The following is a 72,089-nucleotide window of genomic DNA, read 5'->3' as shown; positions in this document are numbered from 1 at the left end:
TTTAGGACAAGATGGGGGATTCAAGATACCATTCGACTTCTCCCATGAAGAGATAGGAGGTTTTGGGGGCTTTGGTAAGAAGGGGGCGTGTACAAGAAAGTTAGGTCCTAGAAGGTATGGTAAATACATTTGCACTGGGGAACGCTCATGTCCTTGGGCAAGGGTGTTTAAACATACCTGGGGAACATACTATGAGAATGGAATGGACGCAGTACACCGATGGGGAATTAAACAAACCCATGATAAATGTAAAACGGAACTGGTGATAACGATAAAGTCAATTATGCAAGATGACATAGCAAGGAACTATTGGGCCTGTGTTGATGATTTCGGGGCAGATATATGTTTGAGGTTCATTTTTCAGGAGAAAAATGAATCTTCCACCTCCGAAACTGATCAGCAAGTAGATCCAATGTTATCACCAGAGGTATCAACAAATAGTCTAATACTCCTTGGAAGGCCCTCAGAAGGAATCCTAAATAGCACTAAACCACCAAGGGTAGAATATTTCCTCTTGCAGGAAATGAACCAAGGAGAAGTAGAAGGAATTTCAAATGAGAACTTCTGGGTAAGGTGGATGAACTACACAGCTAGGGCGTTGGGTCAAACTAATTGTTATGCCTGTTCAACAGGTAGGCCAACCCTTCTAACTGCACCTATGCCTCAGACCATGTTCTCTTGTGTGATAGATTTGGGATCAAACCAAACCTCACCTAATTGTTCTGATATTAAAATAACCACTCTTAAAAAGGATAATATTAAGGCACCCCAATTCACCATGAACCCCGGAGATTATCAATGTTATAGACACCAAAGTAATGCGAATCACAGATCAAATTGGAGAAGGGTTTACAACAACGTTTTTCTGGTGGGTTACAATTGATAAAAATGTTGACTGGATTAATTACATCTACAAAGGTTCGTTAATTAGACAAGGGATGCAGTGAAGAGAATCTCAGGCCAACTAACATGTTTGGTAAATGGAATACTATTGTTGTAATTATTCTGGGTGCAGCTATAGCTTCTATGGGTATACTTGTTCTTTGTGGATGTTGTCTTATTCCCTGTGTCCGAGGGTTGGTGAGCAAGGCGTTGGAGAATGCAGTATCACAGCAGACGGTGAGATACGGCCCAATCCCGGACTCCGACCAACCGAATGAAGAATATGACCCACCAGGCTTGGTGGAGGACGATGACGATTCAGATAGTTTGAGACTGGATGTTTACCTAGAACTATAAATCTCTAGTTTAAAAGTTATTGTAATGATCTTTTGTATATTAAAGTCTTGTTTTAAGTATGATGTACTAGTTAACCGATGTTGCAGGATGTGATGAAGCAAATGTTCTTCACTATAGGCTTAGACTGTTGTTTTCAGATAGTGGGTAAACAGGTTAGGTACCATTGCTAAAGAGTAACATTACGCTTTTAATCATGGGGTAACCCTGATGAACCTGTATTGAATGAGACAATTTTTTATGTTTTTATATGCAAATCAACTTATATGCTTCAATGTGTGTGATTCATTTCTATAACAACATATATTTTGTGAGTATGTGTGTAATATTTAGTCAAAGGGTGGATTGATAGAATAATTATTAATGACTAATTATTACACCCTGAAACTGTGTGAAATGTGTTAGAATGTGTGAGTGTAGGACCAGTAAATACTATGACATTGAGCTACTATTTAGCAATGTGAGTAAGAGTTAGACCAGACAACAAAGGACAAGGAGAACTGTCTACAGGCAACTGAGAAACCAAGATAACTGAGGAATTTAGGGAGGAGAGAAACTGTTAGGCTTGGAAGAGTGTGTGTGTGTGTGTGTGTGTGTGTACTGATGGTCAGGAGAGCAGTTTTAAAGTGGAAAACTACAGCCCGCCTACAGAGAGGAGGGATTTTTGTATGACGTGTGAGTATAAAAGATGGACACTGGAATTGTGATGGCAGAATTCTCAATGAATAAATCTCTGACTATGCAGACCGGGACTCTGTCCGTTTCTTACAACCTTTTGGGAGACGCACAGAGACACTGAAATAGTTTGTTAAATAATTCACATAACAGCTATGGCTTTACACCCCCTGCTATATTGTGGATAAATAGTTACCTGTCAAACAGAACACAGAGGGTGTTCTTTAATGGAAGCCTCTCCAAAATAATCCAGGTAGAATCAGGAATACCCCAGGGCAGCTGTCTAGGCCCCTTACTTTTTTCAATCTTTACTAATGACATGCCACTGGCCTTGAGTAAAGCCAGTGGGTCTGTGTATGCAGATGACTCAACACTCTACGCGTCAGCTACTACAGCGAGTTAAATCACTGCAACACTTAACAAAGAGCTGCAGTTAGTTTCAGAATGGGTGGCAAGGAATAAGTTAATCCTAAATATTTTAAAAAACTAAAAGCATTGTATTTGGGACAAATCATTTGCTAAACCCTAAACCTCAACTAAATCTTGTAATAAATCATGTGGAAATTAAACAAGTTGAGGTGACTAAACTGCTTGGAGTAACACTGGATTGTAAACTGTCATGGTCAAAACATCTTGATACAACAGTAGCTAAGATGGGGAGAAGTCTGTCCATAATAAAATGTTACTCTCCCTTTTTAACAACACTATCAACAAGGCAGGTCCTACAGGCTCTAGTTTTGTCGCACCTACAAGTGTTCAGTTGTGTGGTCAGGTGCCACAAAGAGGGTCCTCGGAAAATTACAATTGGCTCAGAACAGGGCAGCTCGGCTGGCCCTTAAATGTACACGGAGAGCTAACATTAATAATATGCATGTAAATCTCTCATGGCTCAAAGTGGAGGAGAGATTGACTTCATCACTACTTGTTTTTGTAAGAAGTGTTGACATGTTGAAAGCACCGAGCTGTCTGTTTAAACTACTAGCACACAGCTCGGACACCCATGCATACCCCACAAGACATGCCACCAAAGGTCTCTTCACAATCCCCAAGTCAAAAACAGACTATGGGAGGCGCACAATACTACATACAGTGCCTTGCAAAAGTATTCATCCCCCTTGGCATTTTTCCTATTTTGTTGCATTACAACCTATAATTTAAATTGATTTTTATTTGGATTTCATGCAATGGACGTATACAAAATAATCAAAATTGGTGAAGTGAAATGAAAAAAATAACTAGTTTCAGAAAATTCAAAAAAATTAATAATGGAAAAGTGGTGCGTGCATATGTATTCACCCCCTTTGCTATGAAGCCCCTAAATAATATCTGGTGCAACCAATTACCTTCAGAAGTTACATAATTAGTTAGATAAAGTCCACCTGTGTGCAATCTAAGTGTCACATGATCTGTCACATGATATCAGTATATATACACCTGTTCTGAAAGGCCCCAGAGTCTGCAACACTACTAAGTAAGGGGCACCACCAAGCAAGCGGCACCATGAAGACCAAGGAGCTCTCCAAACAGGTCAGGGACAAAGTTGTGGAGAAGTACCAGAAACTTTGAACATCCCACGGAGCACCATTAAATCCATTATTTAAAAAATGGAAAGAATATGGCACCACAACAAACCTGCCAAGAGAGGGCCGCCTACCAAAACTCACGGACCAGGCAAGGAGGGCATTAATCAGAGAGGCAACAAAGAGACCAAAGATAACCCTGAAGGAGCTGCAAAGCTCCACAGCGGAGATTGGAGTATCTGTCCATCGGACCACTTTAAGCCGTACATTCCACAGAGCTGGGCTTTACGGAAGAGTGGCCAGAAAAAAGCCATTGCTTAAAGAACAAAATAAGCAAACACGTTTGGTGTTCGCCAAAAGGCATGTGGGAGACTCCCCAAACATATGGAAGAAGGTACTCTGGTCAGATGAGACTAAAATTGAGCTTTTTGGCCATCAAAGAAAATGCTATGTCTGGCGCAAACCCAACACCTCTCATCACCCCGAGAACACCATCCCCACAGTGAAGCATGGTGGTGGCAGCATCATGCTGTGGGGATGTTTTTCATCAGCAGGGACTGGGAAACTGGTTAGAATTGAAGGAATGATGGATGGCGCTAAATACAGTGAAATTCTTGAGGGAAACCTGTTTCAATCTTCCAGAGATTTTAGACTGGGACGGAGGTTCACCTTCCAGCAGGACAATGACCCTAAGCATAATGCTAAAGCAACACTCGAGTGGTTTAAGGGGAAACATTTAAATGTCTTGGAATGGCCTAGTCAAAGCCCAGACCTCAATCCAATTGAGAATCTGTGGTATGACTTAAAGATTGCTGTACACCAGTGGAGCCCATCCAACTTGAAGGAGCTGGAGCAGTTTTGCCTTGAAGAATGGGCAAAAATCCCAGTGGCTAGATGTGCCAAGCTTATAGAGACATACCCCAAGAGACTTGCAGCTGTAATTGCTGCAAAAGGTGGCTCTACAAGGTATTGACTTTGGGGGGGGGGGGGATAGTTATGCACGCTCAAGTTTTCTGTTTTTTTGTCTTATTTCCTGTTTGTTTTACAAAAAAAAATATTTTGCATCTTCAAAGTGGAAGGCATGTTGTGTAAATCAAATGATACAAACCCCCAAAAAATCCATTTTAATTCCAGGTTGTAAGGCAACAAAATAGGAAAATGCCAAGGGGGGTGAATACTTTCGCAAGGCACTGTAGAGCCATGGCTACATGGAACTCTATTCCACATCAGGTAACTGATGCAAGCAGTAGAATCAGATTTAAAAAACAGAAAAAAAAGACACCTTATGGAACAGCGGGACTGTGAAGAGAAATTTCCACACAGGCACAGACACACATACACATGATAAGACACGCACTCTACACACACGTATACATGGATGTTGTATTGTAAATATGTGATAGTGGAGTAGTGGCCTGAGGGAACACCCTAAATGTATTGGGTAAAGTGTTATGAAATGTAATGTCATGTAATATTTTAAATTGTATATAACTGCCTTAATGTTGCTGGACCCCAGGTAGAGTAGCTGCTGCCTTGGCAGCAGCTAATGGGGATCCTTAATAAATACAAATACAAATGTTCTCAAATTGTTCAGAGAACGTTAAGAAATAATGTTCTTCTGTGGCAATTTCAGTACTTCAGCATAACATTTCCTACAGGTTTTCTTAGGTTCTCAAATTGTTCAGAGAACGTTAAAACATTACATAAAAACCAGAAGAAAACTTTAGTAACGTTCAGAGAATGTTCTAAGAATGTTATTTAAAAACATATACATTCCGTTCTCAGCGTCAACAAAACTCTCTCTATCCTCTATCTTGTTAAGTGTGTTCAGGTGTGTTGGCCGCACCCACTAATTGGCCACACACCCACACCTGACCTTAACGAGTGCTTGTTTCCTTTGAAATGGGGTCTGTTTGAATAGAATCAAATGAACAGGTTTGTATGCGTAAAGAAACATGGCATGCTAGCTCCATCCTGGTGGCACAGTGGACTAATTCCATGGATAAATAACAGAATATCATAGGTTCAAATTTCACTGATGCCATGTCAAAATAAAAAATAAATGTGTTTGTATGATTAATGCCTAAGGAAATTAGTTTCCATGTGTGCTGTCTGTGCTTGAAGTTCAAAAAAGCTAACCCCAAATAAGCTAGCAGTGTTATTAAAAGTCTTATTAAAACATTCAGTGAAAGTTAAGGAAGTTATGTCATGAATCCCGCTTCCTGAGTCTGTTTCTGCCTGTGTTGCCGGTTTTCTGTCCTGGAGTCTGTTTCCTGAGGTTCCTGAACGCACCCTGTCTGGTTGCCGGGTGACGAAGCTAGGCGGGAGATCTCTCTATTACCCGCACCTGCATCTCATCAGCTATCTGCACACCTGGTCCTGATCATCACCTCTCCACTTCATAAGCTCTGACCTGACATCCATTCCCTGCTGGATCGTTAGCCATGAACAGTATGTTGTGTCAGCGTATCAGCCTCAAAATTACTAGAGTTCGTTTTTTTGTTCTGTACTTTTTGCTCGCCGTGTACTCACCTCTGTTTACTCTGTCTACAGTTATTCTCCCGGAACATTCACCCCACCCCTGCCTGGTCGTTGGTGGCTTCTGTGACATCATTGGATCTGCCTATTCACTCCCACCAACTCACCTCCACTGCCCACTCCGTCTCCTGGATTATTCTGCTTCCCCATTTGAGTCTGTAAATAAATACTCAACTTCTTTCTACTCACCTTGTCTGCTTCTGGGTTCTGCTTTAGAGAATTGTGACAAGTTATTCAAAAACCTCCAAATAACTTACATTTCAAGGAACCAGAGTAAAACGTTGTCAGAACCTCCCTGCAACCTAAAAATAAATGTTCCCAGAACAGGCAAAATGTTCACTTCTGTTCTCAGAATGTTTAAAAAATGTTCAGTTTAACCAGTCAAGAAACGTATGGTTTTGTTCCCACAACCAATGTGAAACCAAAAACATACGTTCCCACAACTTCCAAGGAAACAAATGTGCTTGCTGGGTAGTGCCTGATAGTGCTAAAATAATGAATATCATATCTGCATTCTGCCATCTTTATGCACATTCACCATTGCATCTTGACTATACCGTCCCCTTATGAGTGGACGCTAAATGTACACCATTATTCATGAACAATACAGAGCGTGTCATAACTTTTGTGCATAATACATATAACTTTTCTGAAGCCGACAGAAAAAACGTGCCTCCCAGCTAACAACGTTTTTGTAATGTTACCCATAATGTTGACCAGATGTTTGAGTGTCCAGTTTTCCATTAGTTAGGGGAACATTCTATGAATGTTAGCAAAAACCTCCTGAGAACCTATTTAGCATATTTTGGCGTTAGAGTTAGGAGAACATTTCCTAAATGTCAAACAGACCTTACCCAGAACGTGGTTGCCATGTTCTCAGAATATCAAATATTAATGTTCTAGACACTTTTTAATTTGAACGTTGCAAGAACATTCCTGTGTCCAGTTTTCTGAGGGTTAGGACAATATTCCATCAATGTCCCACCAAACAGTTACAGAGCATGGTTGCCATGTTTTCAAAATATACAATATTATTGTTCTAGACATGTTTCATTGGAACGTTGCAAGAACATTCGTATGTCCAGTTTTCTGAGGGTTAGTGTTCTAGACACGTTTCATGGGAACGTTGCAGGAACATTTCTTTTTATCAGTTGTCAGGACAGCACCTGAGGGTCCCAAAGAAACGTTCTCCCCAAAACATATTGTTTCATTACACATCACTCCTTGTTACTGTTGCCGAGCCCATCAGGGCACTAATTGGTGAACCACTGTTACATTCACAGCTCTTTGTTTGTTGGCAAGGTTAGGGACACACACAGTGGTTTTAACATAGTGTTTTCAACATACATATTTTACACACATGATTACATTGTGCATGTTCATTTATACATTAATTATTATTCAACATGTTCTCCCCTGGGATTTAAACTCACAACCTCTTGATTCACAGCATTCCGGTCTTTCTGCTACTGTCATGTTCGTTCATAGACGGGTCAGACCAAGGCGCAGCGTGATATGCGTACATGTTTATTTTAACTTAATAAACAACACGACAAAACAACAAACTAAACGAAACGTGAAGTCCAACATACCTTACACGGAACAAGATCCCACAACCCACTAGTGCCAATAGGCTGCCTAAGTATGGTCCCAATCAGAGACAACGAGCTACAGCTGCCTCTGATTGGGAACCACCCCGGCCAACATAGAAATTCACATAATAGATCTAAACATAGAAAATACAACATAGAAAATCACACCCTGACTCAACAAATAAGAGTCCCCAGAGTCAGGGCGTGACAGTACCCCCCCCCCCCCCAAAGGTGCGGACTCCGACCGCGCAACATAAACATAACAGGGTAGGGGCCGGGTGGGCATTCCGCCTCGGAGGCGGATCCGGCTCCGGGCGTGACCAACACCTATTCTCCGCCTCCCTGTTGCGCCCCTGGTCTGGTCTGGACCTCGGCGCGCTGCTTCCCCTCTACTTCCTCCCACGAAGTACCAAGCCCTGTCTGGACCCTGGTGTGGGAGACCCCGAACCTGGAGAGGTGCTGACGTCTGGGTCTGGACTGGAACTGGACCCGACGACGGTGGAGCGAACTGCTCTGGCTCCGGAGTGGAGCCACTGACCGGAGCTGGATCAGGCACCGGTGGAGCGGACTGCTCTGGCTCCGGAGTGGAGCCGCTGACCGGAGCTGGACTGGACCCCGGTGGAGCGGATTGCTCTGGCTCCGGAGTGGAGCAGCTGACCGGAGCTGGATCAGGCACCGGTGGAGTGGACTGCTCTGGCTCCGGAGTGGAGCCACTGACCGGAGCTGGACTGGACCCCGGTGGAGCGGATTGCTCTGGCTCCGGAGTGGAGCAGCTGACCGGAGCTGAACTGGGCACCGGTAGAGCGGACTGCTCTGGCTCCGGAGTGGATCCGCTGACCGGAGCTGGACTGGACCCCGGTGGAGCGGATTGCTCTGGCTCCGGAGTGGAGCAGCTAACCGGAGCTGGATCAGGCACCGGTGGAGCAGGCACGGGCCGTGCCGGACTGGACACACGCACCACTGGTCTGGTGCGAGGAGCAGGCACGGGCCGGACCGGACTAGGAACACGCACCACTGGCCTGATGCGAGGAGCAGGAACAGGCCGGGCCGGGCTGGCGAAGCGCACCACTGGCTTGGTGCGAGGGGCAGGAACAGGCTAGGCCGGGCTGGCGAAGCGCACCACTGGCTTGGTGCGAGGGGCAGGAACAGGCCGGGCCGGGCTGGCGACGTGCACCACTAGCTTGGTGCGAGGGGCAGGAACAGGCCGGACCGGGCTGGCGACGCGCACCACTGGCTTGGTGCGAGGAGCAGGAACAGGCCGGGCCGGGCTGGCGATGCGCACCACTGGCTTGGTGCGAGGGACAGGAACAGGCCGGACCGGGCTGGTGACGCGCACCACTGGCTTGGTGCGAGGGACAAGAACAGGCCGGACCGGGCTGGCGACGCGCACCACTGGCTTAGTGCGGGGAGCAGGAACGGGCCGGACCGGACTGGCGACACGCACCACTTGATTGGTGCGAGGAGCGGGACTGGGTTCCTTTATTAACCCCCGCTTCTTCTGCTGCCTAACCAGCTCCTCTCGCCGTGCCTCTACACTTTCCTTCTCCCTTTTAGCCTCCTGTAGCCTCGTCATCCACCCCGTGTGCCCCCCCCCAAAATGTTCTTGGGGTTGCCTCTCGGGTCTCCGTCGTCAGCACTCCTCTTCCCGTGAGGACTCCTCCGGGAGCTCCCACGAGTTAGGGAACAGAACCTCGTCGTCGTCATCATCCTCCGACTCCTCAGTATAATACTGTTCCCACTCCTCTTCCCATGGTCGTAGGGACCCAATCTGAAAACCAACCGGGTGCAGTGGTCGGGGCTCTTCTCTCTCGCTCCCCGACCACCCCTTTAGCCCCCCCCATTTTTTTTATTGGGGCTGTCTCTCGGGATTCCTCTGTGTTGCCGTTGCTCCTCTCCTGCCTGGGCATCTACCTTCACCCATGGCCCTTTCCCCGCGAATATCTCTTCCCATGACCACAATTTGCCCACCTGTGACATGGCAATTCGCTCTTCCTGGGCACGCTGCTTGGTCCTCGTTTGGTGGGATCTTCTGTCACGTTCGTTCATAGACGGGTCAGACCAAGGCGAGGCGTGATATGCGTACATGTTTATTTTAACTTAATAAACAACACGACAAAACAACAAACTAAATGAAACATGAAGTCCAAGGTAGAACACAAAACATACCTTACACAGAACAAAATCCCACAACCCACTAGTGCCAATAGGCTGCCTAAGTATTGTCCCCAATCAGAGACAACGAGCTACAGCTGCCTCTGATTGGGAACCACCCCGGCCAACATAGAAATACACATAATAGATCTAAACATAGAATATACAACATAGAAAATCACACCCTGACTCAACAAATAAGAGTCCCCAGAGTCAGGGCGTGACAGCTACACCACCATGCCTGTGTCAGTTACCAGTTAATCTGACTAATCACTCATCATTGATTTGATTTACTTTCAGCAATTTGAGGGCTTTCTTTATAGTGGTCTAATGTTGGTGGGGCATTTAACTTGCCTGACGACTCAAACTGAATTCTTCTGCTGCTCTATCGTTCGCTACACACTTCAGTCTGAGACTGCCATCGTTGAAGTCATTTGTGGTGACGTCAAAATGAGGGGTGTTGTACAAAACAAAGTCATTAGCGATTGGATCGTCTCTAACCAATCAGAGTATCAAAGCCAATGACAACGTGCCTCTTTACCCAAGTGTGTTCTGGCTCTGGCCCAACCCATCGGTTTCTGGGACCAATCAGAATGGTTAGAATGTGTTTGTGTTTTAGAAATCATCCGGAAGGGACTCAAATCCAGACTCATTGTGGAGAAGAAACGTATGTGGCCGTGACATTTGGCAGGAGCAATACGTTTGGTTAGCCAGGGAACATTTTACCCTGTTTTAATGTGATCAGTAAAATACTTTTAAAAAGCTGGAGCTGGAGCACACCCAGAGAAATGTATTTTGTGTAGAGGTGCTGACTAACGGTGAATAAACTGTAAGCTATAAAAATAAATAAAGCGAGCCGCACACTCTATATATGTAAACTCCCAGTAATTTATTGGATTGTCACGCCCTGGCTCTGGGGACTCTGAAATGTTGAGCCAGGGTGTGTAGTTTCTGTGTTATATTTTCTATGTTGATGTTCTAGATCATTTAGATCTATGTTGGCCAGGGTGGTTCCCAATCAGAGGCAGCTGTATCTCGTTGTCTCTGATTGGGGACCATACTTAGGCAGCCTGTTTGGCACTAGTCGGTGTGGGATCTTGTTCCGTTAAGGTTTGTTTTGTGTAACCTAGGACTTCACGTTTCGTTTGTTTGTTGTTTTGTCGTGAGTTAAGTACTTAATAAAATGTACGCTTATCACGCAGCGCCTTGGTCCGTATCTTCCATAAACGATCTTGACAGAAGATCCCACCAAAAGAGGACCAAGCAGCGTGCCCAGGAGGAGAAGATAGCGATGTCTCAGGTGGGCAAATGGTGGTCATGGGAGGAGATATTCGCGGGGAAAGGGCCATGGGCAAAGGTAAATGCCCAGGCAGGAGAGGAGAAACGGCGCCAACCGTGCCGACGACGGACACGCGAGAGGCAACCCCAATAATTTTTTTTGGGGGGGGCACACGGCGTGAGCAATCCGCTCCACCGGTGTCCAGTCCAGCTCCGGCCAGCGGCTTCAGTCCGGAGCCTGTACGGTTTGATCCACCGTCGTCGGGTCCAGCTCCAGTCAGCGGTGCCAGACCAGATCAGGGACGCAACGGGGAGGTGGAGAGAAAGTGGTGGTCACGCCCGGAGCCGGATCCGCCTCCGAGGCGGAATGCCCACCCGGCCCCTACCCTGTTGTGTTTGTGTGGTGCGGTCGCAGTCCGCGCCTTTGGGGGGGGGGGGGTACTGTCACGCCCTGGCTCTGGGGACTCTGAAATGTTGAGCCAGGGTGTGTAGTTTCTGTGTTATATTTTCTATGTTGATGTTCTAGATCGTTTAGATCTATGTTGGCCAGGGTGGTTCCCAATCAGAGGCAGCTGTATCTCGTTGTCTCTGATTGGGGACCATACTTAGGCAGCCTGTTTGGCACTAGTCGGTGTGGGATCTTGTTCCGTTAAGGTTTGTTTTGTGTAACCTAGGACTTCACATTTCGTTTGTTTGTTGTTTTGTCGTGAGTTAAGTACTTAATAAAATGTACGCTTATCACGCTGCGCCTTGGTCCGTATCTTCCATAAACGATCGTGACATGGATAAAACACCAACGTTTCGGCATCACTGTGCTGTCTTCAGTGTGCTTTTTACAGCGGTTGTGAGTTCAAATCCCAGGGGAGGAAATGTTGAATAATAATTACTGTATACATGCACAATGTAATAATTTATGTCAAAGCATGTCAAATATTCAAGTTGAAAACACTATGTTAAAAGCATTGTTTGTGTGTGTGTGTGTTCCTAACCTTGCCAAAAAACTAAGAGCTGTGAATGGATCAGTGGTTTGGGACCATCAGGTGACGTCCTGATGACTGATACACATTGATTGAATATTCTCCTAACCCTTAGAAAACTGGACACAGGAATGTTCTTGCAACGTTTCCATGAAACGTGTCTGGAACATTAATATAGACTATTCTGAGAACATGGTAACCACATTCTGGGGTAAGTTCTGTTTGACGTCAAGAGAATGGTCTCTTGGAAACTGGAATGTTCTTATGAAAACATTAGGTAATGACCTTATGAGACTTAAAGGAACGTTCTCTAAAGTTGTGGGAACGTTTGTTCTTAGCTGGGCTACCTCTCTTTAGTGCATCAAAATTCTTTGAGCAGGAGCACGCAAGGGCAAAACGTAAGTATGCGCACCCCTATTCTCCAGGACACAGGCATAATAACAACTCAACATGCTATATAGTCCACGTGATATGTGCCACATTTTAGGTGATAGGTTCACTTTTTCATTAAAGCCTGAAACTTGGTACACTTGTACAGTTTGAGGGCCTGAACATTTTTCTGATATGGAGCCATCGCTAAAACGCCTCCTGGCGACTGTGGAGGGCATTTTCCATTCTGCCATAACCAAATAATGCATTTTGCATCATATCTCCTGAACCAAACATGATAACACAGAAAATATTGTCTACCCCTATGTTTTAATGTTCAAGGATTACAATGATGCCATGCACAACATCAAAAACGACTCCAGGTGGTCGTGGGGGCCATTTTTCTATTCCGCCATAACCGGACAATGTTACATCATATCTCCTGAATCAACCATGACAACACAGAAAAGGTGACGTCTACACCTATGTTTTGATGGTCAATGATTACAATGGTGCCATGTACAACATCATAAACAGTTCCGATTATTATATTATATATTATTTTTTATGTGGTATACAGAGCCATACAATACTCTACTGCTGTCATCTTGCCCCTGGTTGTGAATTTGGATACTGTGTGACACTGTAAATTCATGGAACACAGGAAGGCCTTTAAAATTGTCTGGACCCAGGGACTTAGTGATTTCATGGACACATACACTACCAGTCAAAAAGTTTGGACACACCTACTCATTCAAGGGTTCTTTATTTTTACAATTTTTTACATTGTAGAATAATAGTGAAGATATCAAAACTGTGAAATAACACATATGGAATCATGTAGTAACCAAAATAGTTTTAAACAAATCAAAATATTGAGATGAGATTTTTCAAATAGTCACCGTTTCCCTTGATGACAGCTTTGCACACTCTTGGCATTCTCTCAACCAGCTTCATGAGGTAGTCACCTGGAATGCATTTCAATTAACACGTGTGTCTTGTTAAAAGTTAATTTGTGGAATTTCTTTCCTTCTTAATGCATTTGAGCCAATCAGTTGTGTTGTGACAAGGTACGGTGGGTATACAGAAGATAGCCCTATTTGGTAAAAGACCAAGTCCATATTATGGCAAGAACAGCTCAAATAAGCAAAGAGAAACGACAGTCCATCATAACTTTAAGATATGAAGGTCAGTCAATACAGAACATTTCAAGAACTTTGAACGTTTCTTCAAGTACAGTCGCAAAAACCATCAAGAGCTATGATGAAACTGTCTCTCATGAGGACCACCACAGGAATGGAAGACCCATAGTTACCGGCCTCAGAAATTGTAGCACAAATAAATGCTTCACAGAGTTCAAGTAACAGACACATCTCAACATCAACTGTTCAGAGGGGACTGTGTGAATCAGGCCTTCATGGTCGAATTGCTGCAAAGAAACCACTACTAAAGGACCCCAATAAGAAGAAGAGACCTGCTTGGGCTAAGAAACAGGAGCAATGGACATTAGACCGGTGGAAGTTTGTCCTTCGGTCTGGAGTCCTGATTGGAGATTTTTGGTTCCAACTGCCATGTCTTTGTGAGATGCGGTGTTGGTGAACGGATGATCTCCGCATGTGTAGTTCCCACCGTAAAGCATGGAGGAGGAGGTGTTATAGTGTGGGGGTGCTTTGCTGGTGACAATGTCTGTGATTTATTTAGAATTCAAGGCACACTTAACCAGCATGGCTACCACAGCATTCTGCAGCGATGCACCATCCCAGCTGGTTTGAGCTTAGTGGGACTATCATTTGTTTTTCAACAGGACAATGACCAAACACACCTCCAGGCTGTGTAAGGGCTATTTTACCAAGAAGGAGAGTGATGGAGTGCTGCATCAGATGACCTGGCCTCCACAATCCCCCGACCTCAACCCAATTGAGATGGTTTGGGATGAGTCGGACGGCAGAGTGAAGGAAAAGCAGCCTACAAGTGCTCAGCATATGTGGGAACTCCTTCCTTCCTTGTTGGAAAAGCATGCCAGGTGAAGCTGGTTGAGAGAATGCCAAGAGTGTGCAAAGCTGTCATAAAGGCAAAGGGTGGCTATTTGAAGAATCTCAAATATAAAATATTTGTTGATTTGTTGAACACTTTTTTGGTTACTACATGATTCCACATGTGTTATTTCATAGTTTGATGTCTTCACTATTATTCTACAATGTAGAAAATAGTGAAAATAAAGAAAAAGCCTTGAATGAGTAGGTGTGTCCAAACTTTTTACTGGTACTATATGTACCTCAAGTGCTTGTCGGTGCCAAATGCCACCCACCAGTCCTCAAATTATATTTCAGAACAGAACGTTTCCATTTTGGAGCGCTTCACAATTCTCCTTTATGCACGCACTGCATCAGAAATGACTCCAGGTGGCCATTTTGCTAGTCCGTCATAACCGGATAATGCATTTTCCGTTATATCTGCTGAACCAAACATGATAACACAGAAAAGATTATGTCTACCCCCATGTTTTGATGGTCAAGTATTAAAATAGTACCATTTCATTGGATTTCTTCCCATAGCTTACCATGGCAGTCCAGCAGTATATAATAATCTGAACTGTTTATGATGTTGTTCACCGTTGTAATCCACCGTTGTAATCCTTGACCATCAAAACATAGGGGTAGACATTACAGTTTCTATGTTATCATGTTTGCTTCTGGAGATATGACTCAAAAACCATTATTTGGTAATAGCGGAATGGAAAATGGCCATGAGGCATTTTTGCGATGGTTCCATGTCTGAAAATGTTCAAGGCCCCAAACAATAATTTATATATACACTAGATGACAAATATGGGGCGCTGTGTTGAACCCACCGTGCCTCCATCTTGGCACTCCCCCACCGTTGTAAAAAATGTTTTGGAAGCTATAGAAATGCTTTTATCAATGTCTACATTCGTTTTTGCCACATTTATTCTGTTACAGACACCTTAATGCATACTTTAAAATTATGTTATGTGAGCTAAACATATATATTTTTTAACATGTTCAAAAATGTTAAAGTATATATTTTTTTGATTACCAAAGTTACTGTCCCCACTAGAACAACAAAAATACTTAAATACATGTAATTTGCTCCTTGAAACATTTAACTGAAGTACTGTAGAATTTCATTCATTCCTATGGAAGACTGCTCCTTCCGTGGAGTGCCAATATGGCCGACGTGTGGCATCAAAGCCTCTCAATGGCCAATGCATAGCGTCAGCAATGCAGGGTTTATATACATAATTGGCCCCAAACTGTACAAGTGTATGAAGTTTCATGCTTTTATGAAAAAGTTAACTACATTTTCACATATTGCCTGGACTAATATGAATATTACACTCTCCTGAGTGGCGCAGTGGTCTAAGGCACTGAATCGCAGTGCTAACTGTGCCACTAGAGATCCTGGTTCGAATAAAGGCTCTGTCGCAGCCGGCCGCGACCGGGAGACTCATGGGCGGCGCACAATTGGCCCAGCGTCGTCCAGGGTAGGGGAGGGAATGGCCGGCAGGGATGTAGCTCAGTTGATAGAGCATGGCGTTTGCAATGCCAGGGTTGTGGGTTTGATTCCCACGGGGGGCAAGTATAAAAAAAAAAAAAAAATGTATTCACTAACTGTAAGTCGCTCTGGATAAGACCGTCTGCTAAATGACTAAAATGTAATGTATATGAACCTGGTGAAATTCACAAAGTCTTTTAACAACTGTTACTTGTGAGTGTGTGTTTGTGTATGAGTACACACATAGGTTTGCGTGTGTGATTGCAATTGGTGGAGGGTGGTATGTGTATTAAAATGAGTGAAATAATAAACAAAAACATTGATTTTGGTATGTTATTACATGATTGGTTGTAGTTATTAAGTTATTCATAAAAATGTTGTTACTCACCTGATAACATAATAACCTCCAGATAAAGTAATAACTTATTAAATTAAGTGGAAAAAGTTATTACATTATCCATTCAACATGTTTATTACGTTATCCAGCAAGTTATTACATTAACCGGTTTTATTACATATCTATTTTTTTTAATTATCACACTTAGAGAAGTTATTACATTAACCAGTGTTATTACATTAACTGTTGTTACAGGGCATTACAAGTGTTATCAGTTTTGTCCTAAGAGTTTTGAAATTACCACTTACTTCTCAAAAATGTGTCAAAAAATCAAAAAATCTAATTTTGTGATAAGCCCCATATAAACCAAGGTTATACAATAAAGTGCCCCTGAGTTTATAGCTTCAACAGAAATCGATATGAAAGAATGGAGAAGGTATGTAATGATTCAACCTGTCAGCAAATGTTACGTTTGTGTCTAGATAGATAGATAGATGTCATGGCTCACGCAATGTTAACATCTGACACATATATATACATATATACATATATACACACACACACACACACACACACACACACACACACACACACACACACACTGATGGGCATTGCCTGCGCTGTATTATCACTACAAGGTATTTGACATAGCACTGGCAGGCAGTGAACCTTTTAAAGTGCATCCCAGTGAGAGCTATGGAGCCATCTGATGCCCATACTTGGAGAGGAAGCATAGCTTCTATGGTATGTGATAAATGCCAGCGCTACATGAAGGCTGTTACTATTAAAATAACACATGTAAAATGCTGAACAACATTACAAAAACACAAAATTGTAAGTCAGAGAAGATTCCTGTGTATATTTTGTGGGCGTAGAGCAGTTGCATGTTTTCGCAGCATATTAAATGACGTTGCCGTTTCCGTGTTTTTGTCAAGCTTGCACAGCGCATGGGCTGGGCTGTGTTATCGCATTCCTTGAAACTGTGGACCATAAACGGTATGTGGGGCCCAACATATCGACATAACAACGATGCAAATTGAATTTTAAAGCAAGCTATGGAAATGTTCTATACATTCATCACAATCAATAAAATGTATGATACTGGTAATCTTTGCTGTTAGGTCGGGTGTCATCTTTCCTAGCGCGAATTGTCAAGTGGAGTGGAAAACAGCTAGCCGATTAGCATGCTAGCTAGCTAACGTTACTGCTGCTGAGGTCGAGACATTTAGTTAAGCTAAATTGTTTTGGTTAGTTACTGCAAATATGGATAAGAATTTTGCTAAATAGCATAGCTTTATTGTTTATATATTGGTAACTTATCTAATGCAAGTAAGTTCGCTAACTAACGTTAGTAGTTAGCCACTAAGTAGCCACCATTAGCTGCTAGTCAACGAGTTGCAACAGCTGGTAAACGGGCTAGATGGCTAACTTACCTTTTAACCTAACAAGCTAAATTGCTAAGTTTATACTTTTTGCCAAATTATGCGCAGGGAAAACTAAAAACACGTTTGCTAGGTTGGGAAATTATAGCTGTCTTGTACAGAGTAGTAGCCATTCAGTTTGTGTGGGCGGGTATCACAGCAGAGTTGTTATTATTTGATACACAGTATGTCAATGTCAGTCAACATCACATTTACAAATTCACCAAAGGGGGATTGCCATACCCTTTGATGCTTAAAACATTACTGATGAAACCCCACAAATTGATCTCCTAGAATAGATCGTAGTCCTAGCTCAAACCAAAAATGTCTCTCCTAAGTGAACGCCTGTAATTCTTTACCATAATAATACCAACATTGTTTTTTCTTTCAGATCTGAAACTTCAACTTGGCCAGCCAGGTGTTGTAGACGGTGTGGTGTGGCGTCAGTGCACCCCAGCCTGGGTGCCATGTTCCTCAGCTCCACATGAGCTCTACTATGTGGTACATCATGCAATCTATTCAGAGTAAATATTCCCTGTCCGAGCGGCTCATTCGCACCATTGCTGCCATTCGCTCTTTCCCACACGACAATGTGGAGGATCTCATTCGAAGGGTAGGTTGGCTTATCTTTGAACTATAGAGAGGAAATGTTAACACACACCACTGTACTTATCTAATTTGTTGTGTCCCAGAGTTGACTTCTTTGTAGAAAAAGATAACTCCCTCAACCTCACACACATTGTTAATTGTGTAGATGTTTTGTGGTTTCATAGCTATCTTTTAATTCTGCCACAATTTTGAGTGCTTGATGTTATTCAATTGAATATGACTTGTTGTTTATGGTATCAGTATCTATTCATATTTTGCATACTGTTGACAATGACGTAATTGCCTGTCTACCCTCAGGGAGCTGACGTGAACCGTATGCACGGCACTCTGAAGCCCTTGCACTGTGCCTGTATGGTGGCGGATGCCGACTGTGTCGAGTTGTTGTTGGAGAAAGGAGCGGAGGTATGTATGGTGGCATGTTTTCAACTCTCACTCATCCAACTTGAACTTTGTTTGAAATGATGTTATTTTTTTATATATATATTTTTTTATAAGTTAGATAAACATCCTGAGGTAATATAGTATTTTTTTAATACTGTACATGCTGCAGACATCCATAAATCTAACCTGCTCTTGATTGCTCCCACTTGAATCCCCCTCCCCTGAATCACAGACAATAATAGTGAATCTCTTATCTGTGAACTTACGTCTTTAATAGCTGCTATTTGTTACTATGTAATGCCTCCAATTATAAAATAAACTATGCTTACTCTCCTTTTCTCAAATGGACTAACAAAGTTTTATTGTATTGTAACCTGTCTTCTCAGGTGAATGCCCTGGACGGCTACAACCGCACGGCGCTGCACTACGCAGCAGAGAAGGACGAGGGCTGTGTGGAACTCCTCCTAGAGTACGGGGCCCAGCCCAACGCATTGGACGGTAACAAGGACACCCCGCTACACTGGGCCGCCTTCAAGGATAACCCTGAGTGCGTCAGGGCTCTGCTGGAGAGCGGTGCCTGCCCCAACGCACGGGACTACAACAATGACACTCCGTTAAGCTGGGCCGCCATGAAAGGCAACCTAGAGAGTGTGAGGGTTCTGTTAGAATATGGAGGCCAGGTCCATGTTACTAACCTAAAAGGCCAGACACCCATCTCTCGCCTGGTGGCACTACTTGCCAGGGGCCTGGGGGCGGAGCAGGAGGAGGAGTGTCTGGAGCTGCTGTACAAGGCGGCGGGGAGGTTTGAGATCCGCCGGGCCGATGGTACCTTACCCAGGGAGCTCAGTAAAGATCCCCAGCTCCTGGCCAAGCTGACCAGTATGGTGGCTGACGCACCGACGCTACGCGCCCTGTCACGTTGTGCCATCAGACAGAGCCTGGGGGTGAGGTTCCTCCCCACTGCGGTCAAAGAGCTGCCTTTACCAGAGTCGGTCAAAGAGTACTTACTGCTGAGAGACTGAGCTTACAGGGGGTGGGACTAGAGGTGACAGGATGTGTAATCACTATCGATCATATTCAGACTTGAAATCTGTGTGCTTAGCTCAAATTAGCTCAGAGTGACTCGCACCTATCGCAACTCTGAATCAGATTATTGGACAGTTTATGATGCATATATTCTGACAAAGATTCTCCTTAATGAGGAATGATGTTGATTCTAGATAGTATGAGGTGTTGTAGGCAGTCCAATAAGTCACACTGAGACGAGGAAGTACTTAGTTCTTATGTGGTTGATGATTGTGGTTGTTGTGTGTAAAATTTGAGTGATTCTCTTTTTCTCAGTCTGCAGGTTCAGCCTTGCAATCCCAAAAAACATAGTGTAAAATATGGAATTGCATTTCATTCAATGTTGCATTTCATAATAACTGAGTAATAATCACTCTTTTCATGTTGTTACAAAATAATAAAAAATAGTAGATTACATAATTAAAATCACTAATATATTATAGAGCTCAGTGTGCCAGGTAATGTTGTTACATAACGTTGATTAACAGATATGTGACTGTTATCCTTCCTGGCAGGATTGGGGTCAATTAAGTTACGAATTGGTCTTTAATTCCAATTCCATTCTTGAATTTGAATTGGCCACACCCCACAGGAAGCAGAATTTGAATTAAATGAAATTCATTGAAATTTAAATTGATCATTTTATTGCATACATCATGCACATGTTTATTTTTACATCATGTATGGTTACCAATACTATATTTAAAACTCATTCTCCTTCATTGAGTTTATCATAATTATAGTGGTTTGGAAATATTGTAAGAACATTGTTTAGGTTGTCTATAATAATTCAAATTCATTTACATGTTATTTGATAATATAAAAATATGTTTTCCAGAATGCATTAGCTCAACCACTCAGAACATCTCATGACAAAAATACAAACATCTTTGAGTTCTAATCAAGCAAATATTTGAAATGGTGTCTGTATTCTTCAGTAAGAGGTGGCAGATGCTTTTGGCAAAATATTTGTCAAAGGAATGAGACTCGTATGTTTCATATCTCAGTTAGAATTGATTTTAATTGGTTTTAATTAAATTCTACTTACTTGAATTCAAATTCATTTAAAATTCTGCTTCCTGCCGAGTGTGGCCAATTCGAATTTCAATTCATGGGTTGAATTGAATTAAATTCAGAAATTCCGAATTGACCCCAACCCTGCTTCCTGAGCTAAATATTTGGATATGCCAGCCTGTCAAATTTCATAAGTGTGAAAATGTGATTTGCTATTTGTGTTAGCTATACATGTTTTTGAATGGAAAAGGTACAGTTTACATTGGCTTATTTTAGTTGAAGTATGCTGATGTACAGCCAACTATTGAAGAATAAATAGATATTTTGTTTTCCATAGAGACTAGGTAAACTTTTATTTTGTAATTTGTACATCAGGATTTTCAATGGTGCTTTTTTTTTGGTCTAAAACTTTGTGCACCACAGATTTAAATGGGATCATAAACAATGTAACCAGCAAACCATGTAAAGGTATTTTTCATAATTGTTTAATTTAGGCAAAAGCTTTCAGTAATAGTAGAAATTGTCATAGTGGCATGAATTTGTATGTTTTTATTGTATTTAAAATATATAAACAATAGAAGCTTTGACCAATAGTACATTTAGTTTGTAGTGAAACTCAAGTGACACATTTTTGACAGTTGTTGTGCTTGTTTCTGTTTGCTTGTTTGCCAGGTGTGTACATGTATAACATTGATAGTTCATTTGGTTCTCTTAGACCCCAATGTAAACCTACAAAGTGCATTTTTCTGTTAAATAATGAAAAAAGTAAACGCCTTCCCTTATACTATGTACCGCATTTCGGTTGTTTTTCTGTTATTTTAGTTTAGACACCAGAAACATTGCGTTGTGAATCATAATAAATATATATATATATATATATATTTTAATCCAGTAGGGAAATTGGCAACAACAGTCTTCAACAGTGCCTTCAGAAAGTATTCATACCCCTTGACTTATTCCACATTTTGTTGTGTTACAGCCTGAATTCCAAATATATTAAAAACCTTTTTTTAAATCACCCATCTACACACAATAACCCATAATGACAAAGTGAAAACATGTTTTTAGAAATGTTTGCAAATATATTCACACTGAGTCAATACATGTTAGAATCACCTTTGGTAGCGATTACAGCTGTGAGTCTTTCTGGGTAACTCTAAGAGCTTTGCACACCTGGATTGTACAATATTTGCACATTATTATTTTAATACATTTTCGAGCTCTGTCAAGTTGGTTGTTGATCATTGCTAGACAGCCATTTTCAAGTCTTGCCATAGATTTTCAAGGCAATTTAAGTCAAAACGGTAACAAGGCCACTCAGGAACGTTCAATGTCATCTTGTTAAGCAACTCCAGTTTATATTTGGCCTTATGTTTTAGGTTATTGTCCTGCTGAAAGGTTAATTTGTCTCCCAGTGTCTGTTGGAAAGCAGAATGAACTCGGTTTTCCTCTAGGATTTTGCCTGTGCTTAACTCTATTTCATTTAGTTTTGTCCTAAAAAAATCTCCCTAGTCTTTGCCAATGACAAGCATACCCATAACATGATGCAGCCACCACCATGCTTGAAAATATGAAGAGTGGTACTCAGTGATGAGTTGTGTTGGATTTGCCCCAAACATAACGCTTTGTATTCAGGTACATTTCTTGGCCAAATTTTTAGCAGTTTTACTTTAGTGCCTTATTGCAAACAGGATACACGTTTGGAAATATTTGTATTCTGTACAAGCTTCTTTTCACTCTGTCATTTATGTTAGTGTTGTGGAGTAACTACAATGTTGTTGATCCATCCTCAGTTTTCTCTTATCACAGCCATTAAACTCTGTAACTGTTTTTAAGTCACCATTGGCCTCATGGTGAAATCCCTGAGCGGTTTCCTTCCTCTCCGGCAACTGAGTTAAGAAGGACGCCTGTATCTTTGTAGTGACTGTGTGTATTGATACACCATCCAAAGTGTAATTAATAACTTCACCATGTTCAATGTCTGCTTTTATTTTTTCCTTTTTTTTAATCCATCTATCAATAGGTGGCCTTCTTTGCGAGGCATTGGAAAAACTCCCTGGTCTTTGTGATTGAATCTGTGTTTGAAATTCACTGCTCGACTGAGGGACCTTACAGATAATTGTATGTGTGGGGTACAGAGATGAGGTAGTCATTCAAAAATCCTGTTAAACACTATTATTGCACACAGAATGAGTCTATGCAATTTTTACTCCTGCACTTATTTAGGCTTGTCATAACAAAGGGGTTGAATACTTATTGACTCAAGACATTCCAGCTTTTCATTTTTAATTCATTTGTAAAAATGTCTTAAAACATAATTCCATTTTGACATTATGGGGTATTGTGTGTAGGCTAGTGACACATCTCAATTTAATGTATTTAAATGTGTAAAATGGGTGTGAATACTATCTAAAGGCATTGTATGAATCAGTTTTTCCTTCAATAGCAGGAGAGACTGTTCTGGATAGATCTAAGTATAGTATTGAAAAACAGGTTAATAATCCTCAGTAATGTTGTGTTATTGGGAAAATATCACGACAAGAAAGAAAGATTGGTTTAACAACATCTTGTGAAGTATATACTGTACTCAAAATGATTGTATACTTCTTCTGTCAAAAGAACACCCTATTTACAGGATAATACAGTGTACTCTTGTATGCCATTGTTGGTGTGGCACTAATGAAGAAGTGACAGTTGAGAATTGTTGTAAACAACATATATTTCACTGTTTATCTGTATTTACAGTGGCTGCCACTCTAATAATTAACTTTGTCACTGTGTGAAAACACAAAGCTATTGGACACATTTCAAATTCCCCCTTTGTTTTAATTGGCTGCTTCTCCTTTGATTAAATATGAGCAGGTTCAAAGGCACTGCTCAATAATAATCCTTTGTTGAGTTACTTAGGTATTGTCTGTAGATATTTCCAATGCTTTATTGTGGCCATATCCTGACACAAACAGGACGTTCGTTTCCCAGTGAGAGAAAAAAAGTTTGTCACTAGCTTCTATAGCCACAAATTCATAAACCCTGCCCATTTCTACAATTTATATTTTTACATTATTATTATTATATATATTTTTTCTTTTACCTTAACCCTAACCTTAACCACACTGCTAACCTTATGCCTAACCTTAAATTAAGATCAAAAATATTAAACATTTAGCCAATTTTGTCTTTGTGGCTTTGGAATCTGACTTTGTGGCTATAGAAGCTAGTGGAAACCAGAAATAAAAGGTGAGAATTTCTGGAAGGAAACTAAAGCAACACAGAGAGGAAGAAGGCCCCCTCTCAGCGCTCTCTCACACTACCTTCCTTAAAAACTGTACAATAGTTATCATTCACTCACATGTGTTCAATGTCTGGATTTTCTTTCCATAAAATTAGCTCTACTGTACATTTTCAATCCTACTGTAAATGTATACTACTGTACTCTAGTGTACATTTTTCAATCCTTAAATATATCAGGATTTTCACTCATATATCAGGCTTGAAAATATAAAACAGAAAGAAAAAAATGTTAGGAGAAAATGTGACAGAGCATTGTTGTAACTGCACTCATCAGAGATGGTCTATAATGTTGTAACAAGTTTTAAATGTGGCATTTATAATTATGACCTCATCATCCCTCACAACAGTGCTCCTTCCACACATAGCAATATAACAAACTGGAGTCATTCTAGTTCTAGAATCATTCTAGTTCTGTGACTCCACATGCCCAAGGTTGGAGGCAGGCCAGGCCAGCGGTGGTTATGCAAGCTGTGATCTTAGGGACTGGATACATAATAAATTACATAGTCTGAGTTCGAAAAAGGCACCCTTTCTTTTTTTTCCCCTTTTGACCATGGCCCATAGTGCCCTAGTTAAAAGTAGTACCCTATATAGGAGATAGGGTGTCATTTGGGATGAAGACCTAGTTTCCTTTTCCACAGACTCCTGGCTCAGTCAGTCTACAGAATATTGGAACAACACAGTTGTTAAACAAAGCAAATGAGCAGAGAATTTGATGCTAGCAATAATTATGAGCAACACTCACTGCTGGGTGGATTCCTTGGGGAGAGAGAGTACAGTGTACTGGTAGTGTATAATGCACTGTTTAACCAGTTTCTTATGTTGCATCTTGAATTGAATACCTGCTTCATGTGAAAGGTTGTAAACTAAGAATTTAGAACCCGGCCGGCTTCTAAAGCGACCAGCTTCTATTTTATTATATTCCATTCTATTATAGCTTTAACAACTTTAGATTGAGTACAAACAAAGCTTTACACTGTGCACTAAGCATTCCCTTTCCCAGAAACAGACAGTATCTATTATTCTATATAGAAGGAGATAGACAGACAAACCTCATGTATTTCATGACCACATTCCAGAGACAGGTTATTGAGGTAACCAAAACAGCTGCAAAAACAAAGGTGCCTGTTTGTTTGTTTTGAAAGCTATCAGAGGTTATAAGTATGAGCAATGCGAGTATGAAAATCAGTGTTGTGTTCACAGTCAGAAATATGGTAGGCTTATGACACCCCACTTCAAATATTTGCTACAGAGGGTGAATAGAATAGAATATAATAGAATATGTGGCCCCTGGGAAAAATGTTATACCATTTTGTATGCACCACCTACTACATCTTTTAAATAATGAATGTAGGCATTTGTAAAATAAAAAAATATATAAAAAAGCTATGAAATAGGCCTAGGCTACTGTATTTTTTAAAAGTAAATTCCATTCGCTGTTTTTTATTCTATGAGTGAATGACTATGAAGACTTTGACGTAGAACCTCGCGATGATTCAGGGATGAGGGGAGTGTCAAATTCCAAGACTAGAGAAGAGGAGAGAGGGAGAGAGAGAGGGGCGCAACGGTGAGTTTGTAAACAGTATATTATTGTCAAAATGTACAATCCATGTGTAATTCCGATTAAAATTTGACATATAAGTATTGAAAGTCGTTAGAGTTAGTGTGTACGTTTCTATCGTTGTCCTGTCGGCCATGAAATCTGAGTGGGCAATTAGTTGACAAAACTGTTGTGCTCTGTCTTCTCGCTCGCACTCGAGTGCCTAATTGAGCTTGCTAGCTAAAAAGTTGGTTAGTAGTTAGCTAACTAAAGTGTCAACTAATTATTTATCAGCAAAACTGCACGACTTGCTCATGTTGTCATGCATGACGTTCGTTGTTGTTGATTAGGTTTTAGTACTGCACATTGCTTTTCCCTGGCTGTGGTAGCGGCCTGTTAGAAGTTAGCACTGGGCAAAGTTATAGCAAGCGAAAGCGCCCATCTTTTGAGTGGAATCGTCATGAACCAATCACATTATTCTGTCAGAATTGATTGACAGCCCACTGAGCGATAGGGGAACGAGATCATGGTGATTGACATATTGGTAACCAATCCTTGAAAAGAAAGGGCGGTCTCATGCGGGAAAAGGCAGGGCTTGTGTGCAAAGGGTATTCGGGTCTCAGCTAGCATGCTAACTTGGCTAGACATCTAACTTAGCCAGACGTCTGAAGGTTTCAACTTTTAGCAGAAGTTAGGTCATTGCGATTCTGCTTCACGAGAAGAGAATTTCGATTCTGTTTCTTGAGAAGAGAATTTCATAACTTTAGCTAAATATACGTGGTCTCAATCATCATCATCATCATAAGCAATCCACACACCATGTGTTGCTAGCTGAAATAATAATTTGCAATAAATTACAGTATAGCTGATTCTTTCAAAACAGGGAGATTGAAATTCCTCAACATATACAATCCTCCATTCTATTGCCAGTTGTGACTTAAACTTCAGCCATATATTTATAACACTGTTATAATAACCCTACCTCATCCTAGTCTAAGATTGATAATATTGTTATCTGTATTGATATCTATACTGAACACAAATAAAAACGCAACATGTAAAGTGTTGGTCCCATGTTTCATGAGCTTAAATTAAAAATCCTAGAAATGTTCCATACAGCACAAAATTCTTATTTAGCTTACATTTTGTGCAAAAATGTGTTTACATCCCTGTTAGTGAGCATTTCTCCTTTGCCAAGATAATCCATCCACCTGACAGGTATGGCATATCAAAAAGTTGATTAAACAGCATGATCATTACACAGGTGCACTTTGTGCTGGGGACAATAAAAGGCCACTCTAAAATGTGCAGTTTTGTCACACAACACAATGCCACAGATGTCTCAAGTTTTGAGGGAGCGTACCATTGGCATGCTGACTGCAGGAATGTCCACCAGAGCTGTTGCCAGAAATTGAATGTTCATTTCTCTACCATAAGCCACCTCAACGTCGTTTTAGAGAATTTGGCAGTAGGTCCAACCGGCCTCACAACCGCAGACCACATGTTACCATGCCAGCCCAGGACCTCCACGTCCGGCTACTTCACTTGCGGGATCATCTGAGACCAGCCACCCGGACAGCTGATAAAACTTTCAGAAACAGTCTCAGGGAAGCTCTTCTGCATGCTCGTTGTCCTCACCAGGGTCTTGACCTGACTGCAGTTGGGCGTCATAACCGACTTCAGTGGGCAAATGCTCACCTTTGATGGCCACTGGCACGCTGGAGAAGTGTGCTTTTCACGGATAAATCCCGGTTTCAACTGTATCGGGCAGATGGCAGACAAGCGTGTATGGCGTCGTGTGGGCGAGCGGGTTGCTGACGTCAAAGTTGTGAACAGTGGCGGTGGGGTTATGGTATGGGCAGGCATACGGACAACAAACACAATTGCATGTTATTGATGGCAATTTGAATGCACAGAGATACTGTGACAAGATCCTGAGGCCCATTGTCATGCCATTCATCCGCTGCCATCACCTCATGTTTCAGCATGATAATGCACTGCCCCATGTCACAAGGATCTGTAGCTGATATTCCTGGAAACTGAAAAAGTCCCAGTTCTTCCATGGCCTGCATACGCACCAGACATGTCACCCATTGAGCATGTTTGGGATGCTCTGGATTGACGTGTACGACAGCGTGTTCCAGTTCCCGCCAATATCCAGCAACTTCTCACAGCCATTCAAGAGGAGTGGGAAAACATTCCACACGCCACAATCAACAGCCTGATCAACTCTGTATTCTCAGTCATATGAAATCCATGGATTAGGGCCTAATTAATTTATTTCAATAGACTGATTTCCTTATATGAACTGTAACTCAGTAAAATCTTTGAAATTGTTGCATGTTATGTTTATATTTGTGTTCAGTGTATATAAATACCTATTCATATCTACACATATATTAATCATATCTATATATATTTCTGCCAGCATTGAAGCTATTTCACGTTTGACTATCATTTGCTGCTGTTACAAATAATGTTATTTGTCACATGCGCTGTATACAACAGGTGTAGACTTGACCGTGAAATGCTTACTTATGAGCCCTTTCCCAACAATGCAGAGTTAAAAAATAAGAAAAGATTTGCCATTTTTACAACAACAAATAAAGGAAATAGTAACACAATAAAATAACAATGAGGTTATATACAAGGAGTACCGGTACCTGAGTCAATGTGGTACGGGTAGTCAGTTGAGGTAATATGTACACTACCAGTCAAATATGTGGACACACCTACTCATTCAAGGGTTTTTCTTTATTTTTACTATGTTCTACATTGTAGAATAATAGTGAAGACATCAAAACTATGAAATAACACATGGAATCATGTAGTAACCAAAAAAGTGTTAAACAAATAAAACAATATTTTAGATTTTAGATTCTTCAAATAGCCGCCCTTTGCCTTGATGACAGCTTTGCACACTCTTGGCATTCTCGCAACCAGCTTCACCTGGACAGACAAAGCTGTCATCAGAGCAAAGGGCGGCTATTTGAAGAATCTCAAATATAAAATATATTTTGATTTGTTTAACACTTTTTTGGTTACTACATGATTCCATATGTGTTATTTCATCGTTTTGATGTCTTCACTATTATTCTACAATGTAGAACATAGTAAAAATAAAGAAAAACCCTTGAATGAGTAGGTGTGTCCAAACTTTTGACTGGTACTGTAGGTAGGGTTAAAAGTAACTTGGCATTCAGGATAGATAATAAACAGAGTAGCAGCAGCGTGTGTGAAAGTGTATCTGTGTGTGTGTGTGTGTGTGTGTGTGTTTATGTTGGAGTGTCATATGTGTGAGTGTGTGGGTAGAGTGCAGTGAGTGTGCATTGGAGCCAGTACAAGAATGTCTGTACAATAAAAAATAAAAAGGGGGTCAATGCAAATAGTCCAGGTAGCCATTTGATGAACTGTTCAGCAATATAATGGCTTAGGAGTAGAAGCTGTTCAGGAGCCTTTTGGTCCCAGACTTGGCGCTGTGGTACCGCTTGACGTGCAGAACAGTCTATGACTTGGGTGGCTGGAGTCTTTGACAATTTTTAGGGCCTTCCTCTGACACCGCTTGGTAGAGAGGACCTGGATGGCACGGCGATCGGCCCCAGTGTTGTACTGGGCCGTACGCACTACCCTCTGTAGCACCTTGCGGTCGGATGCCAAGCAGTTGCCATACCAGGCGGTGATGCAGCCAGTCAAGATGCTCTCAATGGTGCAGCTGTATTACTTTTTGAGGATCTGAGGGTCCATGTCTGGGACATTGTCTGGATGCCTCCATATTCACAAGTATTTGTTTGGTCTTCTTCTTAGTTAATAAAGATATCAAATCGAAGTTTATTGGTGTGGTGTTGTAATGTGAGAGGGTGAACGTCCCTACATGCATCTCCAAGACTAGTTCATTACCAAGATCAATTTCAGGGGGTATCTCATCTGGGAGATTCCAGATGAGAATTCCCCCCGAACATAGGTTAGTAGAAGTGCCGATTTTTGGATCAGTTCTGCCTTTTAGATCACGATTAATAAGATTACATCGACAGGGGAGGACCTGATCCTAGATCAGCACTCCTACTCTGATAAGCTTGATACATACAGCCCGTTTTTCTTGTTTGTAGTTTAATTCCAAAAAGCTATGTCAAATGTTATACGTTCTATACATTCTATATACTTTTCTGTATTGGATTTATACTTGTGTATTGATCCATGAAAATGTCAACACATGGCAGATGATTTGCGCCGATTCACCATTGTTTCACCACTTGCTCTGTTTTGATCCCAGGCTTAGAACGGATGTGCTTTCTGTCTAATCTACTCAAAAAAATCATAGTGAAAGCACACTAGATACAAGATGTTAAAACCACCTTAAAGTTCACAGCCCAGATGCAGCCTACCAGTTGTTCATAATACAGAGATCAAATGTCTTGGTTATTGGCCTAGTCTGTCTTGTTTAAGCGTTGTAGTTATAGCATCAAAACAACTTGGGCCATTCAACCCGTTCCCTTCCGTTCAAAAGCTGATGATCCATCTAATAAATAGACATTCAAGTGTTTCCAATTTCAAGTGCAGAAAAACGTCACTGGTGGATCCTTTATTGTCTTTCATTGTCTGTCTGCTCTGCCATGGATTTAGCTTAAAGACCTGGGCAGTTATGCTGACGCGTGTATAGGGTTTCATGTGTTCCATTTACCAAATTTCAGGTTCACTTGGGTTACATAAATACATACATACTTCAGTGTAGTACACACCCAGGCAGCAGCCTAGATCTCTCTTGTCATTCAACCCTCACAGGGTAGCAACTCAGGCCGCTGAGGGCGGGAAGGTAGGTAGCACCTCACCTGTCTTGTCCAATGATTTATATACAGTGCGTTCGGAAAGTATTCAGACCCCTTGACTTTTTCCCCAGAACATTCTGGTACAGCCTTATTCTAAAATTGATTAAATAGTTTTTTCCCCACTACACAAAATACCCCATAATGACAAAGCAAAAACAGGTTTTTATTAATTTTTGCTAATTTATAAAAAATAAATAACGGTATTCATACCCTTTACTCAGTACTTTGTTGAAGCACCTTTGGCAGCGATTACAGCCTCGAGTCTTCTTGGGTATGACGATACAAGCTTGGCACATGTAATTGGGGAGTTTCTCCCATTCTTCTCTGCAGATCCTCTCAAGCTCTGTCAGGTTGGATGGGGAGCGTCGCTGCACAGCTATTTTCAGGTCTCTCCAGAGATGTTCGATCGGGTTCAAGTCCGGGCTCTGGCTGTGCCACTCAAGGACATTCAGAAACTTGTCCCGAAGCCACTCCTTTGTTGTCTTGGCTGTGTGCTTATGGGCATTGTCCTGTTGGGAAGTGAATTTTCGCCCCAGTCTGAGGTCCTGTGTGCTCTGGAGAAGATTTTCATCAAGGATCTCTCTGTACTTTGCTCCGTTCATCTTCCCTCGATCCTGACTAGTCTCCCAGTCCCTGCCGCTGAAAAACATCCCCACAGCATGATGCTGCCACCACGCTTCACCGTAGGGATGGTATTGGTCAGGTGATGAGCAGTGCCTGGTTTCCTCCAGACGTGATTCTTGGCATTCAGGCCAAAGAGTTCAATCTTGGTTTCATCAGACCAGAGAATCTTGTTTGTCATTGTCTGAGAGTCCTTTAGGTGCCTTTTGGCAAACTCCAAGCAGGCTGTCGTGCCTTTTACTGAGGAGCGGCTTCCATCTGGCCACTGATTGTTGGAGTGCTGCAGAGATGGTTGTCCTTCTGGAAGGTTCTCCCATCTCCAGAGGAACTCTGGAGTTCTGTCAGAGTGACCATCGGGTTCTTGGTCACCTCCCTGACCAAGGTCCTTCTACCCCGATTGCTCAGTTTGGCCGGGCTGCCAGCTCTAGGAAGAGTCTTGGTGCTTCCAAACTTCTTCCATTGAAGAATGATGGAGGCCACTGTGTTCTTGGGGACCTTCAATGCTGCAGACATTTTTTCGTACCCTTCCCCAGATCTGTGCCTTGACACAATCCTGTCTCGGAGCTCTACGGACAATTCCTTTGACCTCATGGCTTGGTTTTTGCTCTGACATGCACTGTCAACTGTGGGACCTTTATATAGACAGGTGTGTGCCTTTCCAAATCATGTTCAATCAATTTAATTTACCACAGGTGGACTCCAATCAAGTTGTAGAAACATCTCAAGGATGATCAATGGAAACAGGATGCACTTGAGCTCAATTCAAGTCTCATAGCAAAGGGTATGAATACTGGGTATGAAGGTGGAGTCCAATCAAGTTTTTGCCATATTTATTCTATTACAGACACCTTTAAAGCTGCAATATGCAACTTCTTGAGCGACCCCAACCAAATTCACATTGAAATATGGGTTCTGGATCTTTTTTTTTTTTTTTTTTTCACCTTTATTTAACCAGGTAAGCCAGTTGAGAACAAGTTCTCATTTACAACTGCGACCTGGCCAAGATAAAGCAAAGCAGTGCGATAAAAACAACAACACAGAGTTACATATGGGGTAAAAAAAAACATAAGGTCATAAAATACAACAGAAAATATATATACAGTGTGTGCAAATGTAGCAAGTTATGGAGGTAAGGCAATAACTAGGCTATAGTGCAAAATAATTACAATTAGTATTAACACTGTAATGCTAGATGTGCAAGAGATGATGTGCAAATAGAGATACTGGGGTGCAAAAGAGCAAAATAAATAACAATATAGGGATGAGGTAGTTGGGTGGGCTAATTTCAGATGGGCTGTGTACATGTGCAGTGATCGGTAAGGTGCTCTGACAACTGATGCTTAAAGTTAGTGAGGGAGATAAGAGTCTCCAGCTTCAGAGATTTTTGCAATTCGTTCCAGTCATTGGCAGCAGAGAACTGGAAGGAATGGCGGCCAAAGGAGGTGTTGGCTTTGGGAATGACCAGTGAGATATACCTGCTGGAGCGCAGACTACGGGTGGGTGCTGCTATGGTGACCAATGAGCTAAGATAAGGCGGGGATTTGCCTAGCAGTGATTTATAGATGGCCTGGAGCCAGTGGGTTTGACAACGAACATGTAGTGAGGACCAGCCAACAAGAGCGTACAGGTCACAGTGGTGGGTAGTGTATGGGGCTTTGGAGACAAAACGGATGGCACTGTGATAGACTACATCCAATTTGCTGAGTAGAGTGTTGGAGGCTATTTTGTAAATGACATCGCCGAAGTCAAGGATCTGTAGGATAGTCAGTTTTACGAGGGCATGTTTGGCAGCATGAGTGAAGGAGGCTTTGTTGCGAAATAGGAATCCGATTCTAGATTTAACTTTGGATTGGAGATTCTTAATGTGAGTCTGGAAGGAGAGTTTACAGTCTAACCAGACACCTAGGTATTTGTAGTTGTCCACATACTCTAGGTCAGACCCGTCGAGAGTGGTGATTCTAGTCGGGTGGGCGGGTGCCAGCAGCGTTCGATTGAAGAGCATGCATTTAGTTTTACTAGTGTTTAAGAGCAGTTGGAGGCTACTGAAGGAGTGTTGTATGGCATTGAAGCTCGTTTGGAGGTTTGTTAACACAGTGTCCAATGAAGGGCCAGATGTATACAAAATGGTGTCGTCTGCGTAGAGGTGGATCTGAGAGTCACCAGCAGCAAGAGCGACATCATTGATATACACGGAGAAAAGAGTCGGCCCAAGAATTGAACCCTGTGGCACCCCCATAGAGACTGCCATAGGTCCAGACAACAGGCCCTCCGATTTCACACATCGAACTCTATCTGAGAAGTAGTTGGTGAACCAGGCGAGGCAGTCATTTGAGAAACCAAGGCTATTTAGTCTGCCAATAAGAATGCGGTGGTTGACAGAGTCGAAAGCCTTGGCCAGGTCGATGAAGACGGCTGCACAGTACTGTCTATTATCGATCGCGGTTATAATATCGTTTAGGACCTTGAGCGTGGCTGAAGTGCACCCATGACCAGCTCGGAAACCGGATTGCATAGCGGAGAAGGTACGGTGGGATTCGAAATGGTTGGTGATCTGTTTGTTAACTTGGCTTTCAAATACTTTCGAAAGGCAGGGCAGGATGGATATAGGTCTGTAACAGTTTGGATCTAGAGTGTCACCCCCTTTGAAGAGGGGGATGACCGCGGCAGCTTTCCAATCTCTGGGGATCTCAGACGTTACGAAAGAGAGGTTGAACAGGCTAGTAATAGGGGTTGCGACAATTTCTGCGGCTAGGGGTCCAGATTTTGCAGCTCTTTCAGAACATCAGCTGTCTGAATTTGTGTGAAGGAGAAGCGGGGGGGGCATGGGCAAGTTGCAGCGGAGGGTGCAGAGTTGGTGGCCGGGGTAGTGGTAGCCAGGTGGAAAGCATGGCCAGCCGTAGCAAAATGCTTGTTGAAATTCTCGATTATGGTGATAGGGTTTCCTAGCCTCAGTGCAGTGGGCAGCTGGGAGGAAGTGCTCTTATTCTCCATGGACTTTACAGTGTCCCAAAACTTTTTGGAGTTAGTGCTACAGGATGCACATTTCTGTTTGAAAAAGTTAGCCTTTGCTTTCCTGACTGCTTGTGTATATTGGTTCCTAACTTCCCTGAAAAGTTGCATATCGCGGGGGCTATTTGATGCTAATGCAGTACGCCACAGGATGTTTTTGTGCTGGTCAAGGGCAGTCAAGTCTGAGGAGAACCAGGGGCTATATCTGTTCTTAGTTCTGTATTTTTTGAATGGGGCATGTTTATTTAAGATTGAGAGGAAATTACTTTTAAAGAACAACCAGGCATCCTCTACTGACGGAATGAGATCTATATCCATCCAGGATACCTGGGCCAGGTCAATTAGGAAGGCTTGCTCGCTAAAGTGTTTTAGGGAGCGTTTGACAGTGATGAGGGGTGGTCGTTTGACCGCGGACCCGTTACGGACGCAGGCAATAAGGCAGTGATCGCTGAGATCCTGGTTGAAGACAGCGGAGGTGTATTTAGAGGGTAAGTTAGTCAGGATGATATCTATGAGGGTACCCATGTTTACGGATTTAGGGTTGTACCTGGTAGGTTCGTTGATAATTTGTGTGAGATTGAGGGCATCTAGTTTGGATTGTAGGATGGCCGGGGTGTTAAGCATATCCCAATTTAGGTCACCAAGCAGTACGAACTCTGAGGATAAATGGGGGGCAATCAATTCACATATGGTATCCAGGGCACAGCTGGGGGCTGAGGGGGGTCTGTAGCAAGCGGCAACAGTGAGAGACTTATTTCTGGAAAGGTGGATTTTTAGAAGTAGAAGCTCAAACAGTTTGGGAACAGAGCTGGATAGTATGATAGAGCTCTGCAGGCTCTCTCTACAGTAGATTGCAACTCCACCCCCTTTGGCAGTTCTATCTAGACGGAAAATGTTATAGTTGGGGATGGAAATTTCAGAATTTTTGGTGGCCTTCCTAAGCCAGGATTCAGACACTGCTAGAACATCAGGGTTGGCGGAGTGTGCTAACGCAGTGAATAACTCAAACTTAGGAAGTAGACTTCTGATATTTACGTGCAAGAAACCAAGACTTTTGCGATTACAGAAATCAGCAAATGATAGCGCCTGGGGAGTAGGAGTGATACTGAGGGCTGCAGGGCCTGGGTTAGCCTCTACATCACCAGAGGAACAGAGGAGGACTAGAATAAGGATACGGCTAAAGGCTTTAAGAACTGGTCTTCTAGTGCGTTGGGTACATAGAATAAAGGGGGCAGATTTCCGGGCGTTGTAGAAAAGATTCAGGGCATTATGTACAGACAAGGATATGGAAGGATATGAGTAAAGTGGAGGTAAACCTAAACGTTGGGTAACAATGAAAGAGAGAGCATCACTGGAGGCACCAATTGAGTCGGTCTCCGCATGTATGGGGGGTGGGACAAAGGAGCTATCTAAGGCAGGTTTAGCTGGGCTGGGGGATCTACAGTGAAATAGTACAATTAGAAATAACCGAAACAACAATAAGCTAACCATATTGACAAGGGAGAGAGGCATAAAGCAATCAAGGTGTAATTTGAGAGAGCTAAGACAACAGCTGGTAATGACGACACAGTTTGGGCTGAGGCTAAACATAAACAGGATGCAGTACCGTAAAAAGGAACAGTCCAGCAGACATCAGCTGTATAGCTGAGTTATAAGGTCCGGTGAACAGCAATAGGATAGTTCGGAGGTAGTTCGGGGGCTGCTAAAGCACTAGTGAGCAAGAGGGCACGGCTAGCGTGTGCTAGCAGGCCGGGGCTAGCAGATGGAATCTTCGTGGTCAACGTCGTAACGGGAAGCCTGTTGTAAAATCTACCTCATCAGACGATTTCGTCGGCAGACCAGTCGTGTAGGATCGGCGGGGCTTCGTGTCAACACTAGGTGGTCCCGTCCGGTTGACAGAGAGGTAGATAGCCGGGAGATGGGAGATGGGCCTAGCTCAGGATGATTAGCCAGACCTCAACGTCCATTTTGTTGCAGCTAGCTGGTAGCGATGAATCCGGAGTTAAAGGTCCAGTGATTCAGTGATTCCGGCAGAAAAACTGATATGTTCTGGGTCGATAACGCGCTGTGCAGACAGTGCAGACTGGCCGAATAATAGTCCAGACTAGAGCTGGCTGGTAGGTGGTGCAGGCCACGGACAATGGTGAAAAACCGCTAACGGTAGCTGATAGCAAGTAGCTAGTTAGCTGGCTACTCCCGTCCGGTAGACCTAGAGGTAGATAGCCGGGATATGAGCCTGGCTCTAGGCTAGCTCGAGGCTAACTGTCATTCTTATTGAAAGCAAGTCTAGTGTAGATCTGTTAAATGTGCACTATTTCTATGCTTCCCATTCTTAAGTTCAGTGTTTGCGTCTTTGGTTTTGTACACCAGCTTCTAACAGCTGAAATTACAATATTTTTGCTTATTGAAAATATATTTCACTCCGGTTTAGATGGTAAAATGATTCTCTACACAATTGCTTGTTTTGTCACAAACTGAAATTAGGCGAACTAGTAGTAACTATTAGTGTTTTAGCAACCAGGCAATGGCGAAGTGATTTCTGCATATTGCACCTTTTTTAATTAACACTTTTAAATTATATGCCTATTATGTGAGCTAAATATGTAAAATATTTTTAAAAAATACACAGAAATAAAATAATGAGTTACAGTTCATATAAGGAAATCAGTCAATTGAAATAAATTCATTAGGCCCTAATCTATGGATTTCACATGACTGGGAATACAGATATGCATCTGTTGGTCACAGATACTTTTGGTCATGTAGTGTATGTGGACTCCTGCTTGTCGAACATCTCATTACAAAATCATGGTCATTAATTTGGAGTTGGTCCCCCCTTTGCTGCTATAACAGCCTACACTCTTCTGGGAAGGCTTTCCACTAGATGTAGCAACATTGCTGCGGGGACTTACTTCCATTCAGCCACGAGCATTAGTGAGGTCGGGCACTGATGTTGGGCGTTCCAGTTAATCCCAAAGGTGTTAGATGGGGTTGAGGTCAGGGCTCTATGCAGGCCAGTCAAGTTCTTCCACACCGATCTCGACAAACCATTTCTGTATGGACCTCGCTTTGTGCAAGGGGGTGTTGTCATGCTGAAACAGGAAAGGGCCTTCCCCAAACTTTTGCAACAAATTTGGAAAACATAATTGTTTAGAATGTCATTGTATGCTGTAGCGTTAATATTTTCCTTCACTGGAACTAAGGGGCCTAGCCCGAACTATGAAAAACATCCCCAGACCATTATTCCTCCTCCACCAAACTTTACAGTTGGCACTATTCATTCAAGCAGGTAGCGTTTTCCTGGCATCGCCAAACCAGATTTGTCCGTCGGACTGCCAGATGGTGAAGCGTGATTCATCACTCCATAGAACGCGTTTCCACTGCGCCAGAGTCCAATGGCGGCGAGCTTTACAACACTCCAGCTGACATTTGGCATTGCGCATTGTGATCTTAGGCTTGTGTGCGGCTGCTCGGCCATGGAAACCAATTTCATCAAGCTCCCTACTAACAGTTATTGTGCTGACGTTGCTTCCAGAGGCAGTTTGGATAACAACACTTACAGTTGACTGGGGCAGCTCTATCAGGCAGAAATGTTATGAACTGACTTTTGTGAAGGTGGCATCCTATGACGGTGCCATGTTGAACGTCACTGAGCTCTTCAGTAAGGCCATTCTACTGGCAAAGTTTGTCTATGGAGATTGCATGGCTGTGTGCTCGATTTTATACAACTGTCAGCAACGGGTGTGGCTGAAATGGCCGAATCCAGTAATTTGAAGAGGTGTCCACATACTTTTTTATATATAGTGTACCTTAAAAAAAAAGGTAGGGGTGTGGTTTAGAAAACCAGTCAGTATCTGGTGTGACCACCATTTTCTTCATGCAGTGCAACACATCTCCTTCGCATAGAGTTGATCAGGCTATTGATTGTGGCCTGTGGAATGTTGTCCCACTCATCTTCAATGGTTGTGCGAAGTTGCTGGATATTGGCGGGAACTGGAACACGCTGTCGTACACGTCAATCCAGAGCATCCCAAAAATGCTCAATGGGTGACATATCTGGTGAGTATGCAGGCCATGGAAGGACTGGGACATTTTCAGCTTCCAGGAATTGTATACAGATCCTTGCGACATGGGGCCGTGCATTATCGTGCTGAAACATGAGGTGATGGCGGTGGATGAATGGCACGACAATGGGCTTCAGGATCTTGTCACAGTATCTCTGTGCATTTTTTAATTGCCATTGATAAAATCTGTAGCTTATGCCTGCCCATACCATAACCCCACCGCCACCATGGGGCACTCTGTTCACAACGTTGATATCAGCAAGCCGCTCACCCACACGACGGCATACACGCTGTCTGCCTGGTACAGTTGAAAACCGGGATTCATCTGTGAAGAGCACACTTTTCCAGCGTGCCAGTGGTCATCGAAGGTGAGCATTTGCTCGCTTTAGTCAGTTACGACGCTGAACTGCAGTCATGTCAAGATTAGCTTCCCTGTGACGGTTTCTGACAGTTTGTGCAGAAATTCTTTGGTTGTGCAAACCTGCAGTTTCATCAGCTGTCCGGGTGGCTGGTCTCAGACGACCCTGCAGGTGAAGAAGCCGGATGTGGAGGTCCTAGGCAGGCGTGGTTTCACGTGGTCTGTGGTTGTGATGCCGGTTGGAGGTACTGCCAAATTCTCTATAAAGACGTTGGTGGTGACTTATGGTAGAGAAATGCACATTTTAGAGTGGCCTTTTATTGTCCCCAGCACAAGGTCCACCTGTGTTAATGATCATGCTGTTTAATCAGCTTCTTGATTTGCCACACCTGTCAGGTGGATGGATTATCTTGTCAAAGGAGAAATGCTCATTAACAGGGATGTAGACGAGTTAGTGTTTTTTATTTTTTTATTTTGGTGTGTATTGCACATTTCTGGGATCTTTCATTTCAGCTTATGAAACATAGGACCAACACTTTATATGTTGAGTTTATATTTTTGTTCAGTATATATTAAAACATTTTCCTTAAAGTATAATTTTTTTAGATTACTAATGTTACTGACACCACTTCAACAACTAAAATACTTAAATACATGTAATTTTGTCCATGAAACATTTAATTAAAATACTGTAGAATTCCATTCATTCCTTTTGGAGGACTGCTCCTACTGGGGCGTGCGAATATGGCCGACCTGTGGCTTCAAAGTCTCTCAATTGCCAATACAAAGCATCAGCAATCCAGGGTTTATATACATCATTGGTCCTGTCCTGTGTGAGCTACCAAATACCCTTGATCTCACAGGAAGTCAGTGAGTCAACCAATACATGACCACCACCCACAGCAAACCACACCACCTTTGTCTGTCTTTCTTGCTTTCTTTCTTGCTCTTTCTTACCCCCCTCCCACCCCACCTCCCCTCTCTCCCTCCCTCTGAGTCTTTTGTGGGGGTCTCCCCTACCCTGGCAACTCTAGCCCTGTAGATTCCTGAGTCCTTTGGCTCCCTGGCTGCAGGCAGAGAGCGCTATTAATACCGTTTGTTTAGCTAGTTTCCTAGCAGGCTGCATCAAACACTGCGGGCCTGTAGCTGATTATAGACAGAGACCCGCTCGACCCGCTCGCTCCCCTGGCCATTTGGGAGTTGGGAAGCAGACCTAGTTAACACTCGGCTGGGACATTGCCGGCAGGCTCAGAGAGAGCGATTGGAATAGGGCCCACTGGCTCCGCTGACTTATTTTGACGTTTCCATGTCACCTTGGATGAATGGAAGCTAAAATAGATGGGTGGACTGACTCTGAGTCTGACTCATATGTAGGCTATCGCATGTCTGAAATGGATATAATGAACATTATTTATGTGCAGGCGTTCCACCTCAAACAGCACAAGGAGGAGGATTTCGACACCCACAATCTTAGCTTGTTCTGAAATTGTTTCTGTTGTAGAAACACCGACACGATTAGCCTTTCTGCAACATTTATTTTGTTGAAATATAATTTGATCTAGGAAAAATTTATCTTATTGATTGCACACAAATTGGCCATTTTAATTTTAATTTATAGTATTCATATCATATTCTATAAATATAGTACCTAACATCCGATTTGGACCAAACCTTTTTCTAGCTACGAGTTAGACATGAGGAATCCAAAGAAATAGTCAAAAGCCACCCACGTACCAACTGCCCCTCCCCCCCAGACAATCACATCCTACATCCTGATATTACCAGGTTCTGACCACTAAATGGTGCTGTTCCAGGTGATTATTTGTTTTCTCTCCAAGAATTCACCCAAATTACCAAATTACATATTTGTTTCTTTACCCTGTAAGCAGTCTATGGACAAGGTATGACAGCAATCCATGCTTTGGTTTTGTTGTCCACTGTTTCAAAGGCAAACTTTTTAGCATTTGTGGCACAAATCCAATGCAAGTCAATGGTACCTATATTAGCATTTTCATGCTTCATGTCTAAATCACATGAAGTATCTAAAAATGTGTTGTGTAACTCAATTATGTAACTTATAGATGATGCTAATATAGGTACCATTCACAGGAGGCTGCTGAGGGGAGGACGGCTCATAATAATGGCCGGAACGGAGCGAATGGAATGGCATCACGAGCCCATCCTCCCCAATTAAGGCGCCACCAACCTCCTGTGGTACCATTGGACTTGTGCCACACATTGGATTTGTCACACGAATGCTAAAAGTTAGCATTTGAAACAACAGTGGCCAGGTAAACAAAACCAAAGCATGGGTTGCTGTCATATTTTGTCCATAGACTGCTTAGAGGGTAAGGAAACCAATATATAATTTTGTGAACTATCCCTTTAACATCGAGGGGGGGGGGGGGGCATGTATCAGAAAACCAGTCAGTATCTGGTGGTGTGACCACCATTTGCCTCATGCAGCGCGACACAGCTCCTTCGCATAGAGTTGATCAGGCTGTTGATTGTGGAATGTTGTCCCACTCTTCTTCAATGGTTGTGCGAAGTTGCTGGATATTGTCTGGAACTGGAACGCGCTGTCGTACACGTTGATCCAGAGCATCCCAAACATGCTCAATGGGTGACATATCTGGTGAGTATGCAGGCCATGGAAGAACTGGGACATTTTCAGCTTCCAGGAATTGTGTACAGATCCTTGCGACATGGGGCCGTGCATTATCATGCTGAAACATGAGGTAATGGCGGCGGATGAATGGCACGACAATGGGCCTCAGGATCTCGTCACAGTATCTCTGTGCATTCAAATTGCCATCGATTTTAAAGTGCAATTGTGTTCGTTGTCTGTAGCTTATGCCTACCCATACCATACCGCCACCATGGGGCACTCTGTTCACAACGTTGACATCAGCAAACGGCTCGCCCACACGACGCCATACACGTGGTCTGCGGTTGTGAGGCCGGTCGGATGTACTGCCAAATTCTCGAAAACGACGGAGGCGGTTTATGGTAGAGAAATGAAAATTAAACAGTTATGGTGGACATTTCTGCAGTCAGCATGCCAATTGCACACTCCCTCAAAACTTGAGACATCTGTGGCATTGTGTTGTGTGACAAAACTGCACATTTTAGAGTGGCCTTTTATTGTCCCCAGAACAAGGTACACCTGTGTAATGACCATGCTGTTTAATCAGCTTCTTGATAGGCCACACCTGTCATGTGGATGGATTATCTTGGCAAAGGAGAAATGCTCACTAACAGGGATGTTAACAAATTTGTGCCCAAAATTGTGTAGATAAACTTTACCTAATAGCGGGAGTACTTACTAATGATTGTTTTGCTAACTTAATCTGTTTATTAAACTTTCTACATCTCCTTCTCTTTCCAACTGTCCTTTGATGCTCGAGTAGCTAAACCGCTAGATATGGGGGGGGGGGGTGTAGAGCGCTATAGGATGTGTGAACTTTCTTTCATGCAATGCACATTTTCATTGCTTGCAAGTTAATAAATAAATCTGTCTTCCTTTTAAAAAGGTTGGATATGTCTGACTATTCATGAATTATTCAACAGCAGTTGACAAGGTTGTTCTGGCTCTGAGGCCTATAATGCGCTAATGTTGTGTCAAATGGACAATGCACCAACCCTCTCCAACCTGATATGGTATAATTGGATACAGAATATTGTCTTACTTTAAATGTGTAGACTAATCAACGCTGATCAGGCCCGGTCCTGGCCGATATTCCACCCTAGGCGAAATCAGAGAAATTATTCCATATGTGTTATTTAATAAGTTTTTTGTCTTCACTATTATTCTACAATGTAGAAAATAGTAAAAATATAGAAAAACCCTTGAATGAGTAGGTGTGTCCAAACCTTTTGACTGGTACTGTATATAAATGTGATATTTCAGTTTTTAATTTTTTATACATTTGCAAACATTTCTAAAAAGCTGTTTTTGCTTTGTCATTATGGGGTATTGTGTGTAGATTGATGAGGGGGAAAAAACTATTTAATCCATTTTAGAATAAAGCTGTAACGTAACAAAATGTGGAAGGGGTCTGAATACTTTCCGAATGCACTGTATGTCCATTCAGAAAGTTTCCTAAAATAGCCTAGACTCAAACGCTCCTTTCATGATTTAATCTTGTAAAAGGCCTATTTTCAGTAGCTTAAGCTACATTATTTCTCTAAATACGGAGTCCTCTCTTTAAAGAACATATGCCACTGCCATCGAATGACCGCAGCAGCAAGGTTTGTGACGTAATGCGAATATTTCCGGAAAAGTGGGAGAAAACCCATCAGACTTTGTTTGAATGGTTTTGTGTGTCGAAATAGAATCTGTATAAAAAAACTATTTTGTGCTGAATAGCCAACAGACAAGGTAGGCATATATCTTTATTTTGACTCCTTGAATGTTGTGTCAATACGAAACTGCGACAGATCCTCTCCAACTTGGCATTTTTTTACTTGTTGATTTAATATTTATAAGTAATAACCTGAATAATAATAATACAAATAATGAAATGCCATTATAATAACCAAGTGTAATGGCTTGTTTCAAATAGGTTTTTATTAAGAAGCATATCCATGTAAGCAAGTGTACAAGTAAAAGTCTGTTCCCCCCCGTCCTGCTGCTCCGTCCAGATGTTGTCCATGATTTGCTCTCACACACAGCCCGTTAGTCCACACCATGAGTATAACGAGTTGCTGGTGTATGTCGTGTGTAGATAGACTGAACTCACACACTCACATCTCTGCCCAAATAGACTCCGAGGATTGTGTTTAGTTTAGAGGCCTAGCACCAGCCTGATGTATTGGCTTGCTGCTCTCCCCTCCACACACAGCTTGCATCCCAAATGGCATCGTATTCCCGATATAGTGCACTACTTTTGACCAGAGCCCTATGGGCCCTGGTCAAAAGAAGTGCACTAGATATGGAATAGGGTGCCATTTGGGATGCTGCCACAGCCTGTGAGGTCTGTTCGGAATCAATCCCTCCGCTCCTCTGCCTTGTATGTGTTCTGTTTCCTCCTTTGATCTCAGCGGGGAAGGATGGGCCAGCCTGCTTTTTACAGGCAAATAAGATGCAGCCTTTGTCTTTTTCGAGAGAGAGCGAGAGATTGAACAGTGGAAATTAGCCCACCCAATACTACACTACGCTGGGCCCACATAATGTTGGTTATAGTCTGTCCCACTTGAACATGATAAGTGCTTCTAAAACTAGTGGTCTATAAAAGGTAAGTCAACTACTAGGCTATGTAACAATATGTACAGTTACACTGCAGTTACACAGTAGGCCTACCTGGCAATGCAATTACCATGTAAAAAGGTACTACAGTCTAGAGACTGTAACTACACTACGGTTACACTGTCACTGGTGATGGAATTACATGGTTTCTTACAGATATTTACATGGTTACAGATCTACACGGCATCTTCAGTTGACGTTATTGGAGGAGAAGGTGATGCTGTTGTATAATCTGTTGTGCCGTAGTGCGTTTGTTGTGGGACTTGAGTTGAGTAATAGTTGTTGCCAGACGTCATCCAGAGGCTTGTGTTGGGACGCTAGGACAGAGTACTGCTGAAACATTAATACCATACCGCTCCAACCCCCTCCCCCCCCAAGTATCATCTCTTCTCATCCCTCCCTCTCTTCTCTCTCCTTTCTCCCTCTCTTCTCCCATGCTCCACGTGACGTCAGGTTGGGAAGTTAAGAAAGATAACTTGGTCATTAAATGTTAATGTCCTACCCAACATTACATCCCATGATAAACATTTTATGACCAAGTTATCTTTACTAAACTTCCCAACCTGTCTTCACAGTGGAGAGGGGGGAGGAGAGAAGAGGGAAGAGAGAGAGGGAAGGGGGTGGGGGGAGAAGAGGGAGGAGGGGAGTACACCACAGAAACAGTTGACAAAGTTGAACCCAGGCCTGTAACAGCCAAACAATCTTTAGGTTATGTCAATTCAACTGTACTCCCACACGGTCGGGAGGAGAAACTAAACAGTGTTGTATGTGTGTTGTCACATTTGTCAATAGTAGACTATAGGCCTAAGCTCAGAAATGGGAGTTGAGAGAGGTGGGTGAAATCAACTGAAACTCCAGATTAGATAGAGAGAAGGTGGGTAGGCCTAAATGGCTTAAGAGCAGGGTCATATTCAAGAGGGAAATTGTCCAATGCTTGTTTTCTTTATCCGTTACCAAATGTTTTGCTACGTTGTGCACTAATGAATACGACCCAGAGCAGCATAGGCCTAAATCTAATTTACAGTGTTGTCACTTATTTGCAACAGTTTTTGATGAGCAAGTTTCAAACTCTTGACAATTCACACCTTCCAACACCAGCTGAGGGTAGTGTGTCTCCCATTCATCAACTGTAGTGCCCTTCCCTTCTTAGCTATGAGCTAGGTCTCTTCTGGTTAGACTAGGGGTTCTTGGAATGGCATTCTGAACGTGCTTGGTTTCAGTTTTTCTTGGGTCAGTAAAGTCACTGAGAAAGTGGGGTGACAGCAGCACACCAGAACAGGCCTATGAGATCATACCCAAATGGCACCATATTCCCTATGTAGTGCACTACTTTTGACCAGGGCCCAATGGGGTTGAGGTCAAAAGTAGTGCACTACGTGGTGAAATAGGGTGCTGTTTGGGGCGTATACGAGATGAGATGAGATGAAAGATGGTTGTTGAGGGTCACTAGGGGAGTAGTATGGTGCAGCAGATATTTGAGATGTGGAATTACAGATGACATCCTTCAAAAAGTAGGCAAAGAGGGGGGTGAGGGTGGGGTATTGATGTGTAGGCTACTAGACTATAGAGTGGTAGTTGAATCTGAAAGAGGGAGAGAGGGAGCTGGCAAAAAGAAGGAGAGAGCCTACAGAAAAGAAGAGCGAGAGATGGAGTCAAGAATGGGTGCTTGGGGACTAGTGGTGGGTGTGATGGAGAGGTAGAGAGGGAGAGAGTGGAAGAGAGGGAGAGGTCTATGTACTAACCAAATGCTAGCTTCCCTTCCTTCTCCTCTGTAAGCTTCTCCTCATTCATTTGCCAGCTGGAAGCCCCTTGTGTGAAGGAAACACCACCAGGGAGATCTCATCTCGCTGCCTAGCTTTGTGTGTGTTCTGCGTATGTGTGTTTTCCTCCCTGCTTGGGTAGGTTATTTTTAAATCCATTCTGCTTCCTGGCTGCTCTGACTACAGCTAGCCTACCAGCAGGACAGCAGTATTCCTGCTTTGTTGTTCTGGACTAGCCTACTGGAGGACCAACTGAACCAATTTGAGGAAATCAAGAAAAGAAAAGAAAGGACAACAATGTTCTCTTCTCCTCTCCCACAGTTACATTGCAAACTCTTTGCAAAGATGGGGGACGACAGACCTTTTGTGTGCAATGCTCCGGGCTGTGGACAGGTAAGCCATCTACTACCTCTACCTTGTCTCGGGTTTGAGTTGTGTGTGTGTGTGTTTGTACAGTTGTGGTTGTTTGGTTGTACTTGGTATTTGTGTGTGTGTGTGTGGCTTTGTGTTAGTGTGTTTTGCTGTCTGTGGCAGTTGACTCTGAAATAACTCTAATTGAGTATTGGGAAGTTGAAACTGATGATATTCATTCATACTGTACATAGCCTAGTTCTGTACTGAAATTAATGGAATTTCCCGTTGCTGTCAGTGGAGAAGAACATGGGTAGAGAATAGACATGTTTTAGTTAGCCATCAACCGGCTTCTGTTTCTGACTGAAAGAATTCTAATGTAGGCTATTTAATGCATTAGCTCTGCTTATTCTGTTTCTCTGTAAGAGCCCACATGGACAACACAATGCCATCCAGGCGACACACAGTTACACACACACGCGGACACACACACACTCTGATCTCACTGTTGGTGATAGCTAGCTAGCTAGTGGAACATGGGTCTCTCGGCTACTTCTGTTTCTCAATGAGAGCCCACATGGGACAATACACTGATTACTGACAGACACAGCTAGCCTAGCCGTGTTGTGATACAATGCTAACAAGGACGTCGTCTCCTCCACTCAGCCAGCCAGTGAGTCACAGGCAGTAGGCAGTACAGATGAGTAATCTAAGCACAGTTATTGTTTCGACCTGTCTCTGTCTCACTTCTACTGCCTGCAGACATAGAGGTTAAAGACACACATAGTGACTCGGCTTGGCACTAAATGTCTGTGGCTGGTAGCATCCCAAATGGTACCCTAGTCCCATAGGGCTGTGATCAAGAGTAGTGCACTATATATGGAATAGGGTGCCATTTGGGACGCTGCCATACTGGAGGTTAGCGACGCGCAACGCTAGTGACTGCTTGGCAGTAAATTATGTCTACGACTACACATGCCACAATCCTGTCTATATACAGTTGAAGTTGGAAGTTTACATACACCTTAGCCAAATACATTTCAACTCAGTTTTTCACAATTCCTGACATTTAATCCTAGTAAGAATTCCCCGTCTTAGGTCAGTTAGGATCACCACTTTATTTTAAGAATGTGAAATGTCAGAATAATAGTAGAGATAATTATTTATTTCAGCTTTTATTTCTTTCATCACATTCCCAGTGGGTCAGAAGTTTACATACACTCAATTAGTATTTGGTAGCATTGCCTTTAAATTGTTTAACTTGGGTCAAACGTTTCGTGTAGCCTTCCACAAGCTTCCCACAATAAGTTGGGTGAATTTTGGCCATTCCACCTGACAGAGCTGGTTTAACTGAGTCAGGTTTGTAGGCCTTCTTGCTCGCACACGCTTTTTCAGTTCTGCCCACACATTTTCTATAGGATTGAGGTCATGGCTTTGTGATGGCCACTCCAATACCTTGACTTTTGCCACAACTTTGGAAGTATACTTGGGGTCGTTGTCCATTTGGAAGACCGATTTGTGACCAAGCTTTAACTTCCTGACTGATGTCTTGAGATGTTGCTTCAATATATCCACATCATTTTCCTTCCTCATGATGCCATCTATTTTGTGAAGTGCACCAGTCCCTCTTGCAGCAAAGCACCCCCTCAGCATGATGCTGCCACCCCCTGTCACGATCGTTGAGAAACGGGTCAGACCAAGGTGCAGCGTGGTATGCGAACATGTTTATTTATTCAATAAACATACAACAAAACAATAAACAACGTAACGTGAAGTCCCCCGGCTATACACATACAAGCCAACACGGAACAAGATCCCACAACTAAGGTCGGCAAACAGGCTACTTAAGTATGATCCCCAATCAGAGACAACGAGCGACAGCTGTCTCTGATTGGGAATCACACCCGGCCAAACATAGAAATACAATACCTAGAACATAAACGTAGAATTTCTAGCATAGATTCTCACGCCCTGACCAAACCAACTAAAGACGACCGGCCTCTCAAGGCCAGGGCGTGATAGTATCCCCCCCCCCCCCCAAAGGTGCGTACTCCGGCAGGACCAACCTGACTCATTAGGGGAGGGTCCGGGTGGGCATTCAGCCTCGGAGGCGGACTGGGGACATGCACCACTGGCTTGGTGCGGGGAGCAGGTACGGGGCGTACCGGGCTGGCGACACGCACCACTGGTTTGGTGCGAGGAGCAGGGACGGGCCGTACTGGACTGGGAACACGAACCACTGGCTTGGCGCGGGGAGCAGGTACGGGGCGTACCGGGTTGGCGACACGCACCACTGTCTTGGTGCGAGACGCAGGCACGAGGTGTACTGGACTGGGAACTGTCGTTAGAGATCTCCGACTGTACCAGTCTTTTACTCTCCGCGCCCAGTCCTCCTCCAGTGAGGACTCCTCCTTGAGCCCCCACGAGTGCAGTGGTCGGGGCTCTTCTATATCGATCCCCGACCACCCATTTAGCCCCCAACATTTTTTTTCTTGGGGCTGTCTCTCGGGCTTCCTCCTTGGCCGGCGCCTTCTGTGTTGCCGTTGCTCCTCTCTAACCCGGGCTTCCTCTGTCTGTTCCCAAGGACTGCGATCCATCCCAGCCTGGATCTCCTCCCATGTCCAAGAATCCTTACCATCCAGGATCTCCTCCCATGTCCAGGATGTCTGCTCCTGGCCACGCTGCTTGGTCCTCGTTTGGTGGGATCTTCTGTCACGATCGTTGAGAGACGTTTCAGACCAAGGTGCAGCGTGGTATGCGAACATGTTTATTTACTTAATAAATATACAACAAAACAATAAACAACGTAACGTGAAGTCCTCCGGCTATACACATACAAGCCAACACGGAACAAGATCCCACAACTAAGGTCGGCAAACAGGCTACTTAAGTATGATCCCCAATCAGAGACAACAAGCGACAGCTGTCTCTGATTGGGAATCACACCCGGCCAAACATAGAAATACAATACCTAGAACATAAACACAGAATTTCTAGCATAGATTCTCACGCCCTGACCAAACCAACTAAAGACGACCGGCCTCTCAAGGCCAGGGTGTGATACCCCCGTGCTTCACGGTTGGGATGGTGTTCTTCGGCTTGCAAGCCTCACCTTTTTCCTCCAAACATAACGATGGTCATTATGGCCAAACAGTTCTATTTTTGTTTCATCAGGCCAGAGGACATTTCTCCAAAAAGTACGATCTTTGTCCCCATGTGCAGTTGCAAACCGTAGTCTGGCTTTTTTATGGCGGTTTTGGAGCAGTGGCTTCTTCCTTGCTGAGCGCCCTTTCAGGTTATGTCGATATAGGACTCGTTTTACTGTGGTTATAGATACTTTTGTACCTGTTTCCTCCAGCATCTTCACAAGGTCCTTTACTGTTGTTCTGGGATTGATTTGCACTTTTCGCACCAAAGTACGTTCATCTCTAGGAGACAGAACACGTCTCCTTCCTGAACGATATGACGGCTGCGTGGTCCCATGGTGTTTATACTTGCGTACTATAGTTTGTACAGATGAATGTGGTACCTTCAGTCGTTTGGAAATTGCTCCCAAGGATGAACCAGACTTGTGGAGGTCTAAAAAAAAAATTCTGAGGTCTTGGCTGATTTTCTTTTGATTTTCCTATGATGTCAAGCAAAGAGGCACTGAGTTTGAAGGTAGGCCTTGAAATACATCCACAGGTACACCTCCAATTGACTAAAATAATGTCAATTAGCCTGTCAGAAGCTTCTAAAGCCATGACATCATTTTTCTGGAATTTTCCAAGCTGTTTAAAGGCACAGTCAACTTAGTGTATGTAAACTTCTGACCCACTGGAATTGTGATACAGTGAATTATAAGTGAAATAATCTGTCTGTAAACAATTGTTGGAAAAATTACTTGTGTCATGCACAAAGTAGATGTCCTAACCGACTTGCCAAAACTATAGTTTGTTAACAAGAAATTTGTGGAGTGGTTGAAAAACGATTTTTAATAACTCCAACCTAAGTGTATGTAAACTTCTGACTTCAAATGTAATAATATGGGTTTTGGCCAGCAGAACATGAAGAATAACAGTCATAACAAGACGGGTATTGTTGTACTCTGTCCGAAGGTGATAGATTTCACCTATAGGCTAGTTGTTTTAAAGCCTAGTACAACATTACAATACAATCCCAGTGAAGATGTTAAAAATACTTATTTTCAACGTCTTTTCAACCAACAATATGTATTTTCAATGTCTTTTCAACGTCTTGTGCTCTCTGGTTCTTCCCTCTTGGCTGGTGATGCCATGACTTAAGACTTATAAGCCTTGTTATTAGGAAACATTATAAAGGCTCCCACATTATATTATAAAAAGCATCATAATGCATTGTACCTGCAGGCTTTAAGTAAAGTGTTACCACATATTTTACTGCAGACAGCTTGAAGACAACCGATCAATGTAGTGTTAAGAGAGCGGAGATGGAATTTTATTGGAAACTATTGATGTTATTACTTTGTCTCTTTTTATTATATTAGAAATCATTAGTGTTGTGCTCTGTGTTGTCCTCTGGCATTTAGTGTTTAGACAACTCGAGTATGTACCACACACACACACACACACACACACACACACACACACACACACACACACACACACACACACACACACACACACACACACAGGAACATGCTTCTGGAATGAATAATTTATTTCTTGTTGGCTCATTTTCCCTCTCGGAACCTTCAGGACACCAAGGGACTCAATTGAAGTTACCACAACACAGAGTTTAGCTTCCTCTTGACTTGCATCTGTTAGGAAATTCAAGCTACCCCAACAAACACTTTAGCTTCCACTTGACTTGCTTCTGTAAGGACAACAATGATGTAACATATTTAATTTATTGACAACATGATACATTTATTAATCAGTTACAAAAAAGGCTAAAATGGACGCTAAAATAAAAGGTACAGGATGTGCTTTGAGATTTGGTTGAATCAACACTGATGTCTGTCTGTTGCTGACTTGCCAGTGTTAAAGTGTGTGTGTGTGTGTGTTAGGGTTGGGTGATATGATAGTATCGTCTATCGACGATGATTGACAGCTCAGCTGGTAGAGCACGGCGCTTGTAACGCCAAGGTAGTGGGTTCGATCCCCGGGACCACCCATACACAAAAAATGTATGCACGCATGACTGTAAGTCGCTTTCGATAAAAGCGTCTGCTAAATGGCATATTATTATTATTATTATCATCGATGGTGATGACATCGTGATGTGACAGACGATGGTTTAGCCTATTTGAACTTGACTGGCGCCGCGCAGTAAAGAACGGAGTCTCGAAGCGCACAGCATGGCAGCACACAAGTGACATTCTGGGTAATTCCTATTTGCTAAAGCCTATTTCAATAAATATGTTGTATACACAACGCAAGAGAAGAATGTTGGCCAGACAGAGCAGAGAATTCCACCAAAGCAGCGCAAAATGACACCACTTAACTATCTTGTGTCTAGCTGTTTTTAAAAGAACGTAGCCTATATACAGTATAGCCTTTGCTCTCCATTCAATAGGCTATGAATATGACTTTGTGCTATAGACTACACTTTCATTGTTTATGCATGGCTTTCTCCCAATCAAACAGTAAATGGACAGCACGAAAAAAGTATGAAAATGTATGCACTCACTACTGTAAGTCGCTCTGGATAAGAGCGTCTGCTAAATGACTAAAATGTAAAAATGATTAATAATGAGAGCGAGCGAGAACAAACAATATCAATAGAAAAATGTAATCAAGTTTAAGCTTATTGAGAAAGAAATGATCCATGCGGGACAGGAAAATCCCTCCATGTGAGATTAAAAACCAAATGGCCAATAACCTGTCTTTTAAAAATTGTAAGACAAGTTAGTTATGAACAGTCACTTATTTTCCAAATATTGTAGCCTGGTGTTGTCCTAAAGTTGCTGCTTTCAAAAATCACAAGAATGAAAGTCTATAGCCTAAGCATAGGCTATTCTCAATCACAGCTTTATGAGCGATAGAACAAACAATATTATGTATTTATTATTATGTTATGGGGCAAATTAAGCAATTATTTTCCAGTTCTGAAGAATCTGCTTCTCTCCAGCCCATGATGTATAACCTTACTCACTACGGTAAGACCGTTCCTCATCAGACTGTCACTGCTCCATCACACACACACACACACACACACACACACACACACACACACACACACACACACACACACACACACACACACACACACACACACACACACACACACACACACACTCCATGCTGAAGCTCCTCCACCAGAAATAAATATTAGAAAACATTTCCCTGCACTTAGCTTCTGCCCAGGCTTTCAACATTATCTTTCGTCATGATTTGTCCTGTTGAAGCATTCGATTTCACGCTATAGCCAAACTGTCATTTTAGCTGAGTAAAAATAATATGGGGGTTGGTCAATAGAGGGGCAATACCCTCGTATATCACAATGTGGGTTTTTATGGATACATAATCACGATAGGACGAAGATTGACATCGCCCAACCCTAATGTCTGTCTGTCTCTCTCTCTCTCTCTTTGTGTCTGTGTGTGTGTGTGTGTGTGTGTGTGTGTGTGTGTGTGTGTGTGTGTGTGTGGGTCGGTCAACATGTTGTGAATCATCATAGCATAGTGTGTTGGTGCATTTTGATATCCTCACACACAAACACTTGGCTGGCTCAGTTGCCCTTTTGTGTGGGTGTGGTGTGTTAGTCAGTCCGAACAGAACAGAAGTATGATTTTATTCATGTCCAGACCTTGTCTTGGCTGTCTATCATGCTATGGCACATAGGATATGCATACGGGGAAACCTTGTCCTGGTGTGAGTCTGGCCTTTCCAAGAATCCTTCTGTACAATTTCAGTTTATAGCGACAGGGTCTCCATTTTGACCTGTTTGCTATTTATTGTTAGATATGATAATCCTTGCTTCCAGCATCTCCTACGTACGTACAGGTCAGAGAAATTAATTTGAGATGGTTTCCCCCCAGCTCGACCCAGTTGTCTTGGTCATAGGAAAGATACTGTCAGTCTGTGAGACGTATGAGTGTATTGGTGTCTCTGCCGCAAACTGGTACTGGCTAAAAATATGCTTCTGACACTTCAGTGTTTCCACTTGCCGCTCTCTCTCTCTCTCTCTCTCTCTCTCTCTCCCCCCTCTCTCACAACTGAACTTGTTACTGTGACACTCACGCAGCCAGAAATAGTCTTAATGCAGAAGAAGACGGAGGAGAAACTAAAGTCTGCGTCACAAATAGCACCCTATTTCCTATGTAGTGCACCACTTTCGACCAGAGCCTTTGGGCCCTGGTCAAAGCTGTGCATTAAATAGGAAATAGGGTAAAATATGGGACTCAGCCTAAATGCTAAAGCCATGATGATTAATATTCCACCTACTGCATCCTCTCCTGATTCACCTCCAGGGTGGCATTCATCAGGGTAAAATGTATCCAAAGGTTTTGCAACAGCAAACTAAATAGTTTTTCTTATTGGACAAGTGACACGTAGTCCATCCCGGTTTCAGTGCGTTTTCTTCTTTTTGGTGCCTAATGAACACAATCTAGTTCTGTAAACTAAAACGAAACTAAAGCAACTCCAAAAGGGAAGATAACAAATACAGAAAGACTGACCGAGGAAGACTATTGTAGCACCTTTGTGTGCCTGCCTGACTGGCACATGCGTGTCCTGTCTTTTGCAGATGGGCTGGAACTAGAGAAGCACAAATACCTTGAATAAACACATACTTGTGTACTAGGCTACTTGTTTAGTGGACCATAAGTCTTACAAATGCAGTAGTAGAACAAGTGCACAGCAGATGCTAGATCTATGATGTACAGTAAGCCAACAAGTAGGCCTAGCATTCCACTTCCCTGCTGAGCAAGCTGTTGGGTCAATGTGTTTTCAGTGTCAGCAGCATTTTGTGCCACTTTGTGGATATATCGATAGCCAGCCATGCTGTTATCTAGACATGTGTAGTTACCTGTGAAAGACATAAGTCGCTTACGGCTAAAAGGGTTTGAAAGGTCTGCGGTACAAAAACCAGAGTGTATTGTACATCACATAAATTATTTGTCGTGCAACCCAAAGTGATACCGTATGAATATGTTCCAAAAGATAGCCAGTCAAATGTATATGATTCTGCGACTTGACATCTGATATTGAGGTTAAGGTGCTTTCTGGCACCTAACTGACTGAGCATCAGGCCTAGTAGATTATCACCTCTCTGTGTGTGTGTGTGTGTGTGTGTTTGTGTTCACCGATCTACCCCAACCCGATTACCCGGGATCCGACCAGGTCAGATGCAACATTTTGCAGTTAACCCTCAGATCCCGGGTCGGATCCCGATGGGTGGCTACGGGCCTTGGATCTGTGTGACAAAACGGCATATTCATTTTATGAAAACGAGCCAGTGCGCACTGCACGTGATCAGCTTCATAAACTGTATCTCTCTCCCTCCCTCTCTTCAGAGGTTTACCAACGAGGACCACCTGGCTGTACACAAACACAAGCATGAGATGACTCTGAAGTTTGCCCCTGCCAGGACTGACTCTGTCATTATCCAAGGTACTGGTTCTCCTAGTGAGTCTGGATTATTCAACTTCATTACTCTACTGTTTGTACTGTCACCTCTTTACTTTGGTACTCTTGTCAGTTGTTGAGTACCCAAAATGAAACAATTTTGTCAGAAATAGCATCTCTGTCATCGCCTGTCAAGTTTGACTTCCCTGAAGACCTTTAGTTGAATATCGGATTAATTTGATTATCTTTAAAGCTAGAATCCTTAGTTGAAAGAATAACAAACTGTCACCCTGCCTTTTGTTTTGAAAAAAAGCTGAGGGAAGGGCCTGGAGAAATGTAGCCATTCTCAAATTCATAGAGCTAGGGATGCAAGAAATGACCATCCATGATATCAAAATGATCGTTTGAACCATTGTTTACAAACATTGGAGTAAAACAAGGAGGCGTGGTGCACCGGTGTATGGCCTGTGACACGAACGGGCAAAAGTGGTGAGGGAGGAGCGCCCTTCTTAAATTGAGCAGTAATCTGCGCCGCACTGCAAGGCTGTCAACAAGGCAGCAGAGTGCATTGTCCAGAAACATATAGTCTCAAATTCCCGACCCTAGGCAACACTGATGGACTCTTTTGGCATAGAGGAACTACGTCACTGCCTACATCGATATATCAATGATGTTGCTCTTGCTGCTGGTGACTCTCAGATCCACCTCTACGCAGACGACACCATTTTGTATACATCTGGCCCTTCATTGGACACTGTGTTAACAAACCTCCAAACGAGCTTCAATGCCATACAACACTCCTTCAGTAGCCTCCAACTGCTCTTAAACACTAGTAAAACTAAATGCATGCTTTTCAATCGAACGCTGCTGGCACCCGCCCACCCGACTAGAATCACCACTCTTGACGGGTCTGACCTAGAGTATGTGGACAACTACAAATACCTAGGTGTCTGGTTAGACTGTAAACTCTCCTTCCAGACTCACATAAAGAATCTCCAATCCAAAGTTAAATCTAGAATCAGCTTCCTATTTCGCAACAAAGCCTCCTTCACTCATGCTGCCAAACATGCCCTCGTAAAACTGACTATCCTACCGATCCTTGACTTCGGCGATGTCATTTACAAAATAGCCTCCAACACTCTACTCAGCAAATTGGATGTAGTCTATCACAGTGCCATCCGTTTTGTCTCCAAAGCCCCATACGCTACCCACCACTGTGACCTGTACGCTCTTGTTGGCTGGTCCTCACTACATGTTCGTCGTCAAACCCACTGGCTCCAGGCCATCTATAAATCACTGCTAGGCAAATCCCCGCCTTATCTTAGCTCATTGGTCACCATAGCAGCACCCACCCGTAGTCTGCGCTCCAGCAGGTATATCTCACTGGTCATTCCCAAAGCCAACACCTCCTTTGGCCGCCATTCCTTCCAGTTCTCTGCTGCCAATGACTGGAACGAATTGCAAAAATCTCTGAAGCTGGAGACTCTTATCTCCCTCACTAACTTTAAGCATCAGTTGTCAGAGCACCTTACCGATCACTGCACCTGTACACAGCCCATTTGAAATTAGCCCACCCAACTACCTCATCCCTATATTGTTATTTATTTTGCTCTTTTGCACCCCAGTATCTCTATTTGCACATAATCTATTGCACATCTAGCATTCCAGTGTTAATACTATTGTAATTATTTTGCACTATAGCCTATTTATTGCCTTACCTCCATAACTTGCTACATTTGCACACACTGTATATATATTTTCTGTTGTATTTTTGACTATGTTTTTTACCCCATATGTAACTCTGTGTTGTTTTTATCGCACTGCTTTGCTTTATCTTGGCCAGGTCGCAGTTGTAAATGAGAACTTGTTCTCAACTGGCTTACCTGGTTAAATAAAGGTGAAATTAAAAATTTAAAAATTTAAAAAAAGGGAAAAAAAACACATTCTGGTGGCTCTCCCAACAAATCACGAGGCAGACATGCCAGAACGTCACAATTCGAAACCAAAGTTTGCAGGCAACACCTTTTGTAGTGGTAGTTGATGCAAACTAGGCATTTGTGAAATGCACTCATTAAAAATAACCTCTGTGATCTCCATCTTGCTAGCTACTATTTTATTCAAGCGGATATTTTATTCAAGCGGATGAAGTAGAGACGTAGACGTTGTTCCTCTATGCCAAAATAGTCCATAATTGAAACCAGACCCTAGACACTGTTGCCTAGGGTCAGGTTTTCGAGACTATAAAATGTATGTTCAAATTTTCATTGGGAAGGCAGATAAAGCGTTTTTATCAAAAGCAATCACTTTTGCATGTGAAAACACAGAATCCTACTCATTACCCCATGTGCTTAATCAAGCCTAGGCTACGTCACTTTTGTTTTGAGTCGACTTCACCCGTGGGCTTTGAAAGGGGCAATCACTTTTTCTTTGAAAACGATTCCAATCACTTTTCTCCCGGTGCAAACTCCTTCCACCTGGGTAACCCGGGCCAGATAATCGAATGCCCTCAAGTTTATATTTTGGATTCTGATGGGGTTATGATAGTTGATATTAGTTCATGAGCCATTTCTAAGTTATATTCTTCAATAATCAATGGGTATATATCATTGATTTACAGTGGGGAAAAAAAGTATTTAGTCAGCCACCAATTGTGCAAGTTCTCCCACTTAAAAAGATGAGAGAGGCCTGTAATTTTCATCATAGGTACACGTCAACTATGACAGACAAATTGAGAAGAAAGAAATCCAGAAAATCACATTGTAGGATTTTTAATGAATTTATTAGCAAATTATGGTGGAAAATAAGTATTTGGTCACCTACAAACAAGCAAGATTTCTGGCTCTCACAGACCTGTAACTTCTTCAAGAGGCTCCTCTGTCCTCCACTAGTTACCTGTATTAATGGCACCTGTTTGAACTTATCAGTATAAAAGACACCTGTCCACAACCTCAAACAGTCACACTCCAAACTCCACTATGGCCAAGACCAAAGAGCTGTCAAAGGACACCAGAAACAAAATTGTAGACCTGCACCAGGCTGGGAAGACTGAATCTGCAATAGGTAAGCAGCTTGGTTTGAAGAAATCAACTGTGGGAGCAATTATTAGGAAATGGAAGACATACAAGACCACTGATAATCTCCCTCGATCTGGGGCTCCACGTAAGATCTCACCCCGTGGGGTCAAAATGATCACAAGAACGGTGAGCAAAAATCCCAGAACCACACGGGGGGACCTAGTGAATGACCTGCAGAGAGCTGGGACCAGAGTAACAAAGCCTACCATCAGTAACACACTACGCCACCAGGGACTCAAATCCTGCAGTACCAGACGTGTCCCCCTGCTTAAGCCAGTACATGTCCAGGCCCGTCTGAAGTTTGCTAGAGTGCATTTGGATGATCCAGAAGAGGATTGGGAGAATGTCATATGGTCAGATGAAACCAAAATAGAACTTTTTGGTAAAAACTCAACTCGTCGTGTTTGGAGGACAAAGAATGCTGAGTTGCATCCAAAGAACACCATACCTACTGTGAAGCATGGGGGTGGAAACATCATGCTTTGGGGCTGTTTTTCTGCAAAGGGACCAGGACGACTGAGCCGTGTAAAGGAAAGAATGAATGGGGCCATGTATCGTGAGATTTTGAGTGAAAACCTCCTTCCATCAGCAAGGGCATTGAAGATGAAACGTGTCTGGGTCTTTCAGCATGACAATGATCCCAAACACACTGCCCGGGCAACGAAGGAGTGGCTTCGTAAGAAGCATTTCAAGGTCCTGGAGTGGCCTAGCCAGTCTCCAGATCTCAACCCCATAGAAAATCTTTGGAGGGAGTTGAAAGTCTGTGTTGCCCAGTGACAGCCCCAAAACATCACTGCTCTAGAGGAGATCTGCATGGAGGAATGGGCCAAAATACCAGCAACAGTGTGTGAAAACCTTGTGAAGACTTACAGAAAACGTTTTGACCTGTGTCATTGCCAACAAAGGGTATATAACAAAGTATTGAGAATCTTTTGTTATTGACCAAATACTTATTTTCCACCATAATTTGCAAATATATTCATAAAAAATCCTACAATGTGATTTTCTGGAGAAAAAAATTCTCATTTTGTCTGTCATAGATGACGTGTACCTATGATGAAAATTACAGGCCTCTCTCATCTTTTTAAGTGGGAGAACTTGCACAATTGGTGGCTGACTAAATACGTTTTTCCCCCACTGTATGTCCAAAAATGTATGTAGCAACTAAGGATTCTAGCTTTAAATCTCCATACCAAAGTGTTTCAGAATAAAACATCCATCCATTGGCTCTTTTCTGTACGGGAAGTGTGGAAAAAAAGATGAGAGATTTTCTAAAATGGACATTTCTCTGTGTTTCTCTTCCTCCTGTTCCAGACCAGACCCCTACTCCCACTCGCTTCCTGAAGAACTGCGAGGAGGTGGGGCTGTTCAACGAGCTGGCTAGCTCCTTCGCTGAGGAGTTCAGAAAGGCCCAGGAGGATGACGACAAGCGGGCCAAGAACCCTGTGAGTAGAACCCAGGTGGTTCCATGGACCACATTTGCCTGATGAGTTACTGTATTTGAGACCTGAAGACTTGCGTAAGCTCTAGGCTTTAGGTCAGCAGACTAACAGTCTTGTTGTTAAAGGGGAGTATATATATATAAAAACATGGGGGATTGGAAGTGATGCAGACAATTACATTGATGGAAGTTACAATCGATCTGCAATATTAAGCTGATCTACCCCCAAAGAAAAAAAAAAAAAAAAAAAACTGTCTTGTTGTGCGCAGAAGACCAAGATCGGAACCCAGTCAGTCACATGGGCAATGGGGTGGAATGGGATTGGAGTCCTGGATCTTCTGAAGGGCTATCTCTCCTGTGCTTTGTAGTGTCTCACAGTCTCCCTCTCCCTCCTTCTCTCCCCCCCTCTCCTCCAGCTCCCTGCCCCGAACAGGGAGGTGGCCCTGGACATGAGCCTGCAGACGCCGTCAGCAGATGCCGTGAGGGTGAAGGAGGAGAAGCCTGTTGAGGTTGACTCCTCCCCACCAGGAAGTCCAGATTCCTTTTCCAGCATGTCAGACAGTAGCAGGGACGCCATGGTGAGAAGAGGAAAGGTAGGGGTCAAAACTAAGGGGACATGACTGACCAGCAAACCCATGTTGAATGACCTAATTGGTTATGGTTAGGTTAGGATTAGATTTCTGGGTTGGCATGCCAGTCACGTCCCTTCAGTCACACCCAAAGGTAGGAGACGGGAGGGCCAGAGGAACAGGTAGTCAGTAGGGATGAGAGACTAGGATGGGCGCTGTGGTTTGTTAATGGGGAACGGACGGCTGACAGGATAGGGGAACAACATGCCTGCTGTACTCCACCTTTACTAAGTCTATGTGCTATCAAGCACATGCATTGGAAAAGAGGCTTTATTAAACCTACAAGAGTCGTTATTGACCTAATGCTGACCTTATACTCATCACCTGGTGTTCAACTAAGCATCTCTCCTGTCTTCTCTCAGGACACTCCCCCGAGGCCAGCGCTGAGTTCGGCCCCCACCCCCACGATCGTGAGGCCAGGCGCCCTCCCTGTGCGGCCCAGACCAGGCTCTCTGCCCCTCCACCTGGGTTTCGACGCTCTGCACCCCACCATGCCTTCACCCACCTCCGTCATCACACCCACCCCACCCTCCAACCGCACCCTATTGGGGTGAGTGACTGGTCCCCCCGCCACAAGCCTGGTTCCAGGTCTGAAGATGGCATAAGCAGATCTGGAACCAGGCTAGTCCTCCGTGGGGCCTGGAGATCCAGTTAAAGATGGCTGTTTTATGCCGAATCCCACATCAACCCTTTTTACAATCCCTACCCTCTAGGCCACTACTGTAAAACTGAAAGGACTGGATAAGTGTATCCTATATGATGTAAATTCCACCTAGCCTATCAGAGGACAAGATGGAGATTTCCAAATCGATTTTTCCCCACCAGTAACCCTCTACCTCTCTCTTCTAGCTCTCCCACAGGCCACTACCCCATGATGATGCACCTTCCCAACGGCCTCCTCCCTGGACCCATGCAGATTCCCTCTGTCATATCTGTAAGTAACCTGCCTTCACCGGTCTGTCGTCCTCTGGTTTGGGACCGGCGGTTGTTGCCAATTCTGATTCAAGTGGAAGCTGACCATTACCTGGAAGCTGGTCCTCCGTAGCTCAGTTGGTAGAGCATGGGGGTCGCAACGTCAAGATAGTGGGTTAGATTCTCGGAACCGCCCCTATGTAAAATGTATGACTGCCATTTATTTTTATTATTATTATTACATATCAGTCAGGGAGCCTAGTTTGATCATAAATAATTCAATTGTATGCTTGCACTAGTTGTCTATAATGAGTATTAATTCACATGGAAGAACATATGAAGCACCTTGAAACACTGCCATTGAGTAGTGTCTCACTTTGCCAGCATGAGCCCCAACCTAGGTTGTTAATGTGTGTGTGTGTGTGTGTGTGTGTGTGTGTGTGTGTGTGTGTGTGTGTGTGCGCCTCCTGTCTCTAGCTGGCCCGGCCCATGCACATGGTGCCCAACATTCCCGGCATCCCTGGTCCTCCTCTGGGAGGTGGCAGCAGCGGCTCCAACTCCCCCTCCGGGTACACCACACACTCTGAGGCCAAGATGGTTAGGAACAGATGTATCTGTCTCTCTGTGTGTCTCTCTCTCTCTCTGTCTCTCTCTATCTATGTGTGTCTCTCTCTCTCTCTGTCTCTCTCTATCTATGTGTGTCTCTCTCTCTCTCTCTGTCTCTCTCTATCTATGTGTGTCTCTCTCTCTCTGTCTCTCTCTATCTGTGTGTCTCGCTCTCTCTGTCTCTCTCTATCTGTGTGTCTCTCTCTCTCTGTCTCTATTAGGGATGCACATTTCTGTCAATTTTGCTGCCGACTAACCGACCCTCATTAACCGCTTAACAAACACTTACATTTGTTCCAAACAGTAAAATGACATGACCAACATAAATTACTATGCATGAATACAAGCAACAGACATTTTTGAAACTATTGAAACGTGCAACAATAGCAAGCAGTGTTTTCCATTAGTTACTTTGCTAGTGCGTCGAGCCCTCTCCCGCTAGAATGAATGATATGCATCTTCTAGCGATCTATTGATAGGATAGGGACCTGTCAGTCACAAAGCGAGCGATGACAGGGAAACACAGTCTGCTGTCTGTCCCGCCTCCCGGTACAATTTGTGTGCGCTGTGGTTGCAGTCAAATTTCTTTACATGGAGGAGGGAGAGAGCATGATGCTCGTGAATTTGCAAGTCCCATGTAATGTAAGTGGTAAAGATAAGTTGAAATCCACGACTTAGCCTAATTATTGATTTCTAGTGCTTTCATATTTCCCAGGCTTCCTTTCCTAGGATTTTGGGGCTTGCCAGACAGTGACGGTAAAGTGAGTGACTCGTCTCGTCAGCCTACCGAATCGCATCGATGAGAGAGCCGTTCATTTGGCTCCCTAATTTGCATAGGCTACTTTTAGGCAATTACCTGCAGATAAATTATGAAAAGAGTCGATGAAGATGGTGAATCATCACTACAGGAACAATAGGTAGTGGAGAGCCTCATTCTGGTCCAAAATAGGATCATTAGGGCCCTCACAGAATCCAGGCATTAAAACAGAATTCAACAATATTATAAAATGTATTTACCTTAGTAGGGAATCAACTAAATGTATTGAACAATTATTAATTTGCCCAAGTTTAACATAAGACATGAACAGAATGCATCAGTGATTCGTATTAGCTGCAACTTTCTGAAGAGGCAATGGGAATGTCTGTGTGTAGATGGAAATGCTTTCTCGAAAAGCCTTCTCAACTAAATGTTAACTAAAAAGTAGCCTATGCTTACCTGGCAGAATTATGTCATGATTATTTTCATCAATTCAGTGGGTATTTGTTTTGCAAACTCTACCATCACATGTACCCTACAAATACACTGCTAAACAACATCCTCTTGCCAGGTGAAACTTGAATAAAGGGGTAACTACACCCAAAAATAAACATTTCTCCTGATGTGGTTTAAGCATTGTTGTGGACTTAGAACATCCAATTTTGTTGTTTTTCTATTAAAAAAAGTATGATTTTGAGAGCGAAAACCTGAAAAAACTGGGAGAAACGGAAACCTGTAAAAACAAACCTAGCAAATACGTCAAACACATGGTTTCCAGGTGTTTGATGCCATTCCATTTGCTCCGTTCCGGACATTATTATGAGCCGTCCTCCCCTCAGCAGCCTCCACTGCTTTCTGCCATACATACCTTCAAACTACCATAAAACTCCTTAAGTATGCCCTTACCTAAGGAAATATTCAAACAATTCCCTTAGGTAAGGGAAAATTATTCCTTAAGGTAAACCCTTAAGGGAAACACTTAAGATGTTTTATGAAACCGGGCCCTCAACTTTGAACTTTTTCACTTAATTTAAGGCGTTAATTCGCCTAAAGTTAAGGAAACTTTAAGGGAAACGATAAGGGGAATATTTACTTAAGATGTTTTATGCAACCGGGCCCTGCAGCTCTCGGTGTCCGACAGGTGATATTCCATGTGATAATTAAGGTACATGACAAACTAATGAAAATACACACGTGCCAATTTAATTCCACTCAGTTATGCAAATGAACCTTTAGACCGATGAGCTCGACCGGTCAAATGTATTTTCGGCGGCTCTCTGTGTCCATTGGTTTCCCCCTTCGGGTCCACCACACACTCTGAAACCAAAATGGTGAGATCTATTTATGGCGCTCTCTTGTTCTTTCTCACACACCATCTCTCTGGTTCTCTCTCTCCCCCTTCCCCCCTTCGCTCTCGCTTTCTTTATTTTTCCCCCCATCTCCCTTCGTTGCCCTGTAACCTTCGTTCCCTCCTATCTCTGTTTGTTCATCACGTGACTGAGATTGCATAGTCCAGAAGCAATTGTGATAACACTTGTGTTTTTTTTGTGTGTGTTTTTGTCCATGTGTGTTTTAATGTTAAAATGGTCCTGGTTGTCCTGTCTTCTGTAGAGGTTGAAGGCAGCACTGGCCCAGCAGAGTTCAGGAGGTCATGGTATGGGAGGTATGGCCGGCAGCCCCATGCACCCCCAGAGGATGGAACAGAGCCAATTATTGGTGCAGCACCCCGATGCACCCTCCCCAGCACAGCCACAGGTAGGATGACGTGGAGACATTGACACACTCTCACTCACTCCCTCAAGCACTCACTCACATGCATGTTAATTGTAAAGAATACACATGGAGGCTTTACTCTGTGGCAATCACGGTTGGGGTCAATTCCATTTCATTTCCAGTCAATTCAGAAAGTAAATTGGAATTGGAATTTCAGTGTACTTCCTGAGTTGACAGGAATTGAAATGGAATTGACCTCAACCCTGGTGGCAATAGTATATTATCCAAATCCTCTTGACTTGGATCTTCGTGACTCGTCGTTCGTTGACATCAGTGGAGGGGCAGGGGCATTATAATTTAGGCACTGAAAGACAATTTTGTATCGGTCTTGTTTTAAGTGTTGACAACCTGACAAGCCCACTCCCCCTCAGTTTATACCCGTCAGCTTGCTGCGATGACTCAAACCCTCTCTCTATCCCACCTCCCTCTCTCTCCATCTCCCCCACGCCCTCCCCCTTCCCCTCCAGGTGTCTCCGGCCCAGCCTACTGGTGGTCGGCGGCGGCGTGCGGCGGAGGACGACCCGGACGACAGACGACAGCGTTTCCTAGAGAGGAACCGGGCGGCTGCTTCGCGCTGCCGACAGAAACGCAAAGTCTGGGTCAACTCCCTGGAGAAGAAGGCCGAGGAGCTTGTCTCCATGAACGTCTCGCTGGCGGTGAGTATGCGGTGTGTGTGTGTGTGTGTGTGTGTGTGTGTGTGTGTTTTTTTTCAAAGCCGCACTGTACTTCGATCTCATCTCTCCTTTTCTCCAAACCACCTACTCATTGAAATATTTCAAGCAGTTTGAAAATAGAAGATATTCTTTCCTCTTCTGACTGTACCGGGTAGAGACAGAGTATTGACTCATTGTGTTACACAACAGCATTGACTCATTGTGTTACTGTGTCGCTTCAGAATGAAGTGTCTCTCCTGAGGAACGAGGTGGCTCATCTCAAACAGCTGCTGCTGGCTCACAAGGACTGCCCTGTCACCACTCTACAGAAGAAGATTGCCTACATTGGTGAGCCTGTTAGCTTGCAGCATCTAGAAAACACATAAACTCTCATATGTGCTTTTGTAATATTATCTTATGCTGTTTTTGTCTATAACTTCTGTATTCTGTCATGCATTTTATGTTTTATCGGTCTACACACAATACCCCATAATGACAAATACAAAGCAAATGTATAACAAAAAAAAACCCGGAAATATCACATTTACATAAGTATTCAGACCCAGTACTTTGTTAAAGCACCTTTGGCAGCGATTACAGCCTCGAGTCTTCTTGGGTATGACGCTACAAGCTTGGCACACTTGTATTTGGGGAGTTTCTCCCATTCTTAGGGTCGTTGTTCTGTTGGAAGGTGAACCTTCGCCCCAGTCTGAGGTCCTGAGCGCTCTGGAACAGGATTTCATCAAGGATCTCTCTGTACTTTGCTCTGTTCATCTTTCCCTCGATCCTGACTAGTCTCCCAGTCCCTGCCGCTGAAGAATATCCCCACAGCATGATGCTGCCACCACCATGCTTCACCGTAGGGATGGTGCCAGGTTTCTTCCAGACGTGACGCTTGGCATTCAGGCCAAAGAGTTCAATCTTGGTTTCATCAGACCAGAGAATCTTGTTTCTCATGGTCTGAGGGTCCTTTAGGTGCCTTTTGGCAAACTCCAAGCGGGCTGTCATGTGCCTTTTACTGAGTAGTGGCTTCCGTCTGGCCACTCTACCATAAAGGCCTGATTTGGTGGAGTGCTGAAAAGATGGTTGTCTCCATCTCCACAGAGGAACTCTGGAGCTCTGTCAGAGTGACCATCGGGTTCTTGGTCACCTCCCTGACCAAGGCCCTTCTCGCCCGATTGCTCAGTTTGGCCGGGCGGCCATTTCTAGGAAGAGTCTTGGAAGGCCACTGTGTTCTTGGGGACCTTCAATGCTGCAGACATTTTTTGGTACCCTTCCCCAGATCTGTGCCTCGACACAATCCTGTCTCGGAGCTCTACAGACAATTCCTTCGACCTCATGGCTTGGTTTTTGCTCTGACATGCACTGTCAACTGTGGGATCTTATATAGACAGGTGTGTGCCTTTCCAAATCATGTCCAATCAATGTAATTTACCACAGGTGGACTCCAATCAAGTTGTAGAAACATCTGAAGGATGATCGATGGAAACAGGATGCACCTGAGCTCAATTTCGAGTCTCATAGCAAAGGGTCTGAATAAAAAAAATCTAAAAACCTGTTTTCGCTTTGTCATTATGGGGTATGGTTTGTAGATTGATGACGAAAATAAATAATTTCATCAATTTTAGAATAAGGCTGTAACATAACAAAATGTAGAAGGGAAGGGGTCTGAATACTTGCTCCGAATGCACTGTATACTAAATCTCTTAATTAATGGGGGATAGTGGTTGAAATAGCTGATTGTGGTTTCTGGTTCCTTCTACCCTGTAGAGCAGGGATGGGCAACTGGGGGCCCACGGATCAATTCTCTCATTTTTGGGGGGAACTCAGTTGAGGTCTCAACTTACTCTAGAATAGTTGAATACACAAGGTGCAGTTTCGAAATTTGGTTGTGCATCAGCAGTTTCTCTTGTTTTGTCAGTCACTCAGTTAGCCCATATCAGCTCAAATGTGTTAGATTGATAAGTTAGGCTAGTGGCCAGCTATCTAAACTTTTAGTAATCATGGTCGAATTACTGACCGTGGGGCCCCCATTGATTTTGTTAATCACTCACTCCGATATCATATTAAAAACTGCAAACATTTCAATCCACCCTTGGCAAAATGTGTAGAATTTAAGAAATGAGCTGTAAAACTGCACATTTTTCTCTCTGCCACATGGCAAAATTAGTACAATTGCATAGTTTTTTTTATAAAATTGCTAGATTTTCTCTCTGCCGCATGGCAAAATATGTAGAATTGCAGAAAACAAAAAACAAAAATATGATTAGCTTAGGGCCCACAAAAGGCTAGGGCCGGCTCTATCTGAATGTGTGGTGGGTATGGATGTGGGTACGCAGATGAGTTCCGATTTTTTGTGGCCCCCACCAAAGTTGCCCATCCCTGAGGTAGAGCCACTCTGGTAAGCCCGTCCCTGTAACACTTTGTTCTTGTCTTCGTACTACAGGAGAGGACAGTCCTATGAGAGACATGTCGGAGCCCACCGGCTCCCCAGCCCCTGTCATCCAACACAGCTCCCTGCCCAGCCCCTCTCCTTCCTTGGGCCCCAACGGCATGGGTGCCCGGGCGGCCGCCGAGGCCGTGGCCATGTCCGTGCTGGCTGGGATGGGTCAACACCAGCAGAGGAGAGGTGAAAGGGATGGAGGGCGAGACGGGAGGGATGACCCCTCCTCCCACGTCATCATGGCCACACAGTCACACCACTCTTCCAGATGATGAGCGATGTGCGTATCACACACCACGGCCCGGGACACTACGGCACACACCACCAGACACCACCCCACATGGGTAGGAGGAGAGTGGAGGAGATATTTTTTGGTTTTGTTTTCTCAGGTGAGCAGAGGAGGAGTAGGAGGAAAACATTGTCTTAAGTCAGATAGCGTGACAATTCCGCCTCCGAGCATTGTGTAGGAGTGACGCGACCTGACGTAAGACAATGGGAGGAGGAGGGACACCCGAAGAAATAACCTCTTCCTACTAAAATGAAACAACCTCCTCTTTCCACCTGCTGTGGTGGCCATTTTGTGTCAGCCATTTTGTCTCAGGCCTGGAGCCTTGCTGGAGCTCAGCAACAACAGCCTTCTGGGAATGGACTGGGACAATAAGAGAGAAAGAGCTTCCTGTTCTATTCACTATGCCATAGACTATATACAGGGGCTGGACTCCACACCCCTCCATATCCCCCTCGTCTTCCTCCGTACTTCCCCTCGTCTTCCCCCCCAATAACCCTTCAACCCTCTCGCCTTGCCTCACCCTCAAGCCGCCCTCAAGCACTTGTAAACTTCACTGAACTGTAGGACTGTATAGCATCTTCCCAAGTGTGGTAAAGGTCATTGTGATAAACTCTGCACTCGGACACTCAGACTCTAACAAATTCCGGTAACACACAGTTACACACACACAATGCAAGCGCACATAATATACATACATATAGACTCAATGTAAGCATTGCATTGATTCACATTTGTTGTTGATCAAGTGAAATACCAAAACACTGAGCACTGCAGGGGTCCATACTATTGTAACAGGGGATTGTGGCCTTGCTCTCCTGCACATGTTGACATGTTTTATTCACACACAAAGATGATTGACGCTCCAAATCCAAAGATGCAATAGTTTTTTTTATACTTTAATCGTCAAGATGGTCGGGTCCAATATTTTCAATTTGGTCTGTTTTCCTGAATCCCTAATAGTTTTGGAAGTGGTTTCATTTCGAGGTTCTGTGTCAGTCGTTCACAAAAAGTGGACCTCATTTATAGCCCTTTATGATACATTTTATAAACTGTGTGTGTGTGTAGGGTGTGTTTTTATGTACAGCAGAACATAGCAATTTGTTGATTCAATATCTGATACACTAAGATCCGGTTTGGTAGCATGTGACTTATTTTTTTATTAGCATTTTTGTTGTGTTCCTGTGCAGCTTTCTTTAATAAGTTAACGGCACATTATTATTTGCCGCTTGGGCTATAGAGAACCAAATTGTCTCTGGTTGTCACTGAAGCTGTGCGACAGAAGCAGAAAGCTAGAAGTAATAGATTTACTGTACACCGTCATTTATAAATGATTTATACACTTAGAAGTGTTTTTCAGAGAATGGCTTTTCCATTGCTTTTCACCCTCAGACTTTTTTTCCGGACTACATCTGAATCTAAACAAATGCAACTGCATCCCCTCTCCTCAGTAACCATTTCCTCTTTCCCATGCAATTTTTGTATTTATTTGTTTCTAAATATATGCCATTACCGTCTTTTATGAAATCTTAGCTGGCAGAAAGCTTTTCTTCTAATGGTTGTGTGGCTGTCTAAGTGGTTTCTAACTGGCCTTTCTCTTGTCTGCGTGGTCCTGTAGTAGTTCATCCTTGCTGCTTTCTGGAGTGGAATGTGCTGCGCTTTAGTCTCTCTAGGTCGTGTTCATTAGGCACCAAACGGAACAAAATGGACTGAAACAATGAGGAACTACCTGGTCCAATAAGAAATGCTTATTTTCGTTTGCTGTTACAAAACTTTATGGAATGTTTTCTGTTGGATGCCCTAATGACCAGGACCATTGCTGCTCTTATGAATGACTATCCATGTTCCCCTGTAATGTTTATGTGTGTCTACAAACAGCACTGACATGTGAACAAACACATAACCGAACTGTTATACTATGGATCAGCATTCACTCGGTGACAAAGCTCCTTCTCTGCACAACACACACGACACACACACACTCTGTGTTCAAAAACTATTTTGCCTTAAAGAATCACTTTCGTGCCTCCGACATCCCCCTCAAAGATTATAATTGACTCAGAAGTTAAAAGCCATTCACAAGGAGTAACAATAGATTAATTTATTTTTTATGCTGAGAATTTATTGTATAGTAGATGCCTTCAAAAATCAGGAGTAAATGTCACCACACTTCACCACTGCAGTTACCACACGTCACTGTTGTGTGATATTTATGTCGCCATCTAGTGGAGTAATAGGAACTTTACCTTCTCGCACAAGGATGGGGATTGGACATGGGCCTTGAGGGAAATTCTTTCAGAACTCCTGTGGCAGTCTGGGAACAGTTTCAATTCTTCAGGGATCCCCCTTTTATTAACAAAGTTTTAGACATTTTGTTTTAGAAAAACAACTCCTAAACAAGGGATAATCTTGTTTTGCATTTGTATGTAACTTCCCCCAAAATCCATCTTAATATGTGTGTAACAATTTGCAGTATATATTACTGCAGAAGTAACTAGAGTATCAGTCAAAAAACATAAGGACATGTCTAAAGGCACTTAAATATGCAGGTTTATCGTTAATGATTTGTGTTTTCTTTTGTTTGTGTTTGTATAAACTTTGGTTTAACTTGAATACTTTCAGTGACATCAAAAGTTGGCTATTTCTTGTCTTGATCATGTATATTATACATAATGGGCTTGTTTCTCGGATCCAGATTTAGCCTATTTCTAGACTTAAAAGCATGTTCAGTGGACATTCGCAATTGAAAATACTTAGTCCAGGACTAGACTTAATCTGTGTTCATGAAACCGGCCCAATAAGGATTGCTACTCAGTAACTACTTGACACATCTCACAAATGACTGAACTTCTTTGTCCTACTCCTACAGTCCCAATAGTAACCAGGGCTCTGGTCAAAAGTAGTGCACTATATAGGGAATAGGGTGCCATTTGGGATTCTACCCAACAATGACAATCCCAATGGTGACCCTGTCTGGCATTGTGTAGTACTCTGAGCTGGCGCTATAGTAGGCTAGCTGTCCCTTATTAATAGACGATTGTTCATATGAAATGGTAAAAAAGCAACTTTATTTAGCTTTCATTTTAGTTATTGTCATTGGCACTTTGTTTCTTTTCATTTTCATTTTTGGTATCTTTATTGCGTGCTATTGTCATGAGGACTATATACAAATACTCTGGCATAATAAACGCTTCTAGTATGTATTTTTGTGTTGTAATGATGAGATATAGAAATTAATTTGTTTTAGAACATCGATTTCTTTATTTTTCTGATCTAAAAGACTGTTAATGTAACCCAACTGTTTGTATCAGCCGGACTATGCCGGAACCATAGAGTTAGAATCATGATTCTAATTATATGGCTGGAACACTGCTCTGTCTGGCCTGCCCATCACTCACAAACCAACTAAGTTATTGTTGCATTGGTTTCATGGAAATATATACATATTTTTAAACCTCTCAAAATATTAACTGTTGTTGTGAACAAGTAACAGAATTGTATAAGAAAAAGAATTTTAGGTGGAGATGACAACATTGTGAAAGTTACATATTAGTTATTTGAATTGTTCATTCGCACTCCCATGAAATAATTGTTGAACTGATCATTTCAGAAGTTGTCCTTATCTGTACTATATGAATATATTTACTTTTCCATGCATGTCCAAGTGGAGCTACTATGAACACTTACCGTGCTGCAGATTTAATTAAACAAAAGAACTTAATGGATATCAACCGTTTCTGAATCATTTGATTCAGACAATTTCACACAATAGATCTCGCTTTCTGTCTGTGTTACATGGTCACTTCATTGACCAAGGGAGTACTTTGTTGCCCAATTTTTGGTGGCCTGGGAAATCAACAAGGTGGCCACCTTAAAATGTTCAATGGAGGAAAATCCCTGATATTGGAAGTATGCAAATCTTATACAGTCTATGTTGCATGCTGATAATCATATGAGATGGTAGGCCACATGTCAGGTTATCTGGTGTCATACAAATGCAGTTATAAGTTGAACTGTACATTTACATTCTACTTTAATGCTAATTTAGGACTCACTAGCTACTGTATGATATACAGTAATCCATTGTACACAGTTGTACTATCTCTAGAGCACCACAAGAGGGAGCACAAGCTTTATGACTCGATCTGCTAAATGGCATATTATCTATATACCCTGTTTTGGGTGCAGCCTGGCCGCTAGTATGTGAGAGATCACGTGACTGCTCATTGCCATTGGTGAGCTCTACCCATTATGGCGGAGAATGGATCGTCTCATCTGTTCAAATGCATGTTTTGTGTCTTGAAGCTGGTATTTTAACCCAGAATAAATTTCGTTTTACTTAAAGCACACTTCGTTTTACTTGAACCACACTTCGTTTTAAGTCATGGCAGACCGTGGCGTGGATTTCTCCGGTATACCGAAAGAGCTTCGAGACCATTTGGCGGAGTTGGAATTGGAGCTATCAGAAGGTAAGGAGGGTGACGAGGGGATGAGGCTAGCAAGCTAGAGGAGTGAATTCAAATTCACCCCATGTAGTTAAGTTAGCTAGCTAGCCACCGGTGTCTATCAAATTAGCTCTATGTATTATGTATCTCTTGGAGTATACAAGGCAAATAGCAACATTTGAATGTAATGTAGACATACAATTGGCCCAGCGTCGTCCGGGTTTGGCCGGTGTAGGCCGTCATTGTAAATAAGAATTTGTTCTTAACTGACTTGCCTAGTTAAATAAAGGTTAAATAAAAAATAAATAAAAAATACACAATCGTATTCAGCCAATGTGTCTGGCTAGCCAGCTAGTAACCCTTTTCCGCTAACATTGCATTGACAGACAGCAGAAAGAGAATGGATCAACCCCTGTGGCCATGGATGGGTTCTCTAGTCTGTGACTGTCTTGTACTCGTCTACGTTCAATCTAGGTTCAATCATTCAAATCAATCATTTCATAGCTGTTTTATATGTAAAGCCATTGATTAATCTGTAAATAACCATGTAGAAAATACTAATACACAATTTGGTCTGTGATTAAATGTCAAAGCCAAACTTGTCAGAATCATCTGACTATGACAGCTTGGTTTTAGCCAAAGCCTTTGTCTTTAGCAATCATGGATCTTCTTGACCATCAATTCAGGGTTGGCGTCAATAACCAGTATTTTTCTGTATTAACCTGAGACTGGCGGTACCAGTCAGTGGATTTAGTAGTGTAATGTTGGGGTTTCAGTTGGGTAATTCTGCATTGCACA

General features: G+C 43.0%; 2 protein-coding genes across 4 annotated transcripts; both read left to right on the top strand.

Moving 5' to 3' along the window:
* Positions 1-17,130: 17,130 nt before the first annotated feature.
* LOC311150397 (ankyrin repeat and SOCS box protein 8-like) lies at positions 17,131-21,475 on the top strand. Its single transcript, XM_084187861.1, has 4 exons — positions 17,131-17,185; positions 18,002-18,223; positions 18,517-18,621; positions 18,987-21,475. Exons 2-4 carry the CDS (start codon positions 18,095-18,097, stop codon positions 19,620-19,622), a joined length of 870 nt encoding a protein of 289 aa, XP_084043987.1. The 5' UTR covers positions 17,131-17,185; positions 18,002-18,094; the 3' UTR covers positions 19,623-21,475.
* A 4,029-nt stretch (positions 21,476-25,504) lies between these two features.
* Positions 25,505-70,571, top strand: LOC311150393 (cyclic AMP-dependent transcription factor ATF-7-like; the record flags this gene model as incomplete). Of its 3 annotated transcripts, XM_084187846.1 has the most annotated exons (12): positions 25,505-25,537; positions 45,715-45,786; positions 54,221-54,317; positions 58,661-58,791; positions 59,204-59,380; positions 59,779-59,966; positions 60,266-60,350; positions 60,806-60,925; positions 63,303-63,446; positions 63,932-64,120; positions 64,360-64,465; positions 66,564-70,571. In XM_084187846.1, the coding sequence occupies 11 exons, from the start codon at positions 45,739-45,741 to the stop codon at positions 66,830-66,832; spliced, it is 1,554 nt and encodes a 517-aa protein (XP_084043972.1). In that variant the 3' UTR covers positions 66,833-70,571. The 3 variants fall into 3 exon arrangements, with proteins under 3 accessions (XP_084043972.1, XP_084043971.1, XP_084043970.1); XM_084187845.1 differs by lacking the exon at positions 25,505-25,537 and having other exon boundaries at positions 45,691-45,786; positions 59,204-59,365; XM_084187844.1 differs by lacking the exon at positions 25,505-25,537 and having other exon boundaries at positions 45,691-45,786.
* Between the last annotated feature and the right edge of the window lie 1,518 nt (positions 70,572-72,089).

This window comes from Coregonus lavaretus (assembly GCF_964263955.1).
Source record: "Coregonus lavaretus genome assembly, chromosome: 22".
Classification (NCBI taxonomy): domain Eukaryota; kingdom Metazoa; phylum Chordata; class Actinopteri; order Salmoniformes; family Salmonidae; genus Coregonus; species Coregonus lavaretus.
Note: the sequence above shows the minus strand (reverse complement) of the source record. Positions and strands in the feature narration are given on the sequence as shown.

Coding starts and splice junctions, on each gene's coding strand:
- LOC311150397 (XM_084187861.1), top strand. CDS start 18,095: ATGAGCTCTACTATGTGGTACATCATGCAATCTATTCAGAGTAAATAT. Junction 18,224..18,516: donor TGGAGGATCTCATTCGAAGG/GTAGGTTGGCTT, acceptor GTCTACCCTCAG/GGAGCTGACGTGAACCGTAT. Junction 18,622..18,986: donor TGTTGGAGAAAGGAGCGGAG/GTATGTATGGTG, acceptor CTGTCTTCTCAG/GTGAATGCCCTGGACGGCTA.